This window comes from Magnolia sinica, chromosome 5 (assembly GCF_029962835.1).
Source record: "Magnolia sinica isolate HGM2019 chromosome 5, MsV1, whole genome shotgun sequence".
Classification (NCBI taxonomy): Eukaryota; Viridiplantae; Streptophyta; class Magnoliopsida; order Magnoliales; family Magnoliaceae; genus Magnolia; species Magnolia sinica.
In genome coordinates, this window is record NC_080577.1 from 78,655,938 (window position 1) to 78,728,026 (window position 72,089).

A 72,089-nucleotide genomic window follows, 5' to 3' on the forward strand; every position below is an offset into this window, starting at 1 on the left:
ATTGATATTTTTAGCAATTTTCATTGGTTGAGATCGTTTGGCAACTTATTAGGTACTTAAATTAATTTTCACTGAAAATATGATTTTATTTTTTTTTAAAATTTTTTTTTCAACTCCCTTCCCTACCCCCTTTATGCTGAAGACGACTGAAGGTTGAAAGTGGTGATGTATTAAAATTTCTTTTCACTTTTAATTAAAATATCTACAAAAGTGTTTCAAAATTACAATTCAGTACTTTAAATTTTCAGCACTTAAATTAACTTACAGAGCTTATTTTTCAGTTTACCAAGTGGTACCTTAGACAAAATGGAAGCACCGCCACTATAATTCCTTGCAAAAAAATAATAATAATAAAATAAACGAAAAAAAAATCACCATATTCATTTCCTACACTCCATGAGTGATTCAAATTGCCCATGCCAACAGGTAAAGCAGCTGCTTCCAGCGAGTAAATAGCGATAATTATTAACTAAGAAGAGAAATAATTTGAGTGGTAACTGTTGGAACGGTATAATGCTTTGGAGGGGCAGATGGTAGCAATGAAGAGCGCTAGAAGAGATGATTATGAAATTCTGGCAGAAATCCAAGGAGACGTAAAGTTAGGAAATCACTTGGCTAGGCAACAACCCTGGTTTCAAAAGCTAGGCATAGATGATGCTAATTATAGGTATGAGAAGGGGACCAGGCATGACCCAGTCAATGTAGAATTTTTTTAATCGGCCAATCCTGAATGGGTTCAAAATGGACCAAAACCAACACGAGGCCCAGCCAACTGACAGCCATAACGACCAACTGCGGCCCCTCATCATGATTAGAGAAAGACAGAATCAAGTGCATGAAGGTTGAAATTGATGATTATGCTGAGAACTTAAGCTTTGATACCGCCCACGACTGGCTGAATTGGATGGAAATCTACTTTTTAAGTTACATTTTTGCAACATTAAATAGGGAAGAATCAGCCCTAAAATGCTGTCATTAAGGTGAAGAAGACAGTGGGAATGGTCACTGTTGAAATATCAATTTAAGATATCATGTACCTTGACTTCTTCTTTCTTTCTTTTTTTTTTTTTTGGTGAAATGACACCACAGTATAGATTCTATATGATAAATACCAAACATAAGCCTTCTACTCTATACGTGGAATGAATGGTGGATCAAGATCATCTATTTAGTGGGCTCTCCTATGGATGGCTAATTAGCAAAAGAGAAGGCCCATTTGACAAACCTAGCTCTCACTTTTCCCATTGAATGTCGAAGAACTTTGAGCCTTTTTTTTTTTTTTTGCAATTTATCCTTCATTTGAAGGCTACCAATCAGATGCCTAAGCCATCCAAACTGTATGATTTTAAACCATGAGTAATCCACAATAGGGCCCACAAAGTACAAGTCATCGAGTATGGTGGAAAGGCCTGTATCACATAATGACATGGGCGTCCCTACCGTACTTACTCGAGTGCACAATGCGAGTTTACTTGCTACACGAGTGGAAAAGGTGCACATATGCGATTATTGCATGCCTAAGACCAAAGATACAGGCCGTTACAATATAACTATGAAGGTTGTCACACGTGTACAAAAAAAAAAAAAAAAACTGTTTAGAGAAAAATTGACAGTTATTCACATTCTATGTAGACTTGTCCCACACAATGATCACATGCACCATCCGTGCCAGAGCGTTTCTTTCGAGATATCAATCCTGATGTTTGCCTGGTCGAACTCAAACCATGTCCGTACACTCATTTACATCTCTACTTGAGACCCACAGATCTGACCCATGAATAGGGCGAGCCCCACCATGCAGATAGCCTGGCACAAAAAGATGAGGCCTGTCCACTCAAGCAGAAATCACATGCAAATTAGCAGTGACAATCCTGGAGTGGCCTGATCATCCCTGCGGTGGCACCAACCTCATACCACATGTGAGGTTCACCTGCGATTTTCTGGGGACCAAACAAAATCTATAGCAGACAATCCCAACTGTACAGTATCACATTGTAAGATCACACACATACAAGAGGCTGGACGGGCAGGCACCCAGAAACTGTACATATGGCATGCATTACTGCAAACTTTGGAACCTATTGTCTCCGATTGCTTGCAATCCTAAGCTGTGGGGCCCACCATGATGGATGTCTTATATCAACTCCCTACATCCCTTTTGGCAGCTCATTTTAGGGCATGAGCCCAAACATGAGGCAGGTCCAAATCTCAAGCGGACCATACCACAGGAAACAGTGGGGACTGAATGCCCGCCTCTATAAACTTTTTGGGGGTCACAGACATTTATTGGGTCCTAAGTTACTTATAAGCTACTTATGCCTCAAGTAACTTATCTTGGTTTCTACTTATTAAGCTGAAGTGATTAAATAACTTTTAAGTAAAAAAGTTACTTGATCTTAAACCAAACTCACTTCTCTTAAATAAGTTACTTATCTATTGCTACAAGTAGAAAAAGTAACTTATTTGGTGGTATCCAAACGGGGCCTTGGAATCATAGCCAATGTGTTTTCTCTTCATTCAGGTTTCATGAACGCTTTGAATGGAAAATAAACATCATGGTCTGCCACAGGAAGGTTTCATGGTGGACGTCATTTTCTCCACAGTAAACTGTGGTATGATCCACTTGAGTTTCATTAAAATGAGCTGGCAAAGCAGAACAATGGCATACACCATGGTGGACACCATAGAGCTTAGTGCTACAGGAATCTTCCTGCAGCCTTGTACAGCTAAGCGCTGCAGTCAATCTGCATCCCATAGTCCAAAAAAAAAAAAAAAAACTGATTGGTTGACCAATCCTAACATATGATTTGTGGACACTTGTTTCTTGAAACAGGACCACTGGATATTTTAACATTTTTAACAGTCCGATAAATGTCCACCAATCCCATAGTAAGAAAATCAAATAAGAGTAACTCTTGGCTCACGAAGACCCATATTTTCTACGGTATCAAGGTTTTTTTCTATTTTAAACATCCCATGCTTTTAATACACACCCCTTTATTCTATGTACTTTTGCAAGGAAAATTAAGAAGGGTAGAGAATAACAAGCTGCAAACCTAATGTTGTGTATCAATCCAAAGTTATAGGTGTAAATATGAACTCTTAAACAATCAACATACAATACATAAAAAGCAAAAGAAAGCAATGTCAGCCATAGCATCTAATGGGATCATTGCAACCTTTGGTAGCAGACTGCTTCATCCCTCTTCCTCCTCCTTTCTCTAGGTACTGCTGATGGTATTCCTCTGCCTTGTAAAACCTCTTTGCTGGAAGAATCTCCGTAACAATCTCCCTATCCTCCATCTCGGCCTGCTGCTGCTCCATTGATTCCCTCGCACTCATAGCCTGCACCTCATTGTAATAATAGATTCCAGACCGGTATTGTGTACCAACATCACCGGCCTAGAAATAAGAAGTATTAAAAAATAATAATAAGAAAATTCAGAAGCAAACTACGGTAGGTTGTAGAATGTGCACTTGGCCATTTGAATGAGATGCTGACTTGAGATTTCAATTGGGCATTTGTTTCAAAGAGTGGAAATCACATGACACAACCCACTCAGTGACAGAAGCACATCAGACAGGCTCAGAAGGGTAACTGAACAACATGCAGCTCACAGTCAAATTTCACAAAGTGGACATTTCAGCCAGATGGACATCTCCCGGAAATAGCAACTTCCTAAGTGAAGGGGACCCAATCTAACCTTTTTGCATAAGGATAATACAAAGTTCACGAGGAACATGCTCACTTAAACATGCATTTGAGGAAAATGCTCCACATGCCTCCACTGGTTCGAATAGACAGTGGGAACCACAGTTCTGAGTATGGGGCCCTTGTAGTTCAGTTGACCAACTAAACGAACCAACCTAAGTGCATGTGCAACCCTTTCCATACAAAAGCATATAAAATTAGCAGTATTGAATTTGTAACTAGGTTATGCATAGAAATTCATTGCATAGACAATCTCTGTTGCCAAATCAATCCACATGCCCACCAACAGTCCATTTGATGGATGACACCTAATGAATGGTCATAGCCCACAAAAAGAACTCATCAAATGATCCATCCATCTAATTTATTGACCATTAGATGACTTCTGCCAAGTGGAAGTTTCTAAAGGCCATGTAACAGCTACGACATTTTAAAATTTTTTGGTAACATCATGAACCTATAAAATAGTACGTTATTTGGATCAATAGCTTCACCGTGCAACAGTATTGAATTAATAATACATTATCATACATAGACCACGTCGAAAGTGACAAACGCACAGTAATCATACTTACATTGTATGAGGCATTTAGTTTTTAGCATTATCATAATTCTCGCCTATAACACAATTCTAAACTTCATGCACTAAACTACAATTCTAGAGAAAGTGGTTGTTTGACATGGTATCAGAGCGACTTTGATCTGGGCTTTGCTTCTTGATCTCTCTTCTTTACCTTGTTTCCTCTCTTCGTATTCTTTTTCCATTCTCTCTAGTGGGAAACCCTAAAGTGTTTGAGGCTGATCTAACCTAATCTCTTCCGGGTGTTAAACCCCCATGTGATGGGTGGCGAAATCGTATTTAACAAGTATGTGTGAGGCCCGCTTTTGCATTATACCCGCGTGATGGGACAAAGTGGGACATCGTTCATCCAATGTAAAATCTACGTTAAGTTTCTTGAAGCATGAAATCATATTTGAGGGCTGAAAATTCAAACATTCGTGAAGACCCTCCTTTATTGTGTTAATCGAGACAAGTTGAAGGTCTGAATCAGAGGTATTGATTTAGCACATCAGTTTGTTGGAGAAATTGTATTGAAGGAAAATTGTTGTTATTATTCACATGGATTCCAAAAATGATCCCAAGAGCAATATTTTATCATCATCAAATTTGATGCCCCTCCAAATAACATCAATGAAATTGAATGGCACAAACTATCTACTGTAGGCCACATCTGTAGAAGGTTTTTTTACTGTAAAGAGGAAAGTTAAATATTTGACATCCCTCAAGCCTAATACGACTGCAACAGATTATGATGATTGGGTGGCAGAGGATGCCAAATTAGGGCATTGTTGTGAAATAGCCTGGAATTACATATCAATGCCAATGTAATCTTTCTCAAGACCACCAAAGACACCTAGGACACCTTGAAGGAGATTTAGCACATCAGTAAGAAAAACTTAAATCTGTATTTATGAACTCCAATAGAATATATTTGCATTTCAACAAGGAGATAAAAGAGTGGGAGAACATTATTTTGCCCTACACGGCATATAGGAGGAGTTGAATGTTTATCAACTGTTGTCAACAGATTTTTGTAGTTATGCTTAGGCAAAGGGAGGAGTTTCGTGTTGCTAAATTTTTCTCTGGCCTTCGACATGAGCTCAAGCTTTTAGAGAAAGTGGCTGTTTGCCACATGAATGCAAAACAACAAAAGTGGCCATGGAAGAGTTGGCATAAAAACATTTCCAAGCATAGTTACTTAAATGATAGTGGTGGGGTGATGAAAATCCAAGCCCTTCAATAAATGAACAGTTTGGACTGAACCAAACACCTTTGTCAGCAGTTGGGTCTGCTCTGCAAATTCAGCAATTCAAATCACAGTGCAACCTAGAAGGTGATCAGAGGGTGGGCAACATGATGACAGAATATCAGAAGCAAAAACTGAACCTTAAGACCAGATCGTGTGAGCCACAGAACCTGACCAAGAGTTGACCAGAGCCCAAGGTGCAAAGCGGATAGACAGTCAGCCTTATCTGATGGTGGACTGTACTGTAATGAGCCTAACCACCTCTGTTACAAGTGAGCCATGTGTTGGCATGGCAAGACATGTTTTTGCATGACCCTCCAAGAAGTCCGTTCCTAGCACTCCGCACAGGCCCAATCTTCCAACAGTCAAGAAGTTCAGTAGTTCAGCAGTCTTATTGCAATTTCCTCTTTGCTTAAGGTCTTATTTTAAATTCTATTGATTGTTTATTTTAGATGATTTATCTCCTAATCAGCTACGACTCGATCTGAAATTTGCATCCACCCCTACCTTTTTCATAATCCCAACCCTGCTTAGCAACTAATCACCATTCCTTTTAACCATTGGTTATGCTCCATGGTACTGAGGAAGAGGACGTGGTGTAGCAGGTCTAGTAGAAGATGAACTGGCAATGGATCCACATGATGAAGGGAAAGTGGCATTAGGGAAGTAAGCCGAAGAGTTTACCTAGCACATGATCATGCTCCGTAACCAGGGCCAAATGGAAGTCCAGGCCAATTTCCAGATTAGGAAGCAATTTTGGTACCAAAATTGATATCCCTGAATTTATCCATTGGTCGAAAGGAGTTTATCAATTAGTTAAACGTGGTATACTATGTGCAACTACAAGGACGTCCCAAACATAAGAAGGTGAAATTAGTCACCATCAAGCCCAGAGGGCACACCACAACACAATGAAAGCAACTCAAAACCACCTGCCAATGACGAGGTAAGTCTAGGATTACTACCTGGACAATGAATAAGATTTTGATGTAGAGCAGGTCACAGACACTTTCATGACCAAGATAGACCAGAGAAGGCCCGATCGGAGGCAGAAGTCATTAAGACCATTAGAACCTTAAAACATGCATATCTCGCAAACCGGAATGAGTTATTCGGCGTACCATATATGATTTTGGGGTAGGACAAGCTACTTTAACCAACCAACCCAGTTATGCCAGGTTGCCCATGCCGAATTTGTGAGATTCCATCATATTGATGTTCGAATTCCATGTTTATTTCCAGTTTTACTATTTTTAGTAAGTTTTAGTTTGATTATAACTCTTCATCCGTTGGGTTTTAGGAGTTGTGTCCAACATGAAAAGTGCTTAGAATAATTAGGAGAATAACGTGGTTAATCCACATAGGACACTTACTATAAAAAGTAAATTTACTATTTATAGTAAGTTACGAATTTTAGGGAGTTTTAGTTGTAGTTTAATTCCGAAATTTCTTCCAAGGCTTGGTATCCCTATTTAAAGGGTTGTAGACTCGTTTGCTTCATTCATCAATCATATTACGAATTTTCTAGAATTTATTTCTATTTTTCTTGTTCTTTTCCTCTTGGATTTGAGAAGTCTCTGTGAGGAGTCTAGAGAAGCTCCATGGATTCGAAGTAGTTATCCTTGAGGAAGACGGTGATCGATCTCATCACGTTCATCCATGCATCAGATTTGTAGTGAAACTTTGCTATCACTTAATTACGTGTAGAGGATATACCAAGGATTGCACTCTTTGCCAAGGATAGCTATTTGTAGTTGACTAGACCAAGGAGTTCTAATCAGTTGATAGATCACTACAACCTCTAAAATCAAGGAGCAATCATCCATCCATTACCCCAAGGGACACAACCGACTACTAGAGATGTTTTAGAGGCACAACAAAAGCAAATTGGAGTTAGGTCGATTTACCGGCCTAATAATCACCACATACGATATCTACATTTCGTTCCACCCAAGGGGCTGCCAAGGGTCATCCACTACTACAACCTGCCCTAACGATGTGGGGAAAACTGTATGACAAACTGGTTAGTTGACCTACCGATGCTTTAAATGCAGTAATCAAAATCATCAGTGTCCCAAGTCCTAAAAAGACCACAATGTGACAAATTGAGGAAAACAATTGATGGTAAAAACAGGCGGCCCCGATTAAGATCAAGAGATCAAGGAAGATGTTTTTCATGAGTCAGCTGAAGATGACAATGAACAATAAATATGTGCCAATCAAGGAGAGTTAGCAAAGCACCAGCATCTTTCACTACGAAGTCATTGTTGATGGCGGTAGTTGCGAGAACATTATAAAGAATGTCATCAAGAAGTTGAATATCAAGATGGAGAAGCATCACCAACTGCATAAGCTATCGTAGCTTAACAAAGGGAGCGAGGTAATTGTCTCTAAGTGTTGCTTGATTTTATTCATAAGATCAAGAGCATTGTAAGTTCCATGAGGAAGTAGCACCAAAGGCTGTTGTAGGGAGGCTAATAATTTCCTCACTATGGTAACTTTTATCGAGGAGGTTGAAGATGTATGCAAATTATGCCAATGTTCCAATGAAATAGGAGTGACTAAATTACCAATAGAGGTCGAGCCATTAATTAGGGAGAATTTGTGATATCATGCCACTGGAACTTTCATCAAGATCACCCCATATGAGAGATATCTAACATGACATCGACCTAATTCCTAGCTTAAGCCTTTTTTACCCTTTCAATTCCTAGCTTAAGCCTACCAAACAAAGAGGATTACAGAATGAGACCGAAGGAACAAGAGAAGTTGAAGTGACAAGTGCAAGAGTTAATTGGTCAAGGGCTTACTCCAGAAAGTAACAGTCCTAGCATTATTCCAGCCTTGATCACGCTGAAGAAAGATGGCACATGGCACACGTGTATGGATAGTTGAGCAATAAACAAAATCACCATCAAAGATCGCTTCCTTACCCCTAACCTAGATAATATGCTCAATTAATTGACGGGAGACAAATGGTTCTTAAAGGTCGATTTAAGAAGTGGATATCATCAAATCCACATTCAACACAATGATAAATGGAAGATTGCCTTCAAAGTGCGCAAAGGATTGTACAAGTGTTTGGTGATACCTTTAGGCTTTCTGATGCGCCCCAGCACGTTCATGTGTGTAATGAATCAAACGCGAAGATGACTCATTAGGTGAAGTGTTTGGTGACACCTTTAGGCTTTCTAATGCCCCCAGCACATTCATGTGTGTAATTAATCAAATGCAAAGATGACCCATTATGAGATTTGTCATCGAGTTATTCTTCTTGAAAAAACGATGACTATAGAAATGGTACAAGTGACGAATCTAATGTCCAGATTATTCATGATCTGCCACTAATGATGTGCACAATGTTAGGAGCTTTCATAATTTGGCTACATTCTAGTGATGGTTCATATATAACTTTAGTACCATAGTGACCCACATCCTCAATTGCTTGAAAATGGGAAATTTTCAACTGATTCCCATGGCAAAAAAAGGTTTCGAGTTAATAAAAGCAAAAAAAAAAAACTATCGCTCCAGTGCCAGCTATGCCCGATTCAAACAAAGTTTCAAAGTTAATTGTGATGCCTTTTGAATTTGAATTGGAGCCATCTTAAATCAAGAAGGCCGCACCATTGCCTTCCAATGAGAAGCTTAATAAGTAAAAGACACGATATTGTACCTATGATATTGAATTATAACCATCATTCAAGCTTTGCACCATTGGTGGTATTATTTGGTGCAAAGGGAGTTTGTACTCTACAATGATCACGGGGCCTAAAGTACATCAATGGGCAACACAAGTTGAACCATTGGCATGCTAAGTCGGTTTCTTTCCTTCAAGAGCACGCCTTCTTCATCAAACACAAGGAAGCAGCTCAAAACTATGTAGCTGATGTTTTGAGACCCATAGCGACACCAACTAGCTGCTCTCTAGACTAGTGTTGCGGACTTCTAGTCATTCAAAGGCATGTAAGACAAGGTTCCCAATTTTGGTAAGATTGTGGATTTGGTACAAAAGGAAGAGAGCAAGTTCAGAAAGTTTCTTATTCAAGGGAAGGGACCCGGCTTCATGTTCCCTCTTGTTCATGGGAAGGGACCCGGCTTCATGTTCCCTCTTGTTCATGGTGAGAGAGATCATCACCTAGCTAGACAATGAAGTACAGTGGAATCTTGCTATTATTAGTTGCGTCTAAAGCATGATGTAATTGTTTATTTACATGGAAATCTTCTTAGCATTAGATCTGACTGACATCCAAAGCTTGTAAGCCACTTTTAGAGATGCTCAAGGAAAATGTGGGAACTTGACTTTGCTTTAGTAGTTGCATACCATCCTCAAACTGATGGACAAACAAAAGTGGTCAATTGAAGTTTGGAAAGTAACATTACCGGTGACAAGCCCAGGCAATAATATTTACCCTAGCCATGAGTTGAGTTTGCTTCTAATCAATTTCAGAACTACATTGTGCAAATGAGCCTGTTTGAGCCCATTTGACCTTGCAACCATACCAAACATGGAACAAGTTAGTGCCAATGTTGAGCACCCAACCAAGCATATTAAACCTTGCGGCGGGGGTATGCGAAGGAATGAAGGCCCCACAGTTCATGAAATTAGGGGAAAGTGGATAGATGCAGAATATGAAGATGTGAAAGCATATGTCACCACCTTTAAACCTATATGGTAGAGAAGAGGATGTACTATTATGTGCGATGGTTGGACTGACCCAACTAGACGTAGCATGGTCAATTTCATGGTGTATTGCCACTTGGGTACAATATTCCATAAATCGATTGATGCATCGGCTGAAATCAACAATGTAGATTATATATTCAGCCTTATGGATAAGATGGTCGATTAGATTGGAGAGGCAAATGTAGTGCAAATTGTGACCGACAATGAAGCAACATACAAGGCAGCGGGAAGAAAGTTGATGGAAAGGAGACCAAATTTGTTCTGGTCACTATGTGTCGCCAACTGCATTGACCTCATATTAGAAGATATTGGAAAGAGGGTGAATGTCATAACATTGGTTAAAAGGGGAAGAGAAGTGACAACATTCATCTACAACCACAACCTTTTCGTCGCCATAATGAGGAAATACACAAGGGGGAGAGAGCTTCTTAGGCCTGGGCCAACAAGATTTGCGACAAACTTTATAGTTCTTTAAAGTTTACATGAGTATCGGGGACAATTCTCCAAGACATTTGCTTCACGAGATTGGCTTAATACAAAATATGGGAAGAAGACGTTGGGAACACCAATCAATGTTGTGGAAACTATAAGGGATAACAAATATTGGAAAAAAAAAAAAAAAAAGTTTCAAACATCTTGAAGGTAATGGAACCGTTGATGAGAGTCCTTCGTCCTGTCAAATTGAACAAAATACCTACCATGGGCTTCCTCTACAACGCAATATGGATAAGGCAAAGCTTTCTATCAAGAGGGATTATCAACAATATGATTTATTGGAAGATAATTGATAAGCGTTGGACAAAGCAACTTCATCATCATCTTCATGCAACAGGTAAACTCTTTGTCATGCACTTATTCTTCTTGTCTTTAACCTATTAAATAAGTTAATGGATACTAACTTCACTATTGCAATGTAGGATACATTTTAAATCCAAGATACAGATATGCTCAATCATACACTGAGAATGAGGTTCATATAGGGCTTACGAATGTGATAAAAAGATTAAAGACCGACTTAGACAGGAAGATAAGGGCCTTAAATGAAGTACACCTGTGGAAGTCTTTAGGCTTTTACTTATTAGTCTTTAATTTTATTAACCCCATGCTCAAGGTCTTTAACTTTGTAACGTATTATTTATCATCCACAATAGGAAATATATACACTATGCCAAGGTAGTTTTTCCGACGTCATTACACAAAAGGCAATTTCTCAAACTACTCAAGGTAATAAACTGGCATTTTATATTTTAATTAGTTATAGTTATTACTAATATTGGCATCATTCTACAAAATGTACAATCTAAGATCAGACCCTAATAGTTTACAAACTAATCAATGTAAGTGTGTGTGTGTGTGTGTGTGTGTGTGTGTGTGTGTATTTCCCCATATAGTTGATTGGTGGATGCGTTATGGGGAGAGTGCACCAACTCTCAAGTCGATTGCAATCAAAATTCTAAGCCAGACAACTTCTTCCTCTAGCTGCGAGAGAAACTAGAGTTGTTTTGTGCTCATTCATACAAAGAAAAAAGAAAAAGAATACAAATCAGGACATTGGAGCGACTCGTTTATATGCATTACAATATGAAGCTACAATTGCAAAATTCAAGGCATGTGGCGAATTTAGTTGAAGAGGGCGACTTCTGTCTAATGAACTTGGAGCACATTTACGATGAGGATGACCCACTACTACCTTGGTTAAAAGTAAGAGAGAAACAAGTAGAAGAAAATAGAGAAGAAATCGAGATCAATGATCCAGAAATATGTATAGCGCAATAACAGAGTCGTGCAGTTGTCTTGGATCTAAAGAGGTCACCATTTCTTTAAGAGAAGATAAGTAGCGGCGAATGGCAATAGCAAAGAAACCAACACGAATGACAATGGTGGCAATGATGATGATGATGTTACTGGTGTTGCCCAACCCATTGTACAACCGTCTACATATCACGAGGTCGATCAACATCGACGGACTAGAGGTCACATGTATGAGTGCACTGAGTCACTATATGACCAGCCAGGAGCACAAGGGGAGGATGGCAGTACTGACACGGCTGGAGATGGAGCACCCAGAGGACATAAGACCATTATCGCTTATGGATATGGATATGATGAGTCGTATGGGTGTACAAAACCTATTGATGCACATTCATGTTGGACTAGTCTTGTTCAAACATACGGTCAATATACGTGTTATCGATCTAAAAGAAAGAATATGAGGAGAGAAAGAGAGAGAGCTCTAATGCTCACACGCCCCCACCCCTCTTGTTTTATTAATAGAGCTTCACTTAAAAAGGAAAATTACAAAAATACCCTTGCACCAAGAAACATAAATAAGCACACTACCATAGACTCAAAAGCTTATGTATACTCAACCCATGCACAGACCGGACCCAAATATGATGGTCACACGTGTGATCATTACACATGTGGACACATCACGTGTCCACACATGTGACCATTCTAACACTCCCCCTCAAGTTGGAGCATATATATCATAAATGCCCAGCTTGTCAAAAAACTTGTCCAGATGAGCCTGACTTAAAGCCTTTGTGAACATATCAGCAACTTGATCTTTAGATTTGATGAACGGTGTGGATATTTCCTTGTTTACGACCTTCTCTCAGATGAAGTGGCGGTCTACTTCAATATACTTTGTTCTCTTATGATAAACTGGATTATTGGGGATATGTGACGTGGCTTGATTATCACAATATAGGTTCATGGGAGTATCAACCACAAAACCTAACTCAAACATCAACGTCTTCAACCACACAAGTTCACACGTGATACGGGCCATGGCTCTATACTCTGCTTCTAGACTAGAACGGGCAATAACTTGTTGCTTCTTGCTTTTCCAGGTAACAAGATTACCTCCTATAAAGGTACAGCAACTTGTGGTAGATCGCCTATCTGAAGGAGATCTAGCCCAGTCTACATTAGAGAATCCTTCCACTCTAAGATGTCAATTTCGCTTGTAGAGAATTCAACGACTTAGGGCACCCTTCAAATATTCAAGTATGCGAACCACAACTTCCATATGAGAGATGCAAGAGGCTTGCATAAACTGCCTAACTACAATGATTGGATGAGTAATATCAAGTTGTGTAATAGTTAAATAGATCAATTTCCCAACCAACTAGTGATATATGTCTGGATCATTAAAAGGGTCGCCTTCATTTGTACTTAACTTGGAGTTTGCATCCATGAGAGTTTTAACTGGCTTAGCCCCCATTAAACTTGTCTCTTCTAACAAGTCCATAACATATTTTCTTTGCGATAAATTAATTCTCAACTTTGATCGAACCACCTTAATACCCAGAAAGTATCCAAGATAGCCTAAATCCTTTGTACAAAAGTGTTGTTGTAAGAACTTCAACTCAGATATGCCTTTACTATCATTTCCAGTAATGATGATGTCGTCTATATAAACAACAAGAACCACAATGCTAGTCTCACTCTGCCTAACAAAGATGGAGTGATCAGCCTAACTGTAGTTCATCCCAAAATGCATTATCACTTTACTAAATTTGTCAAACCACGCACGTTGAGACTGTTTTAACCCATAAATCGACTTTCTTAGCCGGTAGACTTTATCAGACTCCCCCTAAGCAACAACGCCAGGTGGTTGCTCCATGTACAGTTCTTTAAGTAAATCACCATGAAGAAATGTATTCTTTACATCCAGTCGATATAGGGGCCAAACCAAATTTGCAGCAATAGAGATCACCACACAAATTGAATGAAGCCTGTCCATTAGGGCAAAGGTTTCAGAGTAGACAATTCCAAACGTTTGAGTATATCCTTTTGCCACCAGACAAGCCCTTAAACGATCCACAGTGCCATCAGACTTGTACTTCACGGTATATACCCATCTACACCCTACAACACACTTTCCTGCAAGTAACTTAGCCAAAGTCCAAGTTTGATTTTGATGAAGCTCAATCATTTCTTCCATAGCTCTTTTCCACCCACCAGGATGTAGAGCCTCCTTATACGATCGAGGGACAGACACAGACGACAAGGACAAAGCAAACTGCTGAAATGAAGGTGATAGACCATTCAATTAAATAAAATTGGAAATAGGATGTAGAGTACAAGCAGTGTTCAAGTTATCAACGAATTGTCAATAATATCGGTGTTGCCAGCATTATGAAACCGAAACCCTCTTTTTTCATTTCTATGCCAGTTATCGGAGAATTATGGCGATTTTTAGAGTTTTCACCGATTTCGCTGATTTTTTTCGTTGTTTCATGAACAAAATCAAGCCATAAATACTAAAAATCAAAATTTTAAAAATCAAAATTTAGAAATACCTCTTTCCAGAAGATCGAGAAGTGATTCGATTGTGGATCAATAGTGTTGGTCTTCAAAAGTATGAAATAACCCAAAAAATTCGAGATTTCAATGAGCTTTTTTCTAATCTTATTGGGATTTTCCGTCAAAAATTAAAGTTGCGTTGCGAGCTTCAAGACCACAATTTTCATTGTTGCGTTATGAGCAAGCTAAAAAAAATCTGAGATTTTTGCTGATTTTCCGTCAAGCTTGAAGATGCTTGTGAGATTCTAGGGTAAAAAAATCAGGGTTATCATCCCCTTCTCTTTACAGACACCGAGATTTTAGGGTTTCCTTCTTTCCCTTTTGGTTACGATGCAAAAGAAATCTGGGATGCTTTGTTTACGACGCAACTTAAGTTGTGACCCCATATCAGTGCGATGATTGAGACTCTGTGGGGCCCACCTTAATGTATGATTTCTACATCTATGCCATTCATTTGTTTTTCCATGTCATTTTAGTGCATGGGCCAAAAAAAAACGAAGCAGATCTATATCTCAGGTGGACCACACTACAAGAAACGGTGTTCATTGAATACCCACCATCAAAAACTTCCTAGGGTCCACTGTAATGGTTATTTGTCATCTAAGTTGTTCATAAGATCCCATAGACTTGAATGAAGGGAAAACACAAATATCAACTTGATCCAAAACTTTTCTGGCCCATAATTTTTAATGGTCCATAACCACTGTTTCTTGTGGTGTGGTCAATGGTCCACCAAAGATTAGGATGTTTCATTTTTTCAACCCATGCCTTGAAATGATATGGAAAAACAGATGGACGACGTAGATATGCTACACGTACATTAAGGTGGGGGCCACGCCTAAGTCCCACCCACATCGCTGGTTTAACCTTTCGCAAGAACTTCATGCGGTAGGAAGTTGGTGGGGCCGTGGGGCCCACTATGATGTTTGTTAGAAATCCACCCCATCCATCCGATTTGCCAAATCATGTTAGGGCATGGGCCCAAAAATGAGGCATGTCCAAAACTCAAGCGGACCACGTAACAGGAAAAAAGTGGGAAGGGAAATGCCTACCATTGAAATGTCCCTAGGCTCCTATGCTCCGTGGTGATGTTTATATGCCATCTTATCAATTCATAAGGTCATCCTTACTAGGAGGAACTAAAAACATAAAAATATTAGCCTGATCGGAAACTTTTGTGGCCCTATGAGTGTTTCCACGATGGAAGTTCAATCCACGGCCCACTTGAGTTTTGGATCTACCTCATTTTTGGGCCCATCTCCTAAAATGATCCGGCACAACAGATGGACATGGTAGATGTCTCACAAACATCACAATGGGCCCCACATAGTTTCCTATGGCAGGAAGTTCACGCGACAATCCGCATGCGGGTTGACAACAGAACCAGCAATGTGGGTGGGACCCTAATCTTAGGGCCCACCTTGATGCATGCATTGTACATCTGCGCTGTTCATCTATTTTGCTAGCATATTTTAGAGCATGGTCTTAAACATGAAGTGTATACAAAATTTTAGGTGGACCACACAATCCACATGAATAGTGCTGCCAACATGTTGAGTAGTGCTAGACAGGTGTATTTTTTTAGTTTCATTTATTTTTACATGTCTTAGTTCTTATATTTGCATGTACCTACATTTGTATTATATAATTTATTATTGTTACTATTGGAGTGATTTCTTACACATCGCATGCTTTTAACCTCTATTAAATGAAAACTTATTAGGTAATGTATTCTTTTTGTAATTTTTTATTCATAAATATGCAAACATGTCTATTTATGCATGTCCTGAAGTTTTACAAAAAGTCCACCGTTTTCTCCATGTTTCCTCCTTTTTCCCCGCATTTCTGGTTATCAACGATAACGGTATTATATCTTTATCTCCAACCAGCGAAACTTATAGCAATACCGACAACTCGAACACTGAGTACAAGAATGTATACCATTTCGAACAACAATATGTTTATCAACTTCATTCAGCAAGTCTAGTGAAAGACTGAAGAGGAGGATCTTCAGACATATTGGTAGAACTGGCAGAGGGCACATCACTAGGTGCTTCAGTACTTCACTTAAAATGTCTGGAGTAAACCTGCAATGCTGAAGGATTGGGATGTGGCTATGTTGTTTGCTTTCTTGGTAAATCTGTGTCCGTCACCACAAGAATGGTGGTAGAGTTTTTGGATTATTGCAACGGCTTTCCATCATCAGAGAAATATGTAGTTTAAAAAAAGGTGACATCCATGGACATATATCGTCTTCAGGCAATAGGATTATAGCATTTGTAGCCACGTTGAGTATTTGATTACCCTAGAGAAACACACTTTATAGCTTTGGGTTCAAATTTATTGGAGACGTGATCAAATTAATGTACAAAACATACGCATCCAAAAATTTTAAGAGGAAGAGAAATGGAAGGACACAGGGGATACAAGACAGACAAAGGAGTTTGACCTCATAATACTGATGAGGGCATCCGATAAGATAACATATAGTTAAAATGGCATCACTCCAAAAACTCTTTGGAACCTTCATGTCTAGTAATAATGTCCTATCTACTTCAAGCAAATGATGATTTTTATGCTCGGCAACTCCATTTTGCTGCAGTGTGTGTGCACAAGGTGTTTGATGAATGATGCCATAAGATAAGAAATAGGAGTGAAAAAGATTTGATTTGTACTCATTGGCATTATCTGATCTCAGAACACACACTTTAGCATCAAAATGAGTTTGAATTTGAGCATGAAATTATTTAAAACACATAAACACCTCGGAAAGATCTTTCATCAAATATAATCATGTCATTCTAGAGCAATCATCCACAAAATGACAAAATATTCAAAGTCGGATAAACTAGAAATATAAACCGGGTCCCAAACATCTGAATGTATCAAATAAAATGGTTTATCACTAACTTTATCTTCACGGGAAAGAAAAGACACTATATGATGCTTGCTTAACTCAAAAACATCACATTCTAATTTAGACACATACGACAACGACAAGACAAGATGCTTCAAATTAGTAGAGGATGGGTACCCAAGCCTGGAATGCCATTGATGTGGAGATATGTTAGCTTGCAATGCAACTTCAGTCGTTTCATTCTTGAGATAGTAAAGTCCATTAGATTCATGCCCTCCACCAATCATCCTCCCCGTCTTTTTCAAGGATTTGGTTAGTTTACTTACAAATAATAGGCTTAATGGAAACTTTGGAATATACAAAACTGATGATAATGAAAGATCTGGTGTAGGACATACAGAACCCTCACCAAATACACTAGTTAAAGTGCCATCAGCCAAGACAACAAATTACGCTTACTGGTCATATGATTGGAAGCACCAGAATCAGTAATCCATGGGGTACACTCACAAAATGTAAGACAAGGGTAGTAGTGGAAGAAGACACATGAGTGGAATGATTTTTCAGAAGCTTGGCGTACTCTTCCTTGGACATAGTGACTGTGTAACTTGAAATACTCGATTCAGCAAGAGTGGCAGGAATGGATACATAACCTTCTGAACTATCCTGCAGATAGTTGACTTGATTAGCCCAAGCAGGCTTTCCATGGAGATCCCAGCATGAATCAGTATTATGATTGTTGAGGCCACAATGGGTGCAATGACAATCACCACAACCACGACCATGACCACGGCCACCTCCAAATTCCCCATCACCTCTGCCCACTGCAAAAATAAAAGCCGAACGATTTGATGAAGTGGAACTTTGAGTAGACATGCCAACCATCCTCTGTACTCTGGCGAATGCTTCTATCACTAAGGGAATTTCACTACCTCTAAGAATCTGGGACCTCATAAGCTCGAACTCAGGTCAAAGGCCAGAGAGAAATTTACCAACACGAAATTCCTCCCTTTCCAAAAGCATAACTTCAAAATCTATTGACAACGGTTGATAAACGTTCAACCCTTCCCACATGCCGCGTAGGGCAGAATAATACTCCCGCACTTTTATCTCCCTGTTGAAATGCAAATATATTATGTGGGAGTTAATAAATACGGATTAAGTTTTTCTCACCAAAATACATCTCCTTCAAGGTGTCCCAGACGTCTTTGGCGGTCTTGAAAAAGATAAAATTGGCACTGAAATGTGATTCCATGCTATTCCACAATAATGCCCTAATTTGGGCATCCTCTACCACCCAATCATCATAATCTGTCACAGCGGTATTAGGCTTGGGGGATGTCAAATATTTAACTTTCCTCTTTCCAGTATAAAAATAAAATAAAATAAAATAAAATAAAAAAATAAAAAAATCAATAAATGTGGCCCACTATAGATAGCTTGTGCCATTCAATTTCATTGATGTTATTTGGAGGGGCACGAAATTCGATGAGGATAAGATACTGCTCTTAAAATCAATTTTGGAATCCATCTGAATAAAAATAACAATTTTCCTTCAACACAAATTCTCTAACAAATTGGTGTACTAAATCAATACCTAATTCCAACCTTCGACCTGTCTCAATCAACACAATATAGGAGGGTTCTCATGAACTTTTGAATTTTCAGCCCTCAAATCTAATTTTATGCTTCAAGAAACTTAATGTAGACCGCACACTGGATGAACGGTGGCCCACTTTGTCCCATCATGAGGATATAATGCAAAAGCGGACCTTACACGTACTCGTTAAACACGATTTACCACCCATCACATGGGGGTATAACACCCGGAAGAGATTAGGTTAGATCAGCACCAAACACTTTAGGGTTTTTGTATGTACTATAATGTTTAAAGCACATTTCACACTTTGTTTGTCAAATTTTGTTTAGTCAAAACATCTTATCAAGTGACTTTTAAGTATGATTCAAGATCAAGGTTCAAAACAAGTTCAAGATCTAGTAGAAGATCAAGATCGAGATCGAGTAGAAGATTAAGACCCAGATCTAGTAGAAGATCAAGCTCAAGATCAAGTTGAAGATCAAGCTCGAAAGACAACATGAAGTCAATATCTACTAATGTTCTAGTAGAAGATCAAACTCCTTAGAGAAGTTCAAGTCTCTAATCTACTTCAAAGCAGTGAAGTTCAGTCCATGCAGGTATTATAAACCCTAAAAAGACCTTAGGTTTAGGTGCTTTCAAAATTTATTTAAAAATGGATTTTTATGCTTGTATTTGGTTGAGTTTTGACCAGCCTAAGATTTTCTCGACCAGTCCTAGTACAAACCAAGTGAAACGGAAATTTTGTTGCACCTTCGACTAGTCAAGTGGTCTGCTTGGCTAGTCGAAGGACAATCTTTGACCAGTCCAGAGTTTCTTGGCTCGAAGTCCAGCAACTGAATCAGTTCAGATTTTGGCATCCTCGACTAGTCAAACACCTGTTCAACCAATCGAGCAGGGCCTTTGACCAGTCGAAAGTTTGTTATATCTTATGCCGCTCAGATCCAGAAATTCGTTGGAACAGAATCTGGTGCTTGGGCCAGTCGAAGAAACAACTTCTTTGCCTATAAATTGAGGTTCTCTCTCAATCTGAATCATTCAATTACCACCACTATAATCCTTCTGCAAGAGAGAAAGAAGCCCCGGTTATTGTCAAGCTATTGAACGGTATTTATAAATCATTTTATAGCTTTTTTTGTTTAATTCCCTTAATCTCAAACTCTGTTATTTTGATTCTAAAAAGAGAGTAAATACTCTTCTTATTGAGATTTAAGAGAATTAATACAAGTAGCCACTTGGTTTAAATTTAATTAAAATCAATAGAACCCTGGACCGTTTCTATTGGACTGAACATTGAACATTCGACATTCAAAAAAAGCGGTTCTTTGGTTACAGCTTCTTCTACGGTGAAGATAAGTATACATTTACATTTTATTTTATTTTATTTTATTTTTGAGATTACCAGAAAATCTCAGTATTGGTTTTTCTGAGATAGCTAGAAAATTTCAGTGAGGGGTCTCTTTGTTTGTGATAGCCCGGTAAAATCACAATTGTATTAGGTTTTAAGGTGACCCTGTGAAAACCTTGTTCTTAGTGAAAGCCAAGATTACGTGGATAGTAATTTTCGGAGTGGAGTAGGTGTGGCTGTTTTAAAATAGTTATTGACACACCGAACCACTATAATTCTTCATGTTGTGGTGAATGTTTGTAATTCCTTTTATACTAAAGCGGTAAATGCCTGTAATATTTAGTTTTATTTTAATCTTGCTCAGTTTGGGATTTTGATTCTTATCACGTTTGTGAAATAAGGTTGTCCTACTTAAACTTGTTTGGCTGAAGGTTGTCCTACGAATCAATTTGAATCAACATTTCAAACATAGTGCAATTGAGATCTCTAATTAATTTATTATTCAACACTTTATTCGATTATTTGGCATAATCCCCCCCCAAAAGGACTCCTTAAGTTCTCCTTTACAAGTGGTATCAGAGATAAGCTGCTCATTTTTTTGGATTAACTTCCTTGAGTTAAGATCCAGAGCTTTATTATGTCAAATTTCGACAGTTTATCTATTACCAGGCCTCTCCTTTTGATGGCTCTAATTATTCATACTGGAAAGCCAGAATGAGAATTTTTCTAAAATCCTAAGATGAAAGTGTGTGGCAAGCCACTATGACTAAATGGAAATCTTCTATGACTGAAGTAGTAACTGAGGATGGAACTAAATTTATGAGAGAAATTGGAATCTGTTTATGGACTGCAAGTAAGAAAAGTGAAAGTAATGCTAATGCTAAAGCCTTATATGCCATAACTTGCACTCTATCGCTTGATTAATTCAAAAGAATCATTTCATGTGATACAGCTAAGCAAGCTTGGGACATTCTCGAAATGACACATGAAGGAACTACTATAGTCAAGAAATCAAAAGTTCAAATCCTCACTACCAGATTTGAGGAAATTCATATGGAAGAAAATGAAACTTTCATGGACTTCTATACGAAACTAAATGACAAAGTAAATTCCATGTGGGGTTTAGGAGATGGAATCCCAGAAAGCAAGGTTTATGCAAAAATACTGTGATCTCTTCCTGACAGATTCAACTCTAAAGTTACTGCTATTCAGGAATTAAGAGATATTGATCTTATGAAGGTTGAGGAGTTGATTGGCTCTCTTCAAACATATGAGTTGAATTTTAAGGCTCCTAAAGTTAAGTCTATTGCTCTTAAATCTTCTAAATCTGTTTCAAAAGAAAATAGTTCTAATTCTGATTTGAAGAAAATGAAGATGATATGGCAATGTTAGCTAAGAAATTTTATAGAATTTTCAAAAACAACAAAAGAACAGATTTTCAAAAACTATCTAATAAAAGAAAAGGAAAATCTAAAACTAAGGACAGTCAATGTTTCAACTGCCATGAATATGGGCGCTTGGCAAATAAATGTCCTAAAAAGGATAGGTCAAAAAGAAAGGGCATGATAGGTACTTGGGATGAATCATCTGACTCTGAAAGTTCTTCTGAGTCTGATGAATCAGAACAATAAAATACAAATGCAAATGATGTGAAAGCCCTTATGACTATAGCCAGAGTCACTTCCTCAGAGAGCTATAATATATTTGACTGTGAAAATCTCAGAAGTGACCTTGAAAATGAAAATGAAGATGATCTTCAAGATGCCTACAATTCCCTATACAGAAAAAGTTGTAAAATTGTTGTCAAGTTGAAAATTCAAAAAGAAAATATGTTAAACTAAAAGAAGAACTCGAAAACACGGATTTAGAAAAATATCATTTTTCAGATTGTTTTGAAAAAACAAAATTAGATTTAAGTTTTAAATCTTCTGAACTGCAAAATCTCAAAATTGAAAATGAGAAACTAAAACTTGAAGTTTCTTCCCTTTTGAGTTCTAAGGACACTTGGAAATATACTCATGGTGACTAAAAGCTTGAAAAATTGTTAACCTCATCTAGAAAATGTGGTGACAAGTCTAGTCTGGGTTATATTAAAGGTAATTCTTTCAAATCCAAGGATTCTACTCCTATCTTTGTCAGAGGAGAATCCTCGAACTCTAAAGGTAAGACTTTAAGAGATTTCAATCATAACGATTTCAAAGAATTACCTTTAATATAACCAAGACAAAACTCATCACCACATTTTCTAGATGAGGTTAACAATTTTTCAAGCTTTTGGTCATCATGAGTATATTTCCAAGTGTCCTTAGCACTCAAAAGGAAAGAAACTTCAAGTTTTAGATTCTCCTTTTTAGTTTTGAGATTTTGCAATTTAGAAGATTTAAAACTTAAATCTAATTTTGGTTTTTCAAAACAATCTGAAAAATGAGATTTTTCTAAAACTGTGTTTCCAAGTTCTTCTTTTAGTTTAGCATATTTTTCCTTTCGAATTTTTAACTTGACAGCAATTTTACAACTTTCTCTGTATAGGGCATTGTAGGCATCTTGAAGATCGTCTTCGTTTTCATTTTCAGGGTCACTTTTGAGATTTTCACAGTCAAATATATTACAGCTCTCTGAGGAAGTGACTTTGGCTATAGTCATAAGGGCTTTCACATCATTTGCATTTGTATTTTATTGTTCTGATTCATAAGACTCAGAAGAACTTTCAGAGTCAGATGATTCATCCCAAGTAGCTATCATGCCCTTTCTTTTTTACCTATCCTTTTTAGGACATTTATTTGCCAAGTGCCCATATTCATGGCAGTTAAAACATTGATTGTCCTTAATTTTAGATTTCCAAGAATTAAATTTTCCTTTTCTTTTATCAAATAGTTTTTGAAAATCTGTTCTTTTGTTGTTTTTGAAAATTCTATAAAATTTCTTAGCTAACATTGCCATATCATCTTCATTTTCTTCAAAATCAAAATTAGAACTATTTTCTTTTGAAACAGATTTAGAAGATTTGAGAGCAATAGACTTAGCTTTAGGAGCCTTAAAATTCAACTCATATGTTTGAAGAGATCCAACCAACTCCTGAACCTTCATAAGATCAGTATCTCTTAATTCCTGAATAACTGCATCTTCAAAGTTGAATCTGTCAGGAAGAGATCGTAGTATTTTTGCGCAAACCTTGCTTTCTGGGATTCCATCTCCTAGACCCCACATGGAATTTACTATGTCATTTAGTTTCGTATAGAAGTCAATGAAAGTTTCATTTTCTACCTCTAAACCCTTTTAAGTTCCTAAAATCGACTATAAACATCAAAGGAATAATAAATCTCCCTTAGCAGAAAAAATTGTGGACTTGCTTAAAGAGCTTCGAAAATCCAACTCAGATGAAAATGGAGTTTATAGAAAAAGGAGAAATCCTAACTCTCAAATGTAGCGAAAGTCGAGAGATACTCCTAAACCTAGAACCGTAATGAAATCCCCACAGCTTTCAAAGCCATTAGCCACTTAAGATGGTACCTGGATAGTCGATGCACGAGACATATGACAGGTGACAAGGCGATATTCACCAATATCAAAGAAGTAAATGGCGGCTCAGTTACTTTTGGAGATGGAAGTAACTGCAAAATAACAGGCCTAGGTATTGTACAACTTCTTAACTAACCTCTCTTTGAAAATGTGTTTTATGTTGAATGTTTAAAACATAACCTCTTCAGCATATCTCAGATATATGATAATAAACACACTGTGAAATTTTCAAATCACAGATGTGAGATTACAAATGAGAAGGGTAATATAATATTAAATGGTCATAGGACCTCTAAAAATTGTTATATAATTGATAACTCTTGCTCATCTAACCACTCATGTTACATGGTCCAAACAGACGAGACTGAACTATGGCATAAATGTCTTGGACATGTGAACGATAGATATCTTTATAACCTGAGCAAAAGAGATCACTTACATGGCTTACACAAGTTGAAAAAGATAGAAAAAGTACGTGGTGCATGTCAAATTGGCAAACAGGTTAGGAGTAGTCACAAGAAGGTGAACTCCTTAGCCACGACCAAACCTCTAGAACTATTCCACATGGATGTAGTAGGACCAACTAGAACGGAAAGTAGAGGCGGAAAGAAGCATTTTCTGGTCATTGTTGATGATTACACCAAACATACATGGGTAGCATTTTTAAGAGAGAAATCAGATACTCTCGATGAAGTCAGAAATTTTTTTAAGTGTATTCAAAGTGAAAAAGAGATATATATGATCAAAATTAGAAGTGATCATGGCACTGAATTCGAGAATAGCAATTTTGAGAAGTATTGTAATGATCATGGTATATCGCATGAGTTCTCTGCTCCTAAAACACCTCAACAAAATGGAATTGTTGAAAGAAAAAAACAGAGTTCTACAGACCTCTTGAACTTCTCCATATGGATTTAGTCGGACCAACTAGAACGGAGAGCAGAGGTGGAAAGAAATATTTTATGGTTCTAGTTGATGACTATACTAGATATGCATAGGTAGCCTTTCTAAGAGAAAAATCAGATACTCTTGACAAAGTCAGTAAACTTATAAAATGCATTCAGACTGAAAAAGAGTTATATGTGGTCAGAATTAGAAGTGATTATGAAACTAAATTCGAAAATAGCAATTTTGAGAAATACTGCAATGATCATGGAATAATGCAGGAATTTTCTACTCCAAAAACACGTCAACCAAATAGGGTTGCTAAAAGAAAAAATAGAATTTTGCAAGAAATGGCTAGTGTAATGCTAAATAGCATGAATTTGCCTAAATATTTATGGGTCGAAGCTGTTAATATTGCATATTATATAATTAATTGTGTTTACATTAGAAAAATTAAAAACAAAACAGCTTACGAACTATGGTTTAACAAAAAGCCCACTATTAAATATTTTCGAACTTTTGGAAGCAAATGTTTTATTTTAGGTGACCGTGAAAACTTGGAAAATTTTGAAGCCAAAAGCAATGGGGGAATATTTTTAAGTTATGCTTTAAATAGTCGAGCATACCGAGTATTTAACAAAAGAACTAGGGTTATACAAGAATCTATAAATGTTGTGATAGATGATCAATCGATCACACCCAGTCTTGATCAAGATGATGATGATATCAATTTGGTTAATATACCTGAATCTTCATCTAAATCTGACAATACTGAGTTAAAGTTAGTCACAGACCATCCAACTAATCAAATACTTGGTAACCCTTACACTGGCATTCAGACAAGAAGACAACTTGAAAATATATGTAATCATGTCTGCTTTACTTCTTAAATTGAACCGGGTAATGTAAATAAAGCGCTCGCTAATGAAAGTCAGATAAATGCCATGCAAGATGAATTAAATCAATTTATTAGAAATGATGCATGGTACACCTACTGACAAACATGTGATTGGAACCAAGTGGATTTTTAAAAAATAAAACTGATGAAATAGGGAACATTATCAGAAATAAGGCACGATTGGTCGTAAAAGGTTAGACTTGATTGAAGGTATTGATTGCGATAAAACCTTTGCACCAGTTGCGTGTCTTAAATCAATCAGATTATTTATTTCCATTATATGCCATAAAAAATTCAAAATATATCAAATGGATGTAAAAAGTGCTTTTCTAAACGATGATCTAAGTGAGGAAGTCTATGTTAAACAACCAAAGGGTTTTTAAAGATCCCAAACTTTCCGATCATGTTTACCTTCTTAAAAAGGCTCTTTATGGTTTAAAACAAGCTCCTAGAGCATGGTATGAAAAGTTGACTAAATTGCTACTTAGTCATAATTTTGTTATGGGTAGTGTTGACAAAACCTTATTTGTCAAGAAATATAATGATAATATCCTGATTGTTCAAATCTATGTTGACGATATTATAGATGGATCTACATGCACTAATTTATCTACGAAGTTTGCAGATCTTATGAAATCCAAGTTTAAAATGAGTATGGTCGGCGAACTAAACTATTTCCTTTGATTACAAGTCAAACAACTTGAAGATGGAATATTCATTTCTCAGACCAAGTATGCATTAAACCTTGTAAAAAGGTTTGGTTCTGAAATTGGTATGAATTTTAATACTCTAATGACTATGATTCTTAAACTCTTAAAAGATGAATCAAGTAAAAGTGTAGATTCTCGACTATATCGCAGTATGATCATAGTCTTCGGTATTTAACTAATAGTAGACCTGATATTGCATTCAGTGTTGGAATTTGTGCTAGATATCAATCGGATCATAAAGAATCTCACTTATCCACTATCAAACTGATAATCATATATGTCGCAAGTTTTGCAAACTTAGGCTTATGGTATCCACATGATACATCTATACAAATTGTTGGTTATACGGATGTAGACTGGGTAGGAAATGTTGATGATAGAAAATCTACCAGCGGTAGATGTTTCTATGTTGGAAACTGCTTGGTATCATGGATTAGCAAGAAATAAAATTCCATATCTCTATCCACTACAAAGGCTGAATATATTGCTGCAAGGAATGCTTGCACTCAGCTAATGTGGATGAAAAGAATGCTAGTTGATTATGAAATTACACAGGATTCAATGACATTATATTGCGATAATTCAAGTGCAATAAATACCTCTAAAAATCTAATTCAACATTCTCGTAGAAAGCGTATTGACATATGATATCACTATATTCGAGAATTAGTTGAAGATAAGACTATCATGCTGGAATACATTCAAACTGAGAAGCAGCTAGCAGATATACTGACTAAGCCGCTTGACAATGTTAAATTTTCAAATATGAAGCATGATATTGGACTGTGTATTGTTAAATAATTATTATTTTCTTTGCATATATGTTTATGTTTATTAGTAATTATGAAATGTATGAAAAGTAAAATGAAAAATAAATATAAATGTTGAAATAAAATAATTAAAAAAATCAAAATTTTGGAGATTTTTCAGCCAACCAAGCACATGTTCGGACTAGCTGAAGTTCGCGCCGATTGAACAAAAAGGGAAAAAACCCCATACTCTTTTTCACTCCACTTCTTCTTCTTCGGCTAGCCGGTGCCCCATTCGACCAACCCATCAACCCAACCTTCTTGTAAGTGATTTTATTTCAATTTCCTTGAAGATTTAGGTTGTCCATTCCTAGATTTGCAAGTTTGTGTAGTTTTTCTTCATTTTAAAACCCTTTTCTTGTTGGGTTTTTCTTAAAATCTAATCTACACTCTTCCTTACCTTTTTCTTGTAATTTTTCTTGTGCTTTTAAAATGGAACCAAGAGTAAAACGAATTGTTCGTAAATAAAGAGCTAGTTCATCGCCCTGATCCATCCCTCTTGGTGTACGATCGTTGCGTTCACCAGAGGATGACTCGGAAAATCTTCGGGATTTCCGTACAAGAAATATTATTATTGAAAAATCTATGAATCTAGACCATGTTGCTCATTTTGGTCTTATTGAAATTCTTTCTAAGGTTAGACGGGAAAGAATTTTGCATTGGGGTGGGACGGCTTACCGGTCCATTCTGCAAGGCATGTTTGCCTCCCTTTGTAATGTCTCTCTTAAGGATTTATCATTCTCAGTAAAATTTGTAGAAGAGACGGTCACTATTACGCCTTCCATCATATCTGCTTTAATGGACATATACGTTGCAGATGATGGAATTCCAATTCCTAAACTTCAGAGAAAATGTCTAACTCTGAAAAGCAATCGATTACAAGGGCATTATGCGATTTCAATGTTGAATGGCGATCCGGTAACGCCTTACCCTCCAACAAGTTATTTCCTAAATACTGCATCTTACATCGCATCTTTACATCTAATGTATATCCAAGAGTTGGGAATAAGACTAATCTTACTCCCTTTATGCTTCGAGTCTTCCATGTCGTTGTTACGGGTATTCGTGTTTGCTTACCTTCTTTGATTTGTTACATCATCATTCAATTTCGTTTGGACATCTTATGTCTAGTCTTGCTTTTCATTACAATGTCCAAGTCCCTACATTTAAGGCACCAGAATCCGAACTCTCCTGCAATAACTCGAACTTGAATATGATCAACTTCACTCTCCTACCTAAACAAAGATAAGGACAACAAGAAGAACCGCAAGCGGTGGACACCACCATGGAAGATATATTCAATGAATAAGACGATTCAGATGATCCAGCTGATTCTGACTATCATCCCTCTCAATTTGATGTCAGGCATCATTAGCCCAAACCCAACAGTCTACAATGAAGTACATGAAAAAATACTTCCATCGTGTCAATCGGAGTTTGTGGATTAATGATCCTTCGATGCCTGCACCATCTTCCTCAAGGTCAGATTGAACTTGATTTGCTTATTTTGCTTACTTATGTTGGATTTGTAGTAAACATATTTGGATCTTTGGATATTTCGGATGATTTGTTTGATGATATATTATAGTTGTATGAGTTGCTTGGATATTTCATACACTTGTCTCATACAGTGTTTTTAATCTTAATGATTTATTCTAGATGCTTGGATTTTGATGCTATCTCTACTTGTTATATTCATGACTATTGGCATTTCTTTTATTTTCTAACTTTGCTATTCTTCATGATATAACCTATCATTAATTTTTCCTTTGTCAACTTGTGACAAAAAGAGGGAGAAATTGCTAGAGAAATTGGTGAATGTGATGATGATGATGTGATGAATGGAATGAATGTGAATGAATATGATTCATATTACTTTTTGTGCATAGTATATATGTTGTATTTCTCAGGGGGAGCATCGGTTGAGCATCATCAGTTGTGTTATGCACAGTTGGCTATGAAGATTACAAGGATGCTCACACAGGGCAGCTTCAAGTTTGTTAAATCTTGAGTCCGCTTGATCTTGTAAATGAGTTAATGGATGTATTATGTAATGTTGTGTGTTTTATCACGAAATTGACAAAGGGGGAGATTGTAAGTGCTTTTATGTTAAGCACACAGATTGTCAAATTTCGTAAGCCAAAAGCACTTGAAGGTCAGATCACAAGTATGGAATCACAACTACTATACAAGCCTGAAGATCAATCTCAAGATCAACTTATGATCAGCTCAAGATCGGCACATCTTCTCAAGAAGTCGATGCCCTAATTCAAGACAAGATCAAGTCAAAGTTCAAGACAAGGTGACCAATATATTTGCTAAAACACAGGTGATATAACCCTAGAAAGACCTTAGGTTAGGATCTTTCAAAATTCATTATCTTGGTTTTAATAAGTGTTTTTGCTCTGGAATTCATCCAACTTAACTTCCTCAGCCAGCCTAACTTCAAGCCCGAACAAAATAACAAATTCTCTTGAAAATTCGGGTAGCCTAAGTCTTGGTTCAGGTAACCTAAACTTGAAATTCGGCTAGCCCAAGAAAGTTCAGGTGAAATTCCAACAATGCAAATCTTTGATTTTTATGGGAATTCGGCCAGCCGAATTTGACCTCGAGTCAGCCAAATTTTGGATAAATCTTATCCCGCACGATCCGAGAGCCGTTGGAATGAATCCGAGGGAATCCGACCAGCCGGAGCCAGTCTTAGGCTAGCTGAGGTTCCAACCTTTTTGCCTATAAATTGAGGCTTTCTCTCATTCTAAACAACAACGAAAATTTACTATAATCATTATGCAAGAGAAAGAGAGAAGCTTAAGTCCTCAACAAGGTATCTGTGTGGTATTTATAATTTAATTTATAGCTTATTCAATTCCCTTACAAGATCTTTTTAATCTTATTCTAAGAGAGTAATTTATACTCTTCTTTGAGATCTAAGAGAATTGAATCAAGTAGCATTTAGATTTTCCATTTATGAAATCTATAGAACCCTAGAATCTTTCTGTCTGATTGAACACTACGCCAACTACGTTCAAGAAAGAAGTTCTTCTACTACAAGCTTTTGCCACGTCTTCGAATCTCCATTTAAAGATAAGTACATTTACTGTATTTCATTTTAGGTTTTTCTGAGATAACCTATGAAAATCTCAGTGAGGTTTGTTTGAGATAGCTTAGTAAAATCTCAGTGGGGTTTCTATTTGTGATAGCCCATGAAAATCACAAAATGGGTTTTTATTGTGGTGAGCCCATGAAAATCACAAGGAACTATATCAGGTTTGTTAAGGTGAACTTGTGAAAACCTTATTATAGTGAAAACCAAAATTACGAGGGTAATAATTTTTGGAATGGAGTAGGTGTGGTTGTTTTAAACACCAAACCACTATAACTCATTGTGCTGTGTGGTGATTGTTTTATTCTTTTTAGTGTTGGATGTTATTTATTATTTCATTCTTGTGGTAAATGTTGTAATCATTTTATATTCTTTTGCCAGTTTGAAAGATTGATTTTAAAAACATTCGTGAAATAAGGTTGTCCTGCCTAATATTTTAGGTGAAGGTTGTCCTACGAATTATTTGGAATCAAAGTTTCAATACTCAAGCGATTGAGATTTTTATAATCTTTACATATTTCGCATTTATTTCGATTATTTGGCATTGTTCAACATAACCCCCCCCCCCCCCCCAGTCGCTAGCTCTCCATTTCAGAGAGAGATTAATTTTAGAGGTTTTTTAAGGAAGATGTAGACACAAGGATAGAACTAGGAAGAGTCTGAGAGCCTGGGGGGTTGGAAGGACATGTATTACTACAAAATTCAAGGTAAGTAAAGATAGCTTCTAGTGCATAGGCATACAAATGGCAACGTCCAATACTCACAATGAAAATAAAGCTTTCGGTAAAAAATTATAATGATATCCTCTAAAGCTGTCCAACATACAACACACATGCATGTGCGTGGGGGATGTATCTTTCCAAAATTCAACTTAAAACTGATAAAGCATGGCAAACTCAAAACATAGACTTAACTAGTCGAAATTGTTTATTCAAGTGAAATGACCTTTTAAAAGAATTGAAACCACCAAAAGATGGCAAATGCCATCAACTCCATCACTTCAAAAAATCCAATCTTCTTCTACAAAAACATTTTAACAAATATTTCTAACCATTTAATAATAAGAACAATGGTAGACTAGACCAATGTGAAGATCTTCTTATAAAAGGATAAAATATATCTTGGGCCCATGAACAGATCCCTTACATTACTTTTACTGAGGGTAGTGTGAACTGCTTCTATGAAAATCCAGCAAGGTGATAAGATATTCATCACAAACCGAAACATGGAACTTATATGTGCTTGCTTTTCTTATGAATAACGCATCTTCATTAATAAGAAAAGACTCTGGGTGGGATGGGAGACACCAACACAGGGCTAGATTAGGGGTGTAAGTCTCAGGAAATAGGGGGGAGAAAAAAAGGGAAACAAAAGGTCTCTCGACAAACCTAACCTTGCATTGAAAAAGATTGTAAGAACATTATTCCTCAATGATGGACAAAGTAAGATGTTCCACCTACAGACAGTCCCTAAGTGCATGAATGTTAAACTCAAGCAAAATACAAAAACAACTTGAAAGGAACCATCCCACGATGTGCATGCTTACTACAATTTTGAAGCATTCTTTCCTTTTATCGAGAAATTCAAATCTCCATTTTAGTGATTTTAGTTTCTATTTGAATGAAATTTGTATTGAAGATGATCGTGTTGTCCAAACTTGCTATAGAGAGAATTATGGGGCTTTCAAGTTTTTAGAATGTATGTTATTGCCCATGTTAAGAGTGGCATCCCTTTTCCAATATAGGGTTTAGGTTGGAACTGAGAAGTCATTAGTTCTTTATTACCTTATTTTCACATACTTACGTTTAAGCATTTATTATTTCATTAGTGCTTTGTATGTCGTTTTTGCTATCTCTACCGCTCTCTATTATTTAATTAGCGCTTTTAATGCGGGGGCATTTTCACACCAGGCTCAAGTGGTGTGGCTTGTGAGATGCAGGAGCACACTCAGGGTGGGTGGCTCGCATAACCCATGGATTTGGGGCCTGTGTGAGGCAGAGCCCATGGATTTGGGGCCCACGAGGGGGCGGAACACAGAGATTTGGGGCTCACGAGGAGGGTTCGGCCGAAGACCTAACCCATGGATTTGGGGCATGGGCTATGAGATAAAGGGATTAATTCGCCATGCTCTAACAGTTCGAGCTTTTAGAGAAAGTGGTTAATTGTCCTGCATCAAATTGGTATCAGAGCGGGAGGTCTCGTGTTCGAGACTCCTCACCGAGGGTGATTAATGTGGGGGCATTTTCACACCAGGCTCGAGTGGTGTGGCTTGTGGGATGCACGAGCACGGGGTGGGTGGCCCGCATAACCCATGGATTTGGGACCCGTGTGAGGCGGAGCCCGTGGATTTGAGGCCCACGAGGGGGTGGAACACATGAATTTGGGGCTCACAAGGAGTGTTCGACCGAAGATCTAACCCATGGATTTGGGGCCTGGGCTATGAGATAAAGGGATTAATTTGACATGCTCTAACAGTTCGAGCTTTTAGAGCAAGTGGTTAATTGTCCTGCATCAGCTTTGTGCCCTCTTTTTTTCTTTTTTGCTTTTTTTTTTTTTTTTTTTTTTTGCATGCTTGCAAGTTTCTCTCTTCTTGCTCTTGCATGATTGTGGAAATACCCTCCTCCCCTCTCTCAACATACCCTCTGCCTTGTATTTAGCATGGGTTTCAATTTCGCAGATCATGTTTGTCACATCTTCATGCAACTTCACATCCTCCTTCAGACTTACCTAGTAGTTATCGACATTAGGAAAACTAGAACCAAGAACATTCATGTTATGTAGGACATGCCTTGCGGGAGGATAACCTTTCGTTTACTCTACCAAATTGACATAATTAAAAAATAAATAAATAAATAAAAACTCCCCAAATTGACATCTTCATACTATCCATTAGCAGTTTTACTTTCATAATGGATTTGGAATTGCTTCTTTTTTTATAGGGGTGCATCAGGCCCGTGTAATAGTGCAACACATGGGCAACACTTGAGGACGCCAGCAGCAAGCTACTGTGGTGGGCCCTCCCCCACAAGAAATTAATTTAATATCATGTGACCCGATGGGTCACATATCAAATGCGCCATTAGACAATCATTAAGTTCGTCCACAAAGCGATTCATGGTAAGGAAACTTCATCCTCCTCTTTAGAAGACTTGTAGCTAGTTTCCTCTCTCAAGCAAGGCCAAACTTCACATTATCTTTGAAGAACAAGAATTTATCACTCCCCTCCCATGTATGGGGCCTCTATCAATTGCAATGGTCTAATGAGTAAGATGTGACAAGTATCACTATGACTAACATTGCATGACACTTCATCCAATAATTCCTTGCAATTATGAAGAATAAAACAATGTTATGTTAATTAAACATCCTTCTATCCATGTTATCTACTACCATTTTGGGAATGGTTCCATCATTAACTTCAATGTGTCCATCAATTTGTCCCCTTGTTCATTTTTCGTTACCTTTGACTGTTGAATCTTCGCAATTGAGTCATTTTCCTGCACTGCTAAAACATTCAGCATCGAAGTCGTTGCTCCACCAACTTCCTCTTCCCTTTTGTAGTCCTACTACTGACGAATCCACACATGAAGCATTCAAGATCGCTTGATCGGGGTTTAAGTTTAAGAGGTGTTAGCAGTGTTGTTACGTGCGATCGCACATTCGCATATGCGATCACATGTGCGCACACATGTGCACAGATCGCATATGCAACAGTGGCATATGCGATCACTGCACATATGCGATCGCATATGCCACATGTGCAATAATATGCGATCACATATGTGATGTATGAGATCGCATACAGCATATGCGATCACATATGTGCCAACGATCAGAAATCTGACCATTTTCTAACCGTTGGAAATTTTATTTTATTTTTAAATCTTAATTTTTTTCTCTCTATAAAAAGGGATTCTAAGCACTCTTACATGCACTCAAAGCTCAAACTCTCTCTCTCTCTCTCTCTCTCTCTCTCTCTCTCTCTCTCTCTCTCTCTCTATTTTGCTCTCTCTTATACTCTTACATAATTCCAAGCCCCAAGCTCCACTCCATCCATATTTCTTTCAAGATTGAAGTTTCAATCAAGGGAAGGGACAAGTACATCTATAAGGATTCAAAAATAAATATTCAAGAGACAAGACAACCAAGTTCCATCCATTGAACTCTCTTTCTAGTTTCTAATTTTTCCAAGTTATAAAGATTATAAATTCATAATCATATTCACACAACTCTCTTTCTATCTCTCTTTCTAATTTCCATCTCTCATTCTTATCTCAATATCTCTTAAAGTTTCATAATCATATCCAAGTTCTAACTTCTAACTTCTAACAAATTTTTTTTAGTTTGTTACTTTGTCTTACAAGTTACTTACAAGTGTACAAGTAAAACAACACAACTTACAAGTCTACAATATTCTAGAATCAAGACTCAAGGGTCAAGGCAAAAGTGAAGACAAGATCAAGAAGTGAAGAATTTGTTTTTTTTTGTAAATTTGTAATTGTAATTATTGTGTTTGTGTGTAAATCTCTCTCTCCCCTCTCTTTTACTACAAGTGTAACTTGTAAGTGTAACTCTCTCTCTCTCTCCCCTCTTTTACTACAAGTGTAACTTGTAAGTGTAACTCTCTCTCTCTCTCTCTCTCTCTCTCTCTCTCTCTCTCTCTCTCTCTCTCTTTCGTTTTTAGATTAGTTTTTAGTTTTTTTTATACTAGCAATCAATACACACACCACCAAGGCACCAACATAATGTCTTCTTCCCAATCTTCCTCTTTGAAACCCAAGTCGAATGACCCGAGTTGGAAGTATAGGCACTATCGTAGTGTTTTGGATAAGACTCACATACTGTGTGAGTTATGTGGGTATGAGGGTTCTGGTGGCATTACAAGGCACAAGCAACACCTTGCACATTTACCGGGGTCAAATGCAAAGGCATGCGACAAAATTACTCCAGAAATCCGAAGGGAGATCATGGAGTATATGGAAAAACAATCAAGAAAGAGATGCGATAGTACCCTACGTCCGGAGGAATATTTGGAACAAGACGTATATGAAAATATAAACGTAGTTAATGTAGATGAAGTTAGTTCCACTCCCCCTACTTCGACAGGTCGGTTTAGACCACAAGTACAACCAACGGTCTCGAAAAGACCTCGAGGGCATGGGCTCATGGATAGATGGTGTAGCCCATACCTCGAGGATGTGATCAACCAAAGGGATCGAGGCAAAGGGCTGGCTCAAACAACTTTAGAGAACCAGTATAAACAAAAAGATAGGAAAACCACTATTCAATATATTGCTAAGTGGTTTTACCAAACTGGCATTACTTTCAATGCTGTTAAATCGAGAAGCTTCAAAGTAATGGTTGAGGCTATAGGTCAATTTAGACCTAGGCTTAAACATCCTTCATATCATGAAATGAGGGAGACATGCCTAAAAACCGAAGTTGAATATACACAATCATTTATAACAGAATATAAGGAATCGTGGAAAACATATGGGTGTTCACTAATGGCCGATAGATGGATCGACCGATAGATGGATCGATAGATCTGGTCGATCTCTCATTAACTTTTTGGTAAATTGTCTAGCTGGGACAATGTTCTTGAAATCCGTGGATGCATCGGGTCATTCACACATAGGAAAATATTTGTTTGGCAGACTAGATAATGTAGTTGAAGAAATAGGTGAGGAATATGTTATATAAGTAATTACAGACAACACAACCTCGTACGTAATGGCCGGTTGTCTTCTTATGGAGAAGAGGCGACGTTTATTTTGGATTCCCTGTGCGGCTCATTGTGTTGATCTTATGTTAGAAGATATAGGTAGATTATTTATAAATGTGATTGCGAAGTCTAGAAAAATCACAATCTTTATATACAAACATGCCCTTCTTCTCAGTCAGATGAGAAAACACATTGATGGTAACTTGCTACATCCAGCAGTCACCCGTTTCGCTACAGCCTTTTTAACACTACAAAGATTACATGCAAAAAAAATCAAAACTTAGAAGCTTTGTAGTGTCAGCCGATTTTACAAGTGGGCCTTGGTCAAAGAAGGCTGAAAGGAAACAAGTTCAACAAACAATCCTTTCACAAAGTTTTTGGACACAAGTGGTAAGGGCACTAAAAGCATCCAAGCCCTTAGTCACTATGTTGCGATTGGTGGACAGGGATGAGAAGTCCGCAATGGGCTACATATATGATGCGACGGATAGAGCAAAAAATAAGATCATGGACCATTTTAACTATAGAAACTGTGATTACAAGCCAATTATAGATATTATAGATAGAAGATGGGGCAGCCAAATGTCATCTCTATTGTATTCGACTGCTTACATCCTTAACACAGGCACAGGCACAGTCACATCCCCCTTCATTGTTGCCTGATTCCATTTGATCTTCTACAACTTCCACAATGAGAACCTTCGACCCTCTTTGGTTGTTTTCCTCTTCCCGGAAACAGACCAGCATGTCGTTGTAAAGTAAGTCTATACACGTGCCATTACTAAAAGCACCCCGCACCTGTGTGAAGTAAAACATGTTTGTGGGTCCCTATTGAGTAAGCAATACCACACGTGGACCGCCTTCCGCACGTACAAAGATTTTTTATTTTTATTTTTTAAAAAGGAATAAACAAAGCAACATGTCGTTGTAAAGTAAGTCTATACATGTACCATTACTAAAAGCACCCCCCACCTATGTGAAGTAAAACATGTTTGTGGGTCCCTATTGAGTAAGCAATACCACACGTGGACCGCCTTCCGCACGTACAAAGAGATGGATGTTTAAAATATATTTCGAAACTTCCATATTACAAAAGCCCCTTTTTTTCTGCTGATGTCATTGTAATATGTGTCCTCTTCTCCTCTTCCTTCTTTAAGAGACGGAAAGACCTGCCCACTATGTGTCTCCCTCTTGTCCAAGCTTTCCTCACCTACCGCCCCCTCAAGACCCATGCCTTCTGGAAACATCAATTGGTAACAGTTGTTCTTACCACGTGTCACAAAAACATCTCTTCCACCATCCCCACCTCCCTTTCCTCCAATGAAAGTGCTACAGCACACCACTTCCTGTTCCTTTGTTTTGCTGGAGTATGGAAATTGTGTACCTTCTTCGTTGTCTCGGACCTCCGCCATTACCGATGAGCAAGCACAAACTGTCTTTGCCACGGATGTTGATTCAAGTGGAGTTTATGCGAACACCAACATGAGAACACTTTTAATAATACCAAACACTTCCAAAAGAAGGCCATTGAGAAACCACTCAAGGCCATGTGTGATGTAGAGCGGGTCACAAACAGTTGCAGACACTTTCATGGCAAAGTTGGACCAGAGAAGGCCCGATCGAAGGCGGAAACGATCCAAACCGTAAGAACCTTAAATCAATCGTATCTCCCAAACCGGGATGAGTTTTTCAACATATTATATATTATTTTGGGGTAGGAGGACCAACTTAAGCCAACCAACCCTGCTACGCCAGGTTACCCACGCTGGATTTGCGAGATTCTATCAGATCGATGGTCAAAAGTCCCGTTTAGTTTCGTTTTTACTATGAATAGTAGGTTTAGTTCGAGTATAACTTTTGATCCTTTGAGTTGTAGAAGTCGTGCCCAACATGAAAAGGGCTTTGAAAAGTTAGGAGAATAACGTGGTTGGGCCAAATTGGACACCTACTATTTTTGGCCAAAAACCATGAAATCTGGTAGGAATAGAGGTCGTCTATAAATAGAAAGTTTAGTATTTATAGTAAGTCACGTGTTTAGGGTGTTTGAGCTGAGTTTAAATCTAAAACTCCGTTTTGAGTTCCTTATTTAAAGAGTTTTAACTTCGTTTTTTTTTATCATTAATCAAATTATTTCGAATTTATTAGGAATTATTCCTGCTTTTATCCCCCGTGGATTAGAGGAAGCTCTGTGAGGAATCTAGAGAGCACCGTGGATTTGGAGTACTTATCCCTTGAGGAAGACGGTGATCGACCTCATCACGTCCCTCCCTGTGCCAAGTGGAATCAGAGAGAGGACTCCCCTTGGGCCGATGACAACAAACGACGGAATTGACCAAAATCCTATGGACGGTGATCCAGTAATTAGTTATCTATCGAAAAAAAATTGGAAACTTTCCACGAAAGAGTCATTCGACCATGCAAGGGCTACAGGCAACCCTCGACCGTATTGCAGATGCACTAATTCCAGCCCGAGCCCAAGGTGACGCTCAGCCATCCATGATCGTTGTACGACACAACCCCGTTTTTCATAGAGCGCTCCCAGACGAAAATCATAGGGCTATTCCCGATGAATCAAGCTCCAGCGACGAGGATGTCAGAGGCGTCATTGCCTGACGGTCGGTCCAAGGAGACGTTCGACTAGATCGTGCTGAAAGAAACTATTGAGGTAAGGCCAAACTTTCTAATTTTAATGGCTTATTGTGTACAGAAGACTTCCTCAATTGGTTAGTCAAAGTAGAGCGGCATTTTGATTACATGGACATGTCGAAATAAAAGAAAGTGAAGGAGGTTGCGTTCAAATTGAAATATGGTGCTTCTACATGGTAGGAGCAATTACAGGTCTCACGTGCCTGACAAAACAAGGCACACATCCGATCATGACCGCGGATGAGACACCTTCTTCGATCATGATTCTTCCCTAGTGATTATGAGCAAGTCTTGTTCTAGTAATACTAAAATTGCCGGCAGGGGAATCAGGCCATCATAGATTACACCGAAAAATTCCAATGATTGGCAACGTGGAATGATTTGTCGGAGACCAAATCATAGAAGGTAGCATGGTTCATAGGCAGTTTACGACCGACAATACAAGACTAAGTTGAGATGCACCTGATCAGGACCATGGATGAAGCGGTTCAGTTGACAGGTAGGGCGAAAACGCAGCTTGCAAGAGTCGCTACTCAACCTTATCCTTCGACACGAACCCCCATGACGGGTTCCACGCAGGATTCAGCGTTGGCCAAAGGAAAGAAACCAGTAGGAGGGCGTCCTCAACCTCCTACAACAGCAAATGGTGACACGAGGAGCGGTCCATTTAGCCTCAACATGCAACACCCACGACAGCGAGTTCGAGCAGGATTCCAAATCCTTGTGGTCGATCAAGGCCAAAATATTGTTACCATTGCGGTCAACCGGGCCACTTATTAAACACCTACATTCAACGCCCCGCAGCCCACTTGGCCATTAACAAAGGGGACATTGAAGGTGAGGCAGTGGATGAAGGCCCTGAATTTAATGAGGATGAACAAGCCGCTAAAGAAACTGGTGACGAAAAATGGTTGGGCGAGGATCATGGTGAATCCTTAGTCGAGAGATGGTTATTGTACACTCCAAGGAAGGAGTTGCACCTGCAGTGGCACAATATATTCCACACACAGTGTACTGTCAACGGCAAAGTCTGTGATGTAATCATAGACAGTGGCAGTAGCGAGAACATCGTCTCAAAGGTAATGGTGGACAAGTTGCGGCTACCCATGACAAAGCATCCTTTCGCTTACTCGATTGACTGGATAAAAAAGACGAACAAGACCAATGTAACTGAACAATGCGTTTTCTCGTTTTCACTTGGTAGGAATTATAAAGATTAAGTACTTCATGACATGGTCGACATTGAAGCATGCCATAAGTTGCTCAGTTGACCATGGTAATCAGACCATGATATGACCCACCAAGTATGAGACAATGTTTACGTTTTCATTAAGGACGGTCGCAAGATAATCCTTACCCCTATGGCACCAGAGAACCACCCTGAAGCTTCTAAACTGGAGGGGAGCTCCCTCCTAACCATTCGGGATTTCGTGGAGGAATCCAAGGAAATCAGCTAGGTGTACGTCGTGGTGGTAAAGGGTGAGGAATATGAGCCCTTAGACATTCCTCCTAATTCAAGGCCGTCGCTGAACGAATTCAAAGAAATTTGGCCCGAAGACTTACCCGATGGATTGCCCATCGTGCGAGACATCCAACATCATATAGATCTTATCCCAGGGGCTGGCTTGCCCAACCGCCCTCACTATGGGATGAGTTCGAAAGATTATGAGATACTTCAGGGCAGGTTGAGGAATTGATTTGTAAGGGTCTTCTGAGAGAGCATGAGCTCATGCTTCGTGTTAGCTTTATTAACGCCGAAGAAAGATGGGAGCTAACACGTGTGTCGACAACCAAGCAATTAACAAGATTACCATTAAATACCGGTTCCCAATACCGTGGTTGGAAGACATGCTTGATATGCTAGAAGGTGCCAAAGTGTTTTCTAAACTAGATATGATGAGCGGGTACCATTAGATTCGTATTCGACCTGGTGGTTAGTGGAAAACGACATTCAAAACCGAGGGGTTGTATGAGTGGTTGTCTATGTCGTTCATTCTATCGAACGTACCGAGCACTTTTATGCATTTGATGAATCAAATGCTAAAGTCTTTCATTGGCTAGTTTGTGGTAGTATATTTTGATGATATCCTTATATATAGCCAGGGTGAGACAGAGCACATGGAACATCTCAGGCAGGCATTACAAGTCCCGACAGTTAACAAGTTGTAACTAAACTTGAAGAAGTGTAATTTTTTAATAGGTAGTTTATTGTTCTTAGGCAGTGTTTTAAATAGCAGTAGTGTGATGCATAGCGCTCAACCCTCTATAACGTGTAGCGTAAATATGTAGCGTGTAGCGTAAGCTACACGATACTTCTATTTTTTAATTTAACAATAGGACAAATATAATAAATAGTGAAAAAAAAAGGGGAAAAAAATAAAAATGCCTAAAAGATGATTCATTTTATCAATTATAAGCATGTTCAAAAAAGTTATTAGTTATCATTTATCAAAAGCCAATTCACATATAAGCCAAATCAAATAATTATCACATCAACAACTTTCTAAGCAAACCACTTTAATTAATAATGTGTAATTGAAACCATGAGTCACAATTATGAAAAGAAATAAAAATCTCATAGGTTAAAAGTATCAAGTACAATACAAGTGTCACATTCCTCAACATTAGGAATAAAGAAAACGTGAAAAAAAATAATAATAAATAAAATAGTAAAAAAATACATTGTAGCTTACACTACGGACGCTACGCCCTACGTAGCTGTAGCGTACGCTACGACCCTTGTAGCATACGCTACAGGGGATTTACGCTATTTGGGACGCTACGTAGCGCTACGGCCATGCTACGCTACGTAGCGTACGCTACCCCTACACTACGGGTGCTATTTGAAACACTGTTCTTAGGATTTATTATGACATCCACGGGCATCCGTGTGGACGATGAAAAGGTGCGAGCCATTAGGGAATGACCGATTCCGACCAGCATATATGTAGTGAGGAGTTTCCACGGGTTTGCGACATTCTATTGTCGATACGTGCGGAATTTCAGCATTATAGTTGCACCCATTACAGATTGCATAAAATAAAATAAAATAATAATAAATAAATAAAAAATGGCCGTTTCAATGGACCGATGAGGCTGAAAAGAGCTTTGCTGTAATTAAGCATCAATTGTCCACAACATCAGTCTTGGTTCTTCCCAGTTTCAACAAGCTGTTTTAAGGTTGAGTGTGACACTTCATATGTCAGAATTGAATGAGTCCTATCACAGGAAGGCAAGTCGGGGTAGCCTTCTATAGCAAGAAGCTCAGCGAAACCTAAAAGAAATTGTCGACATGTGAGCTTAAGCTGTACGTAGTGGTTCAAGCGTTGCGACATTGGCAGCATTATCCAATTCAAAGAGAGTTTGTTATCTACACTGACCATCAAGCCTTAAAGTTTATTAATAGTAAGGCCAACATGAACCATGTGCATGCTAGATGGGTCGCTTTTTTTGCAAGAATCCATGTTCATTCTTAAGCATAAGTCAGGGGAGCAAAACAAGGTGGTTGATGCACTTAGCCACTATACATCACTACTGGTTACGATGAACAATGAGGTGGTCGGCTTCGACTGTCTCAAGGAATTGTATGCCGAAGATGAGCACTTCAAGGATGAATGGATGAGGTGCCAAGAGGGTCATCCCAATGACCTACATATGCAAGAATGTTTCCTCTTCAAAGGGAATCAATTGTGCATCTCCCAAGTTCTCTGAGGGAGCAGATTATCTAAGAGCTACACAGAGATAGCCTGGTGGACACCTTGAGAGAGAAAAGACGCGGGCTCTTGTTGAGGAATGGTATTATTGGCCGCAATTGGTATGTAACATGGGTAAAGTGGTGCAACGATGTCATGTTTGTCAACCCTCTAAGGGGCAATCTTAGAATATAGGCGACCTCCACACTCCGTAACCTATGCTTGATGGCCCCTGGCATGACTAATTAATGGACTTCGTGCTTGGATTCAATGTTCGTGGCAGTAGATCGGTTCTCAAAAATGACGAACATTATCCCATGTAAGAAGACCCTCGACGCAACACACGTGGCGAATCTATTCTTCAGTGAGGTCATGCATCTACACAGGGTTCCCAAGACCATTACTTCTAACCGTGACACTAAGTTCATTAGCCACTTCTGGCAAACTTTGTGGAATCAGTTCGATATGTGACTTCAGTTCAGTAGTGCCTACCACCCGCAGATCGATGGGCAGACTGAAGTAATGAATCGCATGTTGGGAAACCTCCTCCGATGCATTTCAAGTACCAAGCCAACGCAGTGGGATTTGGCTGTCTCAAGCGGAGTTTGCATTCAACAATATGATGAATCGCTCGACGGGGAAGTCTTCGTTCTAGATTGTTTATGGTCGAGTGCCCCGCCACACACTTGACTTGGTCCCTTTGCCCAAGCTGCTAAGCATGAGCATTGCAACATAACATATGGCGGACCAAATCGTGGGCATTCATGCAGATGTGCAAGCCAAGTTGCAAACTTTGAACGACAAGTACGAGGAGCAAGCCGATAAATATAAGCGGCAAAAAGTGTTCGAGGTGGGCGACAATATTATGGTTTATCAACGGAAAGAGAGATTTCCAACTGGGACCTACAACAAGTTGAAAAACAAGAAGATTGGACTGATACTAATCCTTTGAAAGATCAATAACAACGCTTAACGTTGTTTATCTTCCGGATGATATGGAGATCTCACGTACTTTCAACGTTGTGGACCTGAACAAGTATCATGAATTGAAGTTGTACGAGAACTCAAGGTCGAATTCTTTTAAAGTGGAGGGGACTTATGTAGAGAGGGTCGCAAACACTTTCATAGCAAAGATGGACCAGAGAAGGCCCAATTGGAGGTGGAAACAACCCGGATCGTAAGAACCTTAAGTCAGTCGTATCTCCCAAACCGGGATGAGTTTTTCAACACATTATATATGATTTGGGGGTAGGACCTACTTAAGCCAACCAACCCTTTTATGCTGGGTTGCCCATGCTGGATATGCGAGATTCCATCAGATCGATGGTCAAAAGTCCTGTTTAGTTTGATTTTTACTATGAATAGTAAGTTTTAGTTCGAGTATAACTTTTGATCCTTTGAGTTGTATAGTCGTGCCCAACATGAAAAGGGCTTTGAAAAGTTAGGAGAATAACGTGGTTGGGCTAAATTGGACACTTACTATTTTTGGCCAAAAACCACGAAATCTAGTAGGAATAGAGGTCGTCTATAAATAGTATGTTACTATTTATAGTAAGTCACATTTTTAGGGTGTTTGAGTTGAGTTTAGGTCTAAAACTTTGTCCTAGGTTTGAGTTCCTTATTTAAAGAGTTTTAACTTTGTTTTTTATCATTAATCAAATTATTTCGAATTTATTAGGAATTATTCCTGCTTTTATCCCTCATGGATTTGAGGAAGCTCTGTGAGGAGTCCAGAGAGCTCTACGGATTCGGAGTAGTTATCCTCTGAGGAAGACAGTGATCGACCTCATCACGTCCCTCCCTGTGCCAAAGTGCCTCGTCTTTGTCGAAGTTAAAAATGACCCTCTAAAGTTCCTCCTATTCAAAAGGCTTTTCGAGGGCCATTGTTGCCTCTTCATAAATGGTTGAGATAGAAAGCCCCTCTAATAAGCCTAGATATCATTTCTTTTGAGTAAAGCCACTCAAAGAAATCCGATGCTATATCTTTAATTCCTTCCCCAATTTCTATTAGTTTACCCTTCACAACAATTTTGGTATTTGCATTTCCTCTTCTTTTAGAGTTTGAGATGCTATGAAAATAAGTTGTATTATGGGCCCCTTCTCTAAGCATAGGGTTCCCAACCTTTCTCTCCAAGTGATCTCTTCCAATCTAATCAAGAACTTCCATTCCGTATTAGCTTAGCTCATCACCATACCTTGATGTTTTCTTGTTTGATTTTTCTCTTTTTAATGATATTTGGTTTTCATTAAGAAAAAAAAAAAGGGACCCTTTGGCATCTTTCAATGCTTACAGCCTTGTGGCCCGTGTGGAACGGCCACAATAATAGAAATTTTTGTAATATCTCTAAAATGTATGAGAAAGATTATCAAAAGGCTAGAATCACAGTCCTTAGTAGCACATTGAGCTCTATTCCATTTGGCAATTACAACAAGCATTCTGTGGAAGATTATTGGGGGTGGTTCTGTTATCATTTTGGCTTGATGACACGTCATCATCTTCACCTTCGTACTTTATTTTTGCTTTTTTGCCGTTGTAGTAAAAATTCTTCAGTATTTAAAAATAAAATTAAAAAAAAAAACATATCTGTGTGAGTGTGAGAGTGTATGTGTATAGGTCCATCTAAGTATGAGTGTTTATGTAAGTAAGAGTGCATACATATAAAATTTGTTATGCAGAACCTAAGGACTGTCCCAAAGTTCATCTAAAGCACAACCTTAATTTAACCACACATTAAGAAACTACCAATGCCGAATCCAATCCTTTTCAGCCGTTCAAAAAAAAAAAAAATCCAATCCTTTTCCAAATTAGCAAACCATTCTAGACGCCATTTGGGCTGTGGGCAAACCCCACTGCATGTGTTGGCCCCAACAGGGATGATATGGCCATTTAACTCTCATATTCCCACAATCATAACACATCTTTCACCATATCCCAACCGTATTCTGGCCATATCTTTCCCCATTGATGTCAGAATGAAAAAATCTTGGGAGGAGACTTTCCTGTAATGCACCGAGGTGTCCATGTGTTATCCACTCTGTCCATCAGTTTCACCAGCTCATTTTAAGACATGAGCCCAAAAATGAGACAGATCCAAAACTCAAGTGAGCCACGCTACAGGAAACAGTGGAGATTGAACAACCACCATTGACACCTTCATGGGGCTCCACGATTGTTTTAAATACCATCTAAACCGTTCATAAGATTATTCCCACCAAGATGAACACAAAGCACAAATATCATTCTGATCCAAAACTTCTGCAGCCCCTGCAAAGGTTCCAATGAGGGTATTCAATCACCAATGTTTCCAGTGGCATGGCCCACTTGAGTTTTGAATTTGCCTTATTTTTGGGCCCTATGTCCTAATATGAGCTGGCAAAACTGATGGACGGAGTGGATGTGACAAGGAAATCGCAGTGGGCTCAATCGCGTCCTGATCTTGAGTGCGGTGGAAAGGTAACCCATCCAAGGATTCTCAATTGTGCTCTTGAACAGTCATTGCCCACGACTAGATTACAGTCAGACTATTGATTGGACGCTACCAACATCCACGCCCAATCAGAAGGACGGTGCGCTCACTGGCCATCCAATCCCAGAGAAATAGTTGATCGGACAGTCTAGATCGACGGCCCTTATACACAGAAGAGTTGGGATGCATATGATTTACAGATGAATGTTCGTATATATCTAGAAATGTACCTGGCGATTGAGGGTGGTGGGATCATGGCGAGACCAGAAGACGTCAAGGAGGGTGGTGTAAGGGCAAACGACAGGATCGAACTGGAGCCTGACAACCTCCACGTGGTTGGTGTTGCCAGTGCAGACCATCGGATATGTGGGTTCGTGGGCGTGGCCCTGAGAGTAGCCCACTTCCGTCTTCGTCACACCGTCGATGCGTTGGAAGGCCAGTTCAACGCCCCAGAAGCATCCGGCGCCGAACTGGGCCCACTCGTGATTGGGGTTGTCAGGGAGATCAAGGTCTGGCGCTTGGGCAGGATTGTCGTTGCCGTTCATGCTGCTCTGGCCTTCCGTTGCCTTTCAGCTGCTGCTTCTCCGGATTGGGAATCCCACGACTTGATGTTTTTTAATTTATCATCGGACCGAGAGCTTGTAAGTATGACCATGATGCATGGATCAAAGCCGTTAATAAGAAGGATCTTAGCCTGGATGGCGCCAGCACCACAAATCCACCGATGGGCCCGCACAATAGAAAGCAGTGTAAAAATGCATTCAAATTCAAGTGATGGGGCCCACTTGATGGTTGAATTGCGCTGATTTTTTTTATTGCACCATAATCACGGTGGGGTCCATTTGATGCAAAGGTCAAATGACATACAGGCACCCTTGGAATTTTAACTAAAAAAGTAGCTGAATTTAAAGGTTTGGAAAAAAAAAAAAAAACTAATCAGATTAACACAGCTAGTGTTCAATAAAAAAAAAACGCTATCACATGGGCCATCACGCATTTAGTACATATAGGAGGTGTATTCGTAATTAAAGAGATCTTTGGTTGCTTTCCCTTCAATTTTACTAATTTCGTTATCAATGTGATGGCACAAACCTTTAGGCTTGTTTTTGAAAGAGTGAATCATCGTATGCCATGTGGCCTAGATAAATGTGCCCATCTACATGGAAACATACTAAGGGCGCGTTTGGGCAGTGGGATTAGAATGGATTAGGTGGGATGGGATTCATCTGGTCCTGTGCCAATCCCACTCCATGTTTGGGAAGAATGGAAAAGCTTGGAATTATAATAGATGGAATTGCGTTGGGTCTTGTGCCAATTTCACTCAATTTTAGCAAGTTGTGTAGGTCCCACCTTGATGTGTGGGCTATATCCACACCGTCCGCCCATTTTTTGAGATTATTTTGGTGCATGGGCCAAAAAATCAGGTAAATCTAAAGCTCAAGTGGACCCACCATAGAAAGCAACGGGGATTGAATACTTACCGTTGAAAACTTCTTTGGGCCACATAAGTTTTGGATCTACCTCATTTTTAGGCCCATGCCATAAAATGAGGTTACAAAACAAATGAACGGTTTAGATATAACACGTGTGTTATTCTTAGTAATTTCAAATGATGGTGGGTATATCAATTCAATGTACCACCGTATTACCAACAAAGCATGGAATTAATCTTATCCCATGGCCACGGGGGACAATCTCTACCATGGGTAATAATTATGTTTTTTGAATCCCATCCCACCTAATCCCTTCTAATCCCACCGCCCAAACACGCCCTAAGGATACTTATAGAGGACCCGTTGAAGAACGGATCGATTGTGAATCTGGCGATGATATACTCGGCAAGACCGTCTCTCATAGTCCTTCTAAAATGGAAAATCTCCCAAGAGATGTTCAAAGAACCGGTAACGATTGAAAAGGTTCCAAACATCGGGAGATCAAATCTATATCCAAGCCAATCCGATTTGAGTCCGAACCTAAGTTGGGAAAGGAATTCCCATCAGCTAATGTAATGCTCCGGATTTTCACAACTAGAGTACAACACTCTTGTCAGAGAGACTCGAGCGTCACACCAATAAATATCACACAGGACAGCTTTCTCACAGATTCACACAATTTAGTTAATGTCTCATAAATCAAAGTACCAAACTAGACAAGGTGGGTATCAAAGTTAAGCCACGTAATTATACGTGAAATGAAGAGCTAACATCCAAAATACATACAATTCAAATAATACCCTCAACAGGGTTGTACAACCTAGAATGAATTAACATAAAAGACATGGATTGTCCAAAAGAAAGTGCTAGCAGCCTATTAGTTGAACTTGTAGAACTCAGTCACACTAGCCGCCTACTCCTCATTGACATACTGCTCGCCGCTCGCAAGCAGGTTACTCTCATAGGGCTCACCTCCACTCTCTACTCCAGCATCGCCTGACGGTTGGAAAATTGAAGCATTGGTGGCTAGCTTAGTGAGAAATCCCCTTAAGATTTCACATTTGACATATAAATCAACTATAGTATCAAGGGAAACTTTCGCATATACACAATATACAAAGAGACTTATTTAAATACATGGATGCATGCAAATGTTCATTGCTCTAGGGATGTACATCCAGCCAAACCAAATGTAAGAGAATGGATCTTTCAAAAAGTCAACCCATTCCCATTTACATGAATCCGGTCTTTCAAGCAATCGACCTGGTTCGCAGTTACAAAGGACTAGGTCTTTTAACCAGTTGTCCCATTGTCACACCCTAAATTTCAGGGGGTTTAGCACAAACTCGATCCTTGACATTCTGGAAGTCACTTTTGATTTGCAGAAGCGTGATTTCTGTTGAGGGTCAAATATTGCATATCAGACCTCATTTATTACCTGGATTTATGAGCATGACTCTGTTTAACGGCTTGGTTTAACTGTGTATGTGATGCAAGGTGTAATTACGAACTGAGACTAAGAAAGGGTGAAGACCTCAAGTGGGACCCGCCTGATAGCTGGATATACTTCAATTTTGGTTTCAACCCCTTAAATGAGATAGAGAAATGGATGGATGGAACGGATTTGGCATGAACATCATGATGGGCCCCACCTTAGGTTGCATGTGTACACATTACATGGGAGTGTGACGTGCACCGAACCCGTGAAATCGGTCAGCGCGCTCGCTGACCGATCCCTTCTACAAAACAGGTTCTCTTTCCTGCGAACGCAAAACAGAGCTTACGGAAGTGTTCTTGTGGGCCACCATCATGATGCGACGGTCCGATCTGGACCATCCATTGGAATCCCACGGGTCCACTGGCCAAAACCTAGGTGACCTTTTGGCCACATGCAGATGCTAACACGAATCTGTCCATGATGGGTCTGATTAGAACCAAGACGACTGAACGTCTTGGATCAAGTTCTGTTGCAGAAAATTCCGTTTCAAACGGAGGTAATTTGCTTTGCTGCGTAACAGAGAGTCAGTCTTCTAAACTGACTCTTCTCCAGCCAGATACGCCAGGGGGGAAGACTCTGTGGAAGGTCGGGTTTTCGCACGCCGACCTCAGCCTATAAAAGGAGAAAAACGTGGAGAGCTGAAGGGGGTTTTTCCATCGGGCTGAACGTGGAGGAAGTTCTTTTTTTTGGAAGGTGAAGGTGCTGGGCTGCACGTTTTTGGGCTTGAGACAAAGCCTTGTTCATCATTGTTCCATTGGCATAATCTTCATACGTTGTTGGTTGGTTGGTAATTAGTTTAATTCACCCATTCTAATTCATATACCTTTCATCTCTTGAAAACCAAATCAAATAAGTTCAATTTGATTTTCATAAATCTTAAAGCAGGCATAAGATCTCCCTGATCCCTACAAGTGGATCCTCTGAATCCCTAGTTTCCTTCATTTGATCAATTTATATTTGATTTAGATTGCATCTTAGGCTAGTTCTATTTCTAGTTAGTTTCAATTTACGTACAAGTTTATTCGACCTCGGTCTTACCGAGTTTATTACTACATCACAACCCTATACTTGGGGAGTGAACAATTTCTCATTACAATTATAATGGTATAAAAACTATCTTAAGAGCTAAGTTAAACAATGTAAAGTCCAAAAAAGAGTGTAGTCACGAAAATATCCAAAATATACATACATCCAACCTCAACCTATGGAGTCCACTTAGCTAGGGACCCTACTGTATGTTAGTGCACTTATTTGTACACTTGTTTTGTCAATCACGCAAGTTTGTGTGTCATGTATCGGTTGCACCCTTGAATGTTAAAGACCGAAGACAAGAGGATATGAAGCATCAAAAGAGTGAAGAATAGGTAAGCGAGATGCCTTAGTGACCCTAATCTTATACTCAAAAAAAAAACCTCTAAATGATCATAACCTTAATAGGTAAACCTTCATTTGATTATCACATAGTCTTAATAGCCTTAATTAAACATGCTTAGATTGGTTATAAAGGTCTCAAGTTGCTGGAAATCAAACTGCACAAATTAGATAACTTAGGGGGGAGTTCAATCGATTGATTGAGCGATTGAGTACTTCCTCGATCGATCGATCAAACTTGGCCAAAAGTCCAGGGAGTTCATTGGACTATTTCGGCCTTGATCGATTAATCGACGGACTTTAAAGATCCATTGGAGCCTTTTATTTATAAATATTATATTTAGATATTTGTGCATATGATGGATTTTGACATTTTAAAGACCCTAGTGCACTCCAAGCTTTATCAGACCATCTACACTTTATCCCAATGAGATTCATGTTCTCTTCTTCGTGATTCTTCACTCTAATGAGCATTTTAAGCTCCTCTATAAAGAAGACACATGATCTTAAGCCCTTTCTAGAGTTTAGATACCAATTCTATTGGCAAATCATAATGTTTGTTATGGGTAAAATTTGACTGACCAGGTAGCAGGAATGGGATAAAAAACACAAGGCAAGTAACTCGGTATAGGAGGTCGTGTAAGAGCTCGGTTTAGATAATTGGGCACGACCTCCACGATCATCTTGAGCATCAACTGCAAGCAGTGACCTCGACTCTGGCTAATACCCCACTGTTGCGACCAACGAACAACTCTAAGTACCAACCCGACCAAACCAACTCTGAGGTTGGCATCGACTGTTGACCACAGTGCCCTCGGAAGCCGACCACCTTGACTCAGAGGATGACATCGACAATCTACCACTGTCTCCTCGGGACCTGACTACCGGGAGATCTACTTCCTATACGAAGAGGATTAATTCTCTGAAATCTTCACCGAGGATAACACCTTGGATACACGACTGTATGGAAGATTCATTGCCATATATGTAACCAGCACCAAAGTAATATAAATATGAACCCTACACACAGTAGAAGGTATGCACAAAAACCCTAGTTCTACTAGACCCAAAGTGCCTAGTCTAACTTTGGCATCGGAGGGTCCCCTGTTGCAGCCAGGGTCCCCCTTGTTATTTTGTTTTGCAGGTACACGAAGGTCTAGCTGGAATAACTAGATATCAGCATCAACAGTTTGGCACCGTCTATGGGAACGAACAGTGAAGTCATTCCCAACTCACCCATCGTGTCTAAATTGCTCTAAAATAGCGAAAGGTAGAAAGAGGGATTTGGCTACTGTCGTTACAACTGCTCCCACACTGACTGAGCGGTTTGTAGACCCTCATAATCCACCCTCACAAACACCAAACTGATTTTACTCCTATGGCGCTCATGCAGAGGTCCCGCAATCAGGGAGGCCAACTTGTTTCCTTAGAAAACCAGGTCGAGGCCTTAACCGACAACATAAATCGTATAATACAGATACTGGAAAGGCAAAATCCACTTCTCGACCTTGGAGGGGAAGCATCCACAGCAACTGAGCTCTCTCAACCTCCTCAAGTACCTGTTAACTCACATAGAGTTAAGCAACAACCAAGATAGCATAGCCATGCGCCCACCCACACCGTGGGAACTACCGCACTCACTAACTTTGACTTATGCCACACGCTGGAGAAAAGAAGGTACAGAAAGGCCCCCAAGGTGATGGTAGAGAATGAGATCCCTTTGGAGGCCGAACTCAGGGAGATACGAGGATGAATCAGTGACATCTGACAAGCATACTGAGATCGGGTCTCAACCTTAGTTTAGGCTATATTGGAGGAAACAGAGTCACCGTTTACTAATGACATTATGGGATCTTCACTTGCACCGAGATTCTGGATGCCACAGATTACTCCCTACTCTAGAATCGGAGATCCAGCCGAGCATCCGGAGTCCTTCAAGGTATGGATGTAATTGCATTGTGAGACCAGTTCGATGATATGCCAAGCATTTTCCCTGACCTTGTCAGGGGCAACACGAAAGTGGTATAAGCAACTGAAGCCGAGGTCCATTAGCTCCTTTTGCACAGCTCAATAAGGCCTTTATCACTCAGTTTATCGAAGGAAATGATAAAAGGAAGCTGACGACCCACCTCCTCACTGTTACCCAGAGAGAGGATGAGCTACTGAATGACTACATCATTCGTTTCAATGAGGTAGTGCAGGTAGAGGGATATTCAAACCATATAACCTTAACCCGTCATGATATCCAATCTTCAGGAAGTGAGATTCCTCTTCTCAATCGGCAAGAACCTTTCAACCACATTGGTCGATCTCCTTAACTGAATGTAAAAGTACTTTAACGCCGAGGAGCTCTTTAGGTCGTGAAAAGCTACACGGAGTGTTGGGAGCTCGGCTAAAGATAGGAAGAGCAAGAAGGAGTAGCCACCCACTGTCAACAACAAAAAGAGAAGGGATGACGACCTAAGCAGAAGTCAATGCCCGAACCGACGACTGGAGAGCAGATTCCGCTCCTATACTCCGCTGAATGCGACTCCTGAGCAAGTCCTCATAGAAGTTTGCAATAAAAGGATCCTGAAATGGCTGAACAAGATGAAAGCCAAAGCAGACAAAAGGGATAAAAGGAAGTATTGTCACTTTCAGCGCGACCACACCCACACTATTGCGGACTATTTCAATCTCAAGGAAGAGATTGAGTCCCTTATTCGAGGCGGACATCGGCGAGATTTCGTCCACATAAGGAGAGATGATTGACCAAACAAGAGGGATGAGCCACAAGGCGACAAGAACGAGTAATAGGTGAAATCCGCACAATATTCGGAGGCCCCGCAGGTGGTGGGGATTCGAACAGAGCTCATAGGACTCATGCTCAGAGCATCAGTGGTAGCAATACCAAGCATCACATCAACCTCACAAGTAAGGCTGTGAAGGAACATAAGTTGATTCCATGCAGCTTGACCTTTACCAAGGAAGACACCCGAGGAATCCACCACCCTCACAACGACGCCTTAGTGGTGACCATGACAGTGGCCAACCACAAGGTGCACCGTATGGTGGTGGACATGGGCAGCTTGGTTGACATCCTCTTCACTGCTGCTTTCAACAAGATGGGGATTGGGAGATCCCGACTACGTCCTATCTGAACTCCCTCGCTCAGATTTGCAGGAAGGAAGGTCACCTCCGCAGGAGGAATACTATTACACGTGACTGTAGGAGAGGGTCATGGAAGGTCACCTCCGCAGGAAGAATACTATTACACGTGACTGTAGGAGAGGGTCACAACCAAAATACCATGATGATCGACTTCCTTATAGTCGACTGTCCCTCTATCTACAATATCATCCTGGGACAACCATCCCTTAACGTCATGCGAGCGGTAGTGTTTACCTATCATCTCGCGATGAAGTTCCTGACCGAGCATGGGGCTGGCCAAGTTAAAGGTGATCAGCACTATTCGTCGAGGTTGTGGTGATCCTCTCTTCAGCACGGGTGCTAAGTGCTTGGGTGTTCCAGAATTGGAATTGCAGTTCCAATTCAAATCGAACAATAATGACTCCGAGCGCCGAAGTAAGTAGACACTGGGTATGACCAAGATCCGAGGAGATCGGTTGCCTATTCAGCCACTTACTCAAAGTGTAAATAGATCAAGCGGTAGTTAGAGGGTGGGGTTCGTCCTTTGATGATGGGTTTCTCCTTGCCTTCCATACGAAAGGACTTTCTTAATGCAGGGGAAGTGGAATGAGAAAAGGGAAATTAAGATCGGTCACTAGAAAGTGCCCTGATTATAGCTACGATTATCAACTAATGTACTTATGCCACGAATTAAGCTAAGGAATGTAAACAACATATGTAGAAAGTAAACAATTGCACTAAGGGAATGGATTTACTTGATAAAGACTGCTCTTACACTATGGAATGTAAATTTGACATGTTAATTGAAAGATAATTGAAGATAATTGATTTATAGGTTTGTTTAGGTTGGTGTGAGATAATTTCTAAACTTGTTTAATCTTCTATTTATACTACTGATTTGCTACTCTAGATGTTTCTCACGATCTGATAGTTATTGTAACTGCTTTTTCCCTCTTTCTGTTTCTAGATTCTTCCCACGACCTTACTTTTTCTAGTCTTCTGACATATGTCAGCATCCATACAAACTTTGACCATTGGCTAATTGTTTGCTTAGCTTTTCAAACTCGGTCGGACCATTGCTGATTGCTTACAATGCGCTCGACGTGTTATGGCCCTTTCTCTAAATACGGTCGTATATATAATAATCTTTTGACCATTAAATACGCGCACACATAATTCACATGCGTTTGACCCTGAATGACTGAAAATGGGTCCCGGTTGGATAAGTTACAAACAAGCACGAGGCTCGACAATGCTATTCAGCTGTATTGAGGGCAGGAACAAGACATCATATAATGTCTATCACCTCTCTCCACCCCTAAGAAGAATTAGTTGAAAGAGGGTCTCTTGTGGAAGACCTAGTGGTAGTACCCCTTTGCGAGATTGACTCGACCCGCACAATTCAGGTCGGCTCACTGTTAGCCCCAGAACTGCAAGAGGATATTGTCAGCCTACTAAAGCAACATACCGACGTCATTACATGGTCCCACCAAGACATGCCCGACATCAAACTAAAGGTAATGGTTTAAAGGTTGAATGTCAACCCCGACCACCGACCACTGAGGCAGAAGTGACAGGCATTCAAGCCAGAACAATATACCATCATTGGGGAGGAGGTCGACAAGCTCCTAGAAGCCAAATTCATTGAAGAAATCTACTACCCTGACTAGATAACAAATGTTATGATGGTGAAAAAATCCAATGGAAAATGGCGAGTATGAGTCGACTACAAGGACCTGGATGAATCTTAAGATAAGAATATTTGTAATACTATCTATCATCATAACATCCGAAAGAGATATTTTATTAAAGAAAAGTAGCCTTTTAGGTCGTAAAGACAGTTTCCCTCTTCCGAAGATAGACTAGCTGGTCGATGGCATGGCAGGGCACGAGCTCCTTGACTTCATGGATTCCTACTCATGTTACAACCTGATCGCCATGCACGCGCATGACAAGTAGAAGACAACCTCCGTCACCAACAAAGGGCTCTATTGTTACAAGGTTATGCCTTTTAAGTTGAAGAAAGCCGTAACAACATACCAATGACTCATCAACAAGATGTTCGTCAAGTAGATCAAACACTCTATGGATGCTAGTCAAGAGCATCAAGGCGGCGGACTATTTGGTTGACCTCGAGGAGATGTTCACCATCCTAAGGAAGTACCAGATGAAACTAAACTCGAGCAAATGCGCCTTTGGGGTAAGGTCGGGAAAGTTCCTCAACTTCTTGGCTAACCAGAGGGGGATTGAAAAAACCTCGACAAGATCCAGGCATTACTAAATATGAGCTCACCCAAAACTGTAAAGGAAATTCAGTGCCTCACGGGCAGAATAACAACACTCAACAAGTTCATCTCCAGAGCTACCGCCAAGTGTCTCCCGTTCTTTCAAAAACTAAAGGGCAAGGCAAAACCAACATGTACGGATAATTGCGAGCAAGCATTTCAGCAGCTCAAACAGTATCTGGGGTCACCCCCATTACTTTTCAAGTCTGAGTAAGGGGAGCCACTACTGCTCTACTTAGCCGTCTCGGCCGCAGCAGTTAGCTCAGCCTTGATACAAGAGGTCGAAGGTAAGCAGCTTCTCGTCTACTACGTCAGCAAGGCTCTAGTCCTAGCTGAAACCAGATACCCCAATATTAAGAAGCTCGCACTAGCTCTGATCGTGTCATCACGTCGCCTCCACCTTTACTTCCAAGCCCACACCATTATGGTCTCGACCAATCAGCCCCTTCGTTAAGTACTCCAAAATCCCAAAGTATCTAGGAGACTGGCAAAGTGGGCAATTAAGCTCGGTGAATTCGATATCGAATATTGACCCCGAACTACTATCAAGAGACAGACAGTGGCCGACTTCATTGTTGAATTCACCAATATCGAGCTCCCTGAGGAAACCAAAGATGAGGGAACCGAGGAAGAAGTCAACCCACAAGTATGTACCCTTCACGTCGATGGGTCTTCCAACTCAAAAGACAATGGGGCAGGAATAATACTTATGGCACTAGATCAGACCTGCACATAGTATGCCTTTTGTAATGACCCGAAAAATTTTGTGCCAAGACCCGAGTACTACCTCTGTTTTCCTTAGAAGCTTTTTGGGGTAATTAACGCTAAACTCGATTGCTTGTGAAATTTGTATCAATCACTTTAAATTTGATCTGCATGACTCAAAATCTGTAGAATAGTTAGCGCTAGGTTACTCTGAAACCTGGGATTCAGTGCTAAATCCAGTTGCTCTTGAGAATTTTTGGAAGTTTTAGATCGGACCTGGACCGCGCGTCGAAAGTCCGATAGCGATGATCTTAGGCTGTTACGGTCACCATGTTGGGCTTGACCATCACCTCAAAAATCAAGTCCATGTGATGTTCTGGGTCGATTTGATTGAGTCCGGAGTGAAGAGTGTGAGAATGGTTGGAAATTTAATAAGATTTTATGAAATCTGAGTCATGTCGCTTGCGCGACGATTTTAAGCAATCTGACCGTTAGATTCTGACCCAATTTCACCCTCTAATCAGGGAAGGTGGCCCAGGCATGTCGTAGTGCTTATGGACCTGATCGAGATTCGGTGACCGTTGTTTTAAGTGTGGTCCACCACGGCTGATCTGAAGATCCAGTCGGTACGAAAACTCAGCTTGACCTAGATCCATGGTCAAAGAGCTTAAGTCCGACCTTTCGTGGTAATAGGCCCACCGAAAGTGCTTCGTTGGATCGAGAGAGGCTTGTTTTGGTTATACCCTAAGTATACCTTGGCCCTGGGGTTATTTTCATCAATGTTAGGCCTATTTATAGACCTTAAAACCCTAACTCTCTTTTCCATACGAATTTTCTAACCCTAGCTTAGAAAGAGAGAGGGAAAAGAAAGAGAAAGTGAGAGAGAAGTTGGTGAATCATCTTAGATTTTTTCCTGTTCTTCTTCTTCCTTGAACCTTCACTTTAGAATTGTTATTCCGGCGATTCTGAGTTCATCTTTGGGTAAGTGAACCTAATCCTAATCTGTGTTAGAGCTTAGAATAGTCTTTGTGATGTTGTATCTCATTTCTATTCTTGCCTTAGGTTATCTTGTCGCCGTTGACGAAGACAAATCGTCTGAAATCAGTTCGGTGTTCTTTTCTGGATTAAGGTGCGGACTTTAATCGTATATGTTATGGTTTTCAAGGTTTTCAATGTTAGCTAATAGTTTATTCTTGTTATGGATGAGATTTCACATGCCAAATGTTATGTTTATTTTGCGTTCCTGATATGCATGTGTTACATTGAGATTTATGTATTTTATGTGTATGTATAAAGTACCGTATACATATAAAATATAAACATGTGATTGCCATGATTATTTGTCGTATACTTATGCTAACTGTATGTGCGACAACTCCTTGGAAAAAGGAATTGTCCAAATGTGTGTATTTCAACATACGTCATGTATGTTGTATTATGTATTCTAAGTGTTTGTAGAAATGCCTGAATGATCTAAAGTGTAATTTATTATGCTATTTGCGGGCGTTGAGAATCGATTCTCAACTCTCCCACTAGTGTGTATGTTTTCCTTCATGCAAGTTACATTCCTTGTTGTTTAATTTCAAGTATTACTTATGTGAGAATCCATGTTAAGTTGATATTCTTTAAATGCTCACGTACTACATGATTTGAGTTGTTGTTCCATTACTATTCTAAATTGTAGATATGAATATCTGTTGTAGTGGAATGTGTGTGGGACTATGCATTAGTCCAGGAAATCGGTAATCGGCCTTAAATTCGTGGCTGAGGTTGCTTTCGCCACGTAGGACGTGATTAGACGAACCCGAATCGTATTAGAGTTGTCGGCAGTGGTTTGGCCACGCGGAGTGTTTGCGCACTCTATGTCCTTCAACCCAATGTGCGCTCGTGCTAGTCAAGTTCGTCAAATAACCCGATTGTCCGATGTATGTTCATTATGTATGGATGCTACTGCTTGAATCTAGGGTACCGAACTTACCAATGAAAGCCTATTAACCATGGTACCTTGATCCGCTAAGACTCATGAGCCGGACATGGTGGTATGGGACACCGTGGTCGAGCTGTCGGCCTACGCTGGGGTGACGAGCCTCCCCGTAGTGACCAGTGAGCAACCAAACTCGTGAGCCGATTATGGTGGTATGGGACACTATATTCGTGCTGTCGGCCTACATTGATTGGTGACGAGCCCTTTGTAGTGACCTCGAGCATGCCTGGATACTGCATTGAGGTGACGAACCTTATTGTGGTAACGAAGGTATGATAGGCGTGCATTGATTGGTGACGAGCCCTTTGCAACGACCTACAACCATATGATCGTATGAGATGTCTAGGACTGACGACCCTAGAATGGATCACTGTTTGGATGGTGATATGAGGAAGGTATCTTAGCTTCCTAATCCTGCTGTATGAAAAGGACTAATAACAACTTGGTAATCATGTTCATGCACCGCATTTGCATGTGCTTTGTAGACGTGGCGCACTTTGAGGCGATGTCATGCGTAATGTAAGATGAAGACGCTAAGGGTGTACGCGTGAGGGCACGCATCATTCTTCATACATTCTTGCATTAACAAGAGTACTTAGGACATGTTTAATTATTCTACTTTATCATTACTGCTTGATTGAATTGATAACATGTTAACCTTTGCTTTATTGTTCCACTGAGTTGATCACTCACTCCCACGTTCTGGGGCGGTGTTAAACACCCACCAGACTCTGTCTTAGTTGCTGATGATGATGCGACTCAGGAGGCGGAGATTGATGATGATGAGGCTGCTTTCTCTTTTATGCAGTTTTCAGACGGGTTCTAGTGAGCCTCGTTCTGATGCGCAGGATGCTGGGATTTCTTTTGGGAATTAAATGATATAATTTGATACTTGTAATTTTGATAGCAACACTTACATTACGACCTGGTATGTGTATGTATTTCAGGGATTCGCACATGTACACACATATATTTCTTTAAGTCTTCCGCTTGCTTTCTTCACTTATCCCTGAATTATATCTGTACTTTGGCTTAATCTATTTCATGTTTTATGCACTAATATAGACAACATACATCCATCATCAAATATGTTGCATAAGTGATGTTTTGGAACTCGGGAGCTAAGTTATGCTCAACCCCCGAATTTTAGGGCGTTACACCTTGAGATTCGGATTCCCGATGTCCAACAATGAGGCAAAGTACGAGGCACTCCTCACCGGGGTCAGGCTGGTGAAAGAGATAGGGGTTTAAACCCTGAAGATCCACAACCTCTTGAGCTAGTGGCTGAGGAAGAGGGATCTCACATGGGGAAGCCTCCTGAGAAACCCCACTTGTCGCGGTCGAAGTCAACTACTAGCCCTTTGACGACAGGCTCTGGCCTACCCTTCGCCGCGGCAGCAGTAAAGGACCCTCCTCGAGGTACTGAAGGAGGGACAACGACCCTCCTGACCGTCTTCTTCAATTGGCCCAAGTTGGTCCTAAAAGGAAGCCTTATCCTCTTTGAAGGACAAGGTTGATCGCCCATATCTGCTGTTGGAGCATGAAAATAATAGAAAAAGAAAAGAAGAAAAGAAAAGCGTAAAAGAGAAGAAACGACTGTGTAATAGAAAAAAGAAAAGAGAGTTGAGTTGCATATGACCGCGCAACACATGTCTATTATGTGGGTCTGCGCAACACATTGCAGGTGTGAGATTCATTACGCACTGTGCAACGGGGGTGTTGTGCACAGTGGGGTCCACTACACGAGATTCGAGATGTTACACGTGTGAATGACTATAAATACCCCTCCACTCCTTCATTTGAGAGATATACAAGATCAGATCTCTCGAAGAAAGAATTTTGAGTACCTTTACAAGGTATTCAAAGAAGAAGAAGAAAGAAGAAGCAGAGAGTCAGATACCGGTTGTGCCGGACTGTGAAACGGAATCTTGTTGTGTGAGTCTACGCAATAGGAGTCTGTTGCGCTAACAGTACATGCAGCATGCATACTGTCAAATTTTTGTATTTCTTACAATATCTCTTAGAATGCAGTCATTCCTTCGTAAGAGTAGTTATTCTGAATGATTTAAAGAGAGAGTGAAAGATGTTCAGATCTGCACAACACTTCTTTAACTAAGATGAATACATCGTGAGCCAGAATGCTGTCAAAATTATCGTTTGAATTATTTCACATGATTTGTACTTAACGTTTACACTTTATGTTGGAATGAAGGGAGATTTGAGGATGTAAATGAATTTAGAATTAATAAAATACTTTGTGATGATTGTTCTCTCATTCTTTCTTTGTTATTATTGAATAAGATAATTCCCACAAACCAAATACATTTGTTTCTTGTCGAAACAAAATGGAAACTCTGCTGGGGATGTATTCTTATTCAATATAAACTTGGAAACTATCGAGAGGGCTTTTATCACTGTTTGGCATCATATAGATGCCAAAATGGCGACTCTCAACCGGAACATTCCCCCTCCATCTCCAAAATAAAGTGTAAATTCGTTCAAACTCCTACTAATACTATATCATTGTCTTTTGTAAGGAATTACAAACTCGTTCGATTGCAATGGCCACTTCTTCCAGCAAAGTAGTTTTCTACTTCTTACCGACTGGATACGTCATTGAATATGATGAAATGAATCTCTGAACCAAAAAGATCGATCAGCCTCGATTGAAAGCAATATGCTGTGAGCTACCATTGGAGTGATATTCGTATCTCCACTAGCTCAAGATAACAGTGAGGGATGGGTTGTTGTATATTCAAGGAGGTCAAAAGCCCGAGCCTGTTCGGCTATCAAATCAGCTCCACTACAAATGATCGGAGGGCCAATCATGCGGAATGCTATGAAACTAAATCCCGCACTTGCTCCACCACCGCTGTACCTTGGAAAGTCCCCCTGCTCTTTCACTTCACAAGATTTCCCAGCCCTTTCCGTTGCGACCATTCAATGGACTAGGAAGGAGAAAGGTAAATTACTTGTGGAAGACGAATCACTCTCCATAAAGTTCACCGTGCCTTCACAAACAATGCCTTCACAAACTGCATTAAGATCATCTGAATCTTATGGGAGTGTTAAAGGATCCAGTGGAGGTCCTCTCTCATCAAGCCCTTTCGTGCCAACATACCCCTGTCCCACTCCGGCAATAGCTCAATCAGGAAGCGGAGAAGTCACTATATGCATGGCAGAAACAAGCCAGAATCCATACTACCAACCACAGATGAACATATAGTCGAAATGGCACAGGCACAAATAGCTTTAATGGAGGAATATAGAAACCACCAAGAAGCATTGGCCACCCTTGCTCATAACGTAGCTCAGATCATGAATCCTCTTGTAATGGCTACTATGAACGGCCATGAACAATAACTAGAAGGCTCGCAGCCATTGAGGGCAAGGTCACACAAATCGGCTCCTACAGTAAGAGTAATAACGTAAGATGAGATGCGACAAGTAATAATAGAGGTCATCGGGACAAAGAGAGAGAGAGAGAGAGAGAGAGCATTTAGGAAGATTTTGATACATAACGCTGTATCTCAGGGAAGTGGAAGATGTGTCATTCCTTGCCAATTTCAAGTATCTAGACTTTTAGAAATTCAACGGAGATGGATCTCTAGAAGAACATCTCATGCATCATTACAACCATGGGTAATTTTTCCACAGTTCTACAATATTGTATACGATTTTTTAGCTCTTCTTTGATAGGAAAGGCGTTTTAATGGTACTCGAGTCTAGCTCCGAAATCCATATGAACCTGGGAACATATGCAAGACGTGTTCATGGCTAGTTTCTTCTCATCCGATCGAGACGTCATCATCACCAAGTTAGCCTCTGTATGGCAAAGAGAGAACGATCTAGTGGAAAAGTTCATCGATTAATGGAAGACCTTGGGGGCATCATGTAGGCAGTTACCGAAAGAAACGAACAGGTGAAGATGTGTCTGAATTTGATGGAAACAGGAATTGCATTCGGCCTCACAAGCGTTGACATAAGAACTTTCCACAATCTCACTATGAAGGCCTACACACTTGAAATGATGACCAAGAAAATGCCAGCATTTCAAAGTAAGACAAGTAGAAGAAGACCAAACAGACTGATGGCAAATGTCATTGATCGGGAGAAGAAAATGGATGTTCCTTGTGATAGATGAAGAACATAAAGAAGAGAAGATACAGATTGCTACAGAGGGTGCACTAGTGATAAAAGGCCCCAACCATATGATTCTCATGAAGGATATGCATTTGAAAGAGAAGACGTCGTCCCTATAATGAACCAATTGTTGATTGCTGAGATGATAGAGCTGCCTCCATCTAAACAACTTGAAGAAGCTGAGAAAACAAAAGAAAAGAACTATTGCCATTATCATCGTTTGTTGGGACACTCAATAGAAAATTGCTTTACATTGAAGAATATATTACAAAGGTGAAATTATGATGGGAAAAGAAAAGGAAAGAAATAGAAAAGCAACAGTGAATGCATTATCTGTCTGAAAGATTGCATATGAAGAAATAGAATTTAAAGAAAGAGAGGATGAGCGACGCAAGCCGTGTGAAAGTTATGAGAGAAAGAAGAAAGAAAGTTGCAACACAATTATCGCTAATTCTTCTGATGAAGCGATTGAAATGCCACTGATTGATGCGTGCAAGGCGGTGGTAATTACGTTGCATTCTGGGAAAAGAATAACAAGTCCACTCCGAAAGTAGAGACCCGAAACAGTGCAAGGAGAAATGTCTAAAAAATTTGCTAACAACGAGAAAGAAGAAAGAAATAAAGTTGAAAGAGTAACTTATGATGTCATGAATCATTTGAAGGGCATCCCCACTCGATTGAGCATATATGATGCACTGCGATTATTAGAAGATTTTAGACAGACCCTTATTCAAGCTTCGTCCAATAATAATATCAGAAAGGCACTGCTTGTTGAAATGGAAAGCACAAGACCAGATATACCTTAAGCTATTGTAGGAAGTGAATGTATGTCTGTTGTCACGTTCTCCGACGACGATCTGATTTGCAACAAAGAGCACAATAGACCATTAATGATTGTCGGTCATATTCGCAATAAACAAGTCAAGTGGATAATACTGGATAATGGGTCTATAATAAATTTATTGCCGTTGACAATACTGAATGAGTGTGGGTATCATCATTCTCATTTACGACTTAGTGGAATGATGATTTGGGGCTTTAATCAAGATGGACAACGGACATTGAGGAAGATTACATTGACCCTGAAAATAGGAGAGTTGACTACGAATGTTGTATGTCATGTTATCAATGCGGTAACGACATATAATCTCCCCTTAGGAAGACCCTAGATGCACCAATACAGCATTATACCGTCTACTCTGCATCAATGCTTCAAATGTTGTAGAGATGGAATTCAACATAAAGTGATGGCCGATGTGAAACCGTATACAGAAGTAGAATCCTTCTTCGTAGATGCAGGTTATTAGGATGGATTCGTGGTCAAAGATAAGAAGAAAGATGATAGAAACATGGCTATAAAAGACAGCTAAATAAGGGCAATAGAAAACTAAGTTGCGATAATAGAATTATCTGGGAAAGTGAACACAAAAAAGAAATTTTACTTCGTGCCAAAACACTTGAGACAAGCTGGACAACGTCCTCTGACATTGATATTGCCAAAACAATTAGAAACTCTACAGCCAAATTATATAGTGTCAATACTACGTGCTGAGAGAAATAAGCATTTCTAGCCATGCCAAAAAGATCTCATGCTAAGTCTAGTTCAAAAAACCCCAAACCCATTAAATTCTATGCTCATTCAGAGACAAGGACAAAAGAAAGGGTTGGCAATAAAATGAATCGCAACAGATTGACATTAGAAGATTTGGAAAGATACAGTCCCATAAGCAGAAAGATTATGCAGAGTATGGGTTTCGATTGTGAAGAACCAACCGGATTGAATAATGGCAGGGGTACACAGGTACCGATCGACATAAATGAAGAAAAATGAGAAAAATTCTGTGGATTAGGAGCATCATCTTCTAATGCGAAAGTAAAGATGATTACAGCAGATCCAGTGGTTAGCAGAGAAATAAATTCTGAAGTGATCAAACATCTAGAAATAGCTCCGAAATAGATAGAAGACGAGGGGCAACCGATGGTCGATACTTTGCGAGAAATAAATTTATGAACAGAAGAAGAACTGTGACATACATTCGTGAATGCCAGTTGTTCACAACACCAATTACAGGGTCGTGATGTAGTAATAACTTGGTGAGACCGAGGTTAAATCCATATGGATTAAACTTGTATGTATTCTGAAAAATAATTAAAACTAGAACTAAAATCAGAGCTAATCTAATATCTGGAATAGTTGAGAATAATTATGAATAAATTATCAATCAAAAGAGGAACTAGAGCACCATGGATCCACTTGTAGCTATTAAGATGCTACCTCACTTGATTCAATAAATATAAGTGGAATCGAAGTCCTATCCTATCCAGTTGGAAGATGGAATAGTTAACACAATCTTAGACTTTCCATTAAATTAGTTCTCACATGAAGAACCATTGTAATGATCGGAAGGGAATTTAACCATCCACCATGCCTAGGAGATAATGGTGAATCATGAAGTTTACAGATCCCACAACTTAAAACAAGTAAGAATTTATTTAAAGCTCTCACAACATCTACTGTAATTGGAGTCACAACAAACAATAGAAAACTGAAAATATTCCTTTAATCAAATTAGAAATCAATGGAGTTTAACATAAATTTAAATCAAAGTAAGATAAACATCCAAACAAACTACAAGCTTCACCTCTTAGCTCTAGCTAAGAGGTTTAGTTAACCATAGAATGATTAAGACTAAAACTCTTAAACAAAACATTAAAAATAAACTAAGGAAGAAGAAAAACTCTTTGGGAGGCTGCTCCACCCTTTTGCTCTGCTCCTTGAACTCTAATTCGTATATAAAACTCCTTGAAAAACCCATATTTATAAGCTTTCTCGGACCGTCTTTGGAAACCGCCTCAAATTTACGCACTCTGTGTAATGCTTATGATAGCATCGAACAACCTTCAATGCCATTGAACATGGAATCCCTATTTAAATTGGATTCGGAAGTTGCGTCTTTTCTCACTACAGAAATCTTTGATGCATTCGAACATATCTTCGATATCATCGAACAAGACTTTGATTAGTTGAAAAAGTGTCGAGAATGTTCCAGCAAGTTACTCCAAAATCTTTAGAATCTCGATGCCATCAAATAGGTTTCGATGTCATCGAGGGGGTCTTCGATCACTCAAACAGGTCTTTGATATCATCGAGAAAAACTTCCAATTAGTCCAACAACTAAACTTTATTTTCATGTAATTCTTAATGCAATCGAACCATCTTTGATGTCATCAAGCATTTACTTCGATGCCATTGAAGGGTGAAGTTAATTTATCTGAATTTCTACACTTTGTACTTTTGACTTCTCTACTTGATTTTCTTGAATCTGGGGCCCTTGAAATCTTTAATCTTGGTCTCCTAAGATCCATCCCTTGCCTTGGTGATCTTCAAGCATCAATTTTCATGTTTTTATAATTCTTTTCAATCCAAGCTCTCAGACTCACCTCGCAATACAAACATGTATAAAATATACTAATTAAGCATTATCATGTTCATAAAACCAAGATATAAACTGGAAGAAATATGCAATATTTGACACTCAACACACCCCCCCAACTAGCATTTTGCTAGTTTCGAGCAAAACATGCGTGAAGAAATCCTAAATTCTCAATGTTCAAATCACTTTCAGAAAATCGTCTTTTGTACAAACAAGTATGAGTGAGTATAAACCATAGAAGCGAGAGTGAAAAATTGAAAACCTAGGGCTAAATCACACAAGCAATCTATCAAATAGGTTCTTTATCAATCACTTAGGAGCATAAGTTCATATATCAAGTTTTTTAAGGTGCTCAGTGAATTCCAACTTACTTTTCATAAAAATACTTTCATTTCATAATGTTAACCATGCTCATCATCTCGAGAGTAATTGAATAATCAAGTGCTGATTCTAAACTTATCCCCTTTTCTTTTTTTTTTTTTCACTTTTTAATTTTATATCAACTTCCATTTCTTTATATGTATATAAATAATTTTTTCTTTTTTACATTCTTTCCAGTCTTTTCATTTTTTTCCAGTTATTATTATTATTATTATTATCATACATGACCTTTTTGTCGATCGTTCTGTTTTTTAACTGGTTAAAATTCTCCAAACTCAATTCTCAATATCTATTAATAATACACATATTAACAATAAGAAATTTTAGCACTATTCACATAAAGCAAATTGAATGTGAATTGTGATTTAGATCAACATGATATTTAAACTTCTTCTTAATCAATTAAATGAAAGAACTTAAGCGATAGTCTACTTAGTTAAACAAACTCCAACAATTCAGAATTCAATATCTATCTTATCATCATACTCAAAGCATTCTTAATTACTTAAACTTTTGTTTTTCAAATAGTTCTTTTACTTGAAAAATTGAAAAAAAAATTACTCAAAAGAATAAGAAAACACTTATTAGTTTACCTAATCCACACCCCCAACCTAAATCCTACATTGTTTGCAATGTAAAAGATATAAGTATGCAATGCATATGAGACAACAAAAAGAAAGGAGAAGTGATGGGAAGGTAGTACTTGAAGGAGGAGAATTGAAACTTTTCCAAGGTTCTCAACATGTAAATGGGTTAGCATGAAGACTAAATAAACTGAAATAAAAATATCCTAATTCTAAATCCTATGAAAGCAATAAACCTAACTACACCTCCATTAAACTAGGAGGTCAATTCTGGTACACAAGATCAATTAGAGGTACGGACATGTCCTCTGAATCAAACGTCTCAATGAATAGCTTGAGATGATGACTATTCACTTTGAAAATATTGCCATTTATTGGATTCTTTATCTCGACTGTCCCATGAGAATAAACAGTAGTAACAATGAAGGGACCGGTCCAACGAGATCGAATCTTACCCAGAAAAAGGTGTAATCGAAATTATATTAGAGGACTTTTTGACTTGGTGTGAATAATTTTCGATGAATGTTCCAGTCATGGAATACCTTCATTTTGTCCTTGTAAATTCTCGAGTTCTCATATGCATCGTTTCGAATTTCCTCAAGTTTTTCAGTTAAAGTTTGTGCAGCGAGCAAGCGTTGTCCAAATTGAAGTTCAAATTCTTAATTGCCTAGTAGGCCTTATATTTCAACTCTATAGGTAAGTGGCAAGCCTTCCCATAGACAAGTCTAAAGGGAGACATTCCAATGGAGGTCTTATAAGCTATACAAAAAGCCCATAAAGCATCAGACAGTCTGATTGACCAATCTTTGCGATCGGGGTTAACTGTTTTTTCCAAAATTTGTTTGATTTCTATGTTGAAAATTTCAGCTTGACCGCTTGTCTGCGGGTGATAAGGGGTACTGATTTTGTGAGAGATGCTATATTTTTTCATTAAGTTTTCGAATGGCTTATTGCAAAAGTGTGAATCTCCATCACTTATGATGGCTTGAGGTGTTCCGAACTGGTAAAGGATGTTTTCTTTTAAGAATTGAATGACCGTTTGATGATCATTGTCCCGGCACGGGATCGCCTTGACTTATTTGGTAACATATTCTACGGCTAACAAGATGTAGATGTTTACAAAGGATTGGGGCAATGGTCCCATGAAATCAATGCCCCAGCAATTGAATGCTTTAATGATTAAAATGAGGTTCAATGATATCATGTTTCAATGGGACAATTCTCCCAATTTTTGACAACGCTTACAAGCTTTGCAAAAATCATGAGTATCTTTAAACATAGTGAGCCAATAAAAGCCGCAAGCCGTACTGCAGAATTTTAGCCATGGTCTTTTTAACAGAAAAGTAACCACCACATGCCTGAGAATGATAGAAGGAGATTACGCTTTAACGTTTATTATCGAGCATACATCTCCTTAAAATCTGATGTGAGCAATATTTAAACAAGGGTCATCCCAGATGAACTTACATACCTCGGCGGAGAATTTTTTCTTTATCTTGCGGAGTCAAATGGATCGGTATGAAACCTGTAGCAAGATAATTCATAATATCAACAAACCAAGGTAATTGGGAAAGTTTAAACAATTGTCTGTCAGGGAACATGTCATTTATTGGTGTCGTCTTAAGGGAATCGGGTAGGTTAAGTTTAGAGAGATGGTCAGTTACTACATTCTCTACTCCCTTCTTATCGCGTATTTCAATGTTGAACTCTTGGAGTAGAAGGATCCATCTTATCAAGTAGGGCTTAACATCCTTCTTAGAAAGAAGGTACTTTAACTTCGCATGATTAGTGTAGATGATGATATTGGATCCGATCAAGTAGGACCTAAATTTGTCCAAAGCAAATACTACGACTAAGTGTTCCTTCTCCATAGTAGAGTAGTTCACTTGGGTAGAATTTAGAGTTCTACTCACATAATGAATGACGTAGGGCTTCTTCTCATTTCTTTGGCCTAACACTGCCCCAATAACATAGTCACTAACATCGTACATAATTTCAAAAGGAGCGCTCCAATCGGGTGGTTGCACGATAGGAGTGGTAGTCAGGATTCCCTTAAGCTTAGAAAAAGCTCTCTGGCATTCTTCACTCCACTCAAATGGGGTGTCCTTTTGAAGAAGATTACATAAAGGACGAAAGAGGTGACTAAAGTCCTTTATAAATCTTCTATAAAAATCAGCATGTCCTAGAATGAATCTCACGCCACGTATGCTTTTGGGCAAAGGTAGATTAGAGATTAAATCAATTTTAGCCTAATTTACCTCAATTCTCTTGGATGAAATTGTGTCCAAGAACTATTCCCTTGGGAACCATGAAATGACATTTTTCCTAATTTAGAATCAAATTCTTCTCTTCACATCTCTTCAGCATAAGTTTAAGATGTTCAAGGCATTCGCTGAAGGATGGATTGAAGACAGAGAAATCGTCTATTAAGACCTCTAGATATTGCCCCACCATGTCAAAAAAAATGCACAACATACATCGTTGAAATGTGGCAGGGGCATGACACAGTCTAAATGACACCCTTTAGTGAGAAAAGGTGTCAAAGGGACATGTGAACATTGTCTTCTCTTGATCTTCAAGGGCTATCTCAATCAGATTGTAGCCCAAATACCCATCTAAGAAACAGTACTAAGAGTGACCAGCTAGCCTTTCTAAAATTTGATCAATGAAAGGTAAAAGAAAGTGGTCCTTATGACGGTATTCAACTTTCGGTAGTCAATGCACATCCTCCAACTAGAAGTAACTCTATTTGGCATAAGTTCATTAATGGCATTGGCTACAATGGTAATTTTGGACTTCTTAGGAACCACCTGTGTTGGACTCACCCATTGACTATGGATATAGGGTATATGATACCCACATCTAACAATTTAAGTACCTTAGCCTTAACCACTTCTTTCATGTTAGGATTTAAACGACGCTGTGGTTGTCGGGAGGTTTTTGCATTTTCTTTTAAGTGAATGTGGTAAGTACAAATTAAAGGGACAATTCCCTTGAGGTCCGAAATCATCCATCTAAGGGCTCCCTTATGTTCCTTGAGAGTATAAATGAGCATATTCTCTTAATTTTCATCTAGGTGGGAAGAAATCACCACTAGGTGTGTCTTTTTTGACCTAAATAGACATATTTAAGATCGGCAGACAAATGTTTTAGGTCAAATTTCGGTACTTTGAGACTAGATGGTAGAGGCATTTTATCAGTTTGGGGTGAAGTCTCAAATTGTGGCCTCCACCAATTAATTTCAAGTACCGATGTTACATCAAGTAAGGCATCCATCTCCTTAATCATGTCATCATCTAAATCAGGGGAGTGGGCTAAGCACATATCCAAAGGGTCAGAGTATAGACTCAAAAGTGCTCTATCTTCCATGAAAGAATCGATCATGTTAATGTTGTGGGTATCATCGACATCATTCGACTGTTTGCTCATATTGAAAAAATATTGAGCTCTAATGTCATATTTTCAAAAGATAAATTCATCACTCAATTCCTACAATTAATGATGGCATTTGATGTAGCTAGAAATGGACGGCCAAGAATGACGGGAATCTGAGTGCTCATGTCCATGATAGGCTGAGTATACAAAACGATAAAATCCACTGGATAGTAAAATTTATCAAATTGGACCAAGACGTCCTCAATCATCCCTCTCGGTAGACGAATCGAACAATCAGCAAGTTGTAGTGTGGTCAGGTGGGTTGTAATTCACTTAGACTCAACTATTCATAAACCGAGTAAGGGATCAAATTAACACTTGCTGTCATGCCCCAAATCTGGGGACGGACAACTTCTGTGATGCCCCAAATCTGGCACTCGACTTCTATACACTAAGTCTAGAGTTCGGCGCACCACGAGGAAGATTTTTAACCGAATTTTTTATATATACATATATATAATAATACCTGAGCATGAAGATCCATGATCAAAATACCAAGCAACACTCTCCATTATAAATCCTGATGGTTACAAGTACAATGCTTTCCAAAAGGTACACAACATCAACATTGCCAAATCGAAAAATAGATACAATGCATTGAGAAAGCTAAGTCTTCCAAGCTACTCCTGCCTTGAAAAAAATGGGAAATAGGAGCTTAGGCAAAAAGTCTAGTGAGTACAGACATGTGTGCAGTGTGTCCTACATGCAAGCAAGATAAATATGCCACGGAGAAATCATGTATGGTGAAAGGCGTGTAGTACGTAAGGTATGATGCCAATGCCAATGCAATGCATATACATCATAGTAATACTCCGAGTCAATGCTACTAGCATCACCAAGTCATATTTTCGTTTCTCCTATACCATAGCCATAACCGTATTACACGCATCTATAATCACATCATCATCATCATATTGTCATGCCATATCATAACTGTATATCTCGGGAAACACCGTGGTCGACACGAATGCACCAAACACCAATAATCGACCTTGCATACCCGCCCTACGGTGGACTTTCACCCGACATGCCAATAGCAGATCTCATTCGCACTTCTCCTCGCTGGCGAGTCAGACCGGTCCCTGTTTACAACTCAGCCCTTAAGCAGGTTGGATCCACCTCTTCTCAACCCGACCTCATCAATGAGAGTCAAATCCATGACCCATGTATCTACTCAACCCGATGATAAGGTATCTCTAGCTAACATCGGGGTTTAGGGACTTTCAACCCAAGGGACACATCATCCCCTAATATTTCCACACTTTCGGTGTCCCGCTCATTTTTAGGGATAACCCAAGTCATCATCATAGATGTACATTTCGTAGTCAAGAACCAACTCATCTTATATGACATGACTATGGTATTTTGATCATCATGTATGTCATGATTATGCATAAATTCAAGCAATTATAATAAAGCATACGTTCAAGGGGATGTGGTATGCATATAATGCCATGAGTTTAGGGTCTGCTTAACCTTTAAGCCAAAAATGACATATAATCATCATGTGCCACTATCAACTATATCAATCCATGGTCATGTGATTAAACTGAAGAGGACATATCTTACACATGAACAAATGTATTAAAGTACACTTGCACATACCATCATTCCATGGTGCATGAGTATGATCAATAACAACATGGTTAAGTAGATGAATTTAGTATGCTAGGAAGTGGAACAACATTAATCAAGACATTAAATCACATACTTCTATCAACCATAATCACTAACATCATTAATATCATCCATAGATATCATAATCACGAGCATTAATTGCATTCAGAATTACACTATATCCTTCGTAAGATAGATATTCCATTAGCGGCTTTGGCTCGACATGATTTTCTTCTATTGGAACCACATGGTTATACCCTAACTGGGCCTTATGATTAATGAGTGGAGGTGACGCAAAGTACATGTACCAAGTGGT

At 39.2% G+C, this 72,089-nt stretch overlaps 1 protein-coding gene and 1 pseudogene across 1 annotated transcript; both read right to left on the reverse strand.

Moving 5' to 3' along the window:
• Positions 1–2,903: 2,903 nt before the first annotated feature.
• On the reverse strand, positions 2,904–46,394 carry LOC131246176 (peptide methionine sulfoxide reductase-like). The gene is made up of 2 exons (XM_058246083.1): positions 46,005–46,394; positions 2,904–3,402 (listed from the first exon to the last, which is right to left on the reverse strand). Exons 1-2 carry the CDS (start codon positions 46,317–46,319, stop codon positions 3,148–3,150), a joined length of 570 nt encoding a protein of 189 aa, XP_058102066.1. The 5' UTR covers positions 46,320–46,394; the 3' UTR covers positions 2,904–3,147.
• Positions 33,181–33,356, reverse strand: LOC131247523 (U2 spliceosomal RNA; annotated as a pseudogene).
• Positions 46,395–72,089: the final 25,695 nt, after the last annotated feature.

Excerpts from the sequence above, each read along its gene's own strand:
- LOC131246176 (XM_058246083.1), bottom strand. The coding sequence starts at position 46,319 with ATGAACGGCAACGACAATCCTGCCCAAGCGCCAGACCTTGATCTCCCT. Across the intron at positions 3,403-46,004 it reads CCACCACCCTCAATCGCCAG|GCCGGTGATGTTGGTACACA; the intron begins GTACATTTCTAG and ends TCTTATTTCTAG.